General features: G+C 41.6%; 2 protein-coding genes and 1 pseudogene across 3 annotated transcripts; 1 reads left to right on the top strand and 2 right to left on the bottom strand.

Moving 5' to 3' along the window:
- Positions 1-15,236: 15,236 nt before the first annotated feature.
- EIF2S3 (eukaryotic translation initiation factor 2 subunit gamma) lies at positions 15,237-34,884 on the top strand. The gene is made up of 12 exons (XM_080910869.1): positions 15,237-15,330; positions 16,030-16,093; positions 17,776-17,903; positions 18,181-18,302; positions 19,014-19,108; positions 19,979-20,137; positions 21,179-21,313; positions 23,472-23,566; positions 24,586-24,730; positions 27,259-27,428; positions 28,097-28,269; positions 32,586-34,884. The coding sequence occupies exons 1-12, from the start codon at positions 15,262-15,264 to the stop codon at positions 32,647-32,649; spliced, it is 1,419 nt and encodes a 472-aa protein (XP_080766995.1). The 5' UTR covers positions 15,237-15,261; the 3' UTR covers positions 32,650-34,884.
- A 5,582-nt stretch (positions 34,885-40,466) lies between these two features.
- Positions 40,467-40,991, bottom strand: LOC308414625 (large ribosomal subunit protein uL22-like; the record flags this gene model as incomplete). The annotated part of the gene is made up of 1 exon (XM_080909864.1): positions 40,467-40,991. The coding sequence occupies one exon, from the start codon at positions 40,989-40,991 to the stop codon at positions 40,467-40,469; it is 525 nt and encodes a 174-aa protein (XP_080765990.1).
- An 8,848-nt stretch (positions 40,992-49,839) lies between these two features.
- Positions 49,840-64,823, bottom strand: LOC308414889 (small ribosomal subunit protein uS13-like; annotated as a pseudogene). The gene is made up of 3 exons: positions 64,632-64,823; positions 53,286-53,310; positions 49,840-50,394 (listed from the first exon to the last, which is right to left on the bottom strand). The product of its transcript is annotated as a small ribosomal subunit protein uS13-like (transcript).
- Between the last annotated feature and the right edge of the window lie 7,266 nt (positions 64,824-72,089).

Here is a 72,089-nt window from a genome sequence, read left to right as displayed (position 1 = left end):
TCCAGTTCCCTCTCTCCATCCACCTCTGATGTCTATTTAGTTTCCCCTTCTGAATGAGAATTCACACATGCTCCCTTGGGCCCTCCTTATTACGTAGTTTCTTTGGGTCTGTGGAGTATAGCATGGGTATCCTGTACTTTATGACTAATGAGTACATACCGTACCATCTGTGTCTTTCTTATTAAAAAATGGGGTACAGAGCTAAACAAAGAATTCTCAACTGAGGAATATCAAATGGCCAAGAAGCACCTAAAGAAATGTTCAACATCCCTGGTGTTCTTGTTGTTGATAGGGGTATGAGGGGCCCTTATCCAGGAGTGTCCCCTGCTACTGCTAGCTCAGAGTATCAGTCATTACTGTTACCACTGCCCGTTAGGATCAGTCCTTGCTAGAGGCCCTCATTGTCATCAACACAACTTTTTTTTTAAAGCAGGATTTTTTTTCCCAGGAAATTGGCAAGTTTGTCCTAAAATTTATGTGGAAATGCAAAGGCCTCAAAATAGCCAAAACAAATTTGAAAAAGAACATAGTTAGCCAGTGATATTCATGTATACCTATGATTCCAGCACTTAGGAAGCAGAGTCAGGTGGATGTTTATGAGTTCAAAGCCAGCCTTGTCTGCAACGTGAGTTCCAGGACAGCCCAGAGTGCACAGAGAAACCTAGGCTTGAAAAAAATAATAAAAAGGCTAAAATCACCTGTAATCCCAGCACTTGGAAAGCGAAGGCAGGGAGAGTGTAATGAGTTTCAGGCTGGATGAACTAGTGTGAGACTGTGTCTCACAGCAAATATGCACCTGGGTTCAGTTGGCAGAATGCTTGTCCAGCATGTATGATGCCCTCAGTTCAGTTCCCAGCAACCAAAGAAACCAGGCATAGTGGCGCACATCTGTAATCCCTGAATTCCAGAGGTGTAGGTAGGAGGATTGAGAAGTTCAAGATCAACTTTGGCTACATAAAGAGTTCATGCTCCGTCTAGATATATGAGACAAACAAAACAAAACAAAACAGTGTGTGTGCACTGTAATAAAACTACAAAAACCAATCAGTGCGCGACCCATATAAGGATAGACATCGAGAAGAACAGAACAGAATTAAAAGTTCATACATGTATGCTTTTGTTTGGGTGACCCTTGATGATCTCGAACTTTTGTACAGTCCTCTTGCTTCTGCTTTTCGAACACCAGGAATACCATGCCAGCTGGAGCTTTTGTTTGTTGTAATCGGTTTGGTTTGGTTTGGTTTGGTTTGGTTGATTTCATTTAGTTTCGTTTTTTCAAGACAGGGTTTCTTTGTGTAGCCCTGGCTGTCCCACAGCTGGGTCTGTCGACCAGGCTGCTCTTTTTTTTTTTTTTTAAATTGGATACTCTGTATTTACATTTCAAATGTTATCCCCTTAACTGCTGCTCTTAAACTCTTAGAACCCCCAACTCTGCCTCTGCCTCCCAAGTGCCCAACCAGCTTTATTTATTTTTATTATCATTACTTTTTTGTGGCACTAGGAATGGTTTTGTACATGCAGGCAGCCTAAGCTATGCTCCCAACTTTACAGCATTTTTATGTAAGTACTAAGGCAATTCAATAAGAAAGGGAAGTCTTTACATCAAATACTATTAAGACAACTGAATGTCTACACACAGAAAGGTCGGTTTCAACCTTCCTCTCCAGCCATATACGAGAATGAACCCATATCTCATGTTCCCTTTCATATACAGATCCTAACTTTTTTTAAACATGTAGATATTTTTTATTTTACGATTTTTTTCTCTTTCTTTCCTTTTCTTTTTTTTTATTGGATATTTTCCTTTTTTTCAGTTTTATTGGATATTCTCTGTATATACATTTGAAATGTTATCCCCTCCCCACCACCACTCCCTCCTCCCCCTCAACTTGCTTCCATGAAGGTGCTCCCTCTCCCAATTACCCTCTCTACCTCAGTGCCTTGGCTGGTGATGGTGTTGTTCTTCCCATGAGGGTGCAAACCTTTCAGCTCCTTCAGTCCTTTCTCTAGCTCTTTCATTGGGGTCCCCGTGTTCAGTCTGATGTTTACCTGCAAACATCCTCATCTTTATCTATATGACTCTGGTAGAGCCTCTGAGGAGACATCCATGTCTGGTTCCTGCCAGTAAACACTTCTGGGCATCAGCAATAGTGCTTGGGTTTGGTGGCTGCATATGCAGTGGTGCTCCAGGTGAGAGAGTCTCTGTAGCTCTTTTCTTCAACTCCTGCTCCTCTATTTGACCTTGTATTTTCTCCCCTGTTTTGTTGTCCCTTCTAAGAAGGACTGAGGCATCCACATTCTGGTCTTCCTTTTTTTGAGCTTCATAAGTTCTGTGGATGGTTTCTTGGGTATTCTGAGTTTTTTTTTGGGGGGGGTGTATTTTCTTTACTTACATTTCAAATGTTATCCCCTTTCCAAGTTTCCCCTATCCCATTCTCCCTGCCCCTACCTCTATAACAGTGATCCCCAACCCACCCACCAACTCCCTCCTAAGTCCCCATCTTGGCATTCCCCTATACTGGGGCATTGAGGCTTCACAGGACTAAGCCCCCCCCCACACCGCCTCCCTTCCCGACGATGCCTGATAATGCCATCCTCTGCTACATATGCAACTGGAGCCATGGGTCTCTCCATGTGAACTCTTTGATTGGAGGTTTAGTCCCTGGGAGCTCTGGGGGATCTTGTTGGTTAATATTGTTGTTCTTCCTATGGGGTTGTAAACCCCTTCAGCTCCAGATCCTAACTTTTTAAAATATACATTGTAACAAAATATCATGGGTAGCAGAGGGGGGAGGGAGGGAGGCACCTGTGTGGGAGAGGGAAGGGGGAGAGGAAAGAGGACAGTATCAGGTAATAGGGGAGACAGGAGAGAAGCCTAGAAGTCCAGGAGAATGTATGGAAATAGGTCACTTCTGGGGCTGGGGGGAACCTCTCGAAAGTCCCAGAGATCTGGAATGTAAGAGACTCCCAGGACTCAATGTGGGTGACCTTGGCCGAAATGCTCAGGGAAATGCTAGAGATCACCTCCCAGGGAGCTGAGAAAGATTTCAGAGAAGTAGATAGACAGGGCCCCCTGTGGAGGCATGGGAACATCAAACCACCTATAAAAATTTTGACCCAGAATTGTTCCTGTCTAAAAAATATATATATATATGGAGACAAAAAATGGAGCAGAGACTGAAGGAAAGGTCATCCAGTGTTTTAAAGTAACACCAGCCCAACTTGGGATCCATGACACCAAACAAAATATTACTGATGATATGTTGTGCTTACAGACAGGAGCCTAGCATGGGTGTCCTCTGAGAGGCTCCACCCACAGCTGACTGAGACAGATGCAGATACTCACAGCCAACCCTTGGACAGAGGTCAGGGTCCCTTATGGAAGAGTCAGAGGAGGGACTGAAGGAGCTGAAGGGGATTGCAACCCCATAGAAAGAACAACAGTCTCAACTAACCCAGACCCTTGTGAGCTCCCAGAGACTGAGCCACCCATCAAAGAACACACACACACACATACACACACACACACACACACACACACACACACACGGGCTGGTCCAAGGCTCTGGAGGAGGATGTGCCTAATCCTGTAGAGACTTGATGCCCTAAAGAAGGGGGGGGGATGCCCAAGGGGGAAGAGAGTGCCCTCTCATAGGCAAATGGGAGGGGGTATTAGGAGGGGGCAACATTTGGAATATAAATAAATAAAATAAAATATATATTGTATATATGTGTGTTTACGTGTATTACTGTAAGCATACATGTGCCCTAGCATGACTGTGAAAGTCAGAGGGCAACCTGCAATGTCAGTGCTCGCCTGCAACCTTGTGTGGGACAGGGTTTTGCTTGCTAAAGCATAGGCCAGGTTAGCTGGTCCTCAAGCTTCCAAGGACTCTCCTGTCTCCAGTTCCCATCTCACCATAGGGTTATATACAAGTGTTACTGCATCTGGTTTTATCTGAACTCTGGGGAATCCTAACTAGGGTCCTCATCACACTTGCATAACACTTTAACCACTGAACAATCTTTCCGCCTTGGATCCTAGCTATTGATGTTTGTATATATACATGTGAATGTGGGTATAGGTCATAAAACTAGAAAGGAATCCATAAGGGTGGAGAAATTGAGGAAGGAGAAGGGATAATAGGTCATGTGTGGCATGCAAGTGAAGAAGAAACCACGAGATGAAAAGGGAGGGGACAGTAGGTGGGAAAGAAGAGCAGAGAGGAAGTTCAATAAGAACAAAATATGTTGGAAAATAACTATAATGGGCCTGTCAGATAGCTCAGTGGATAAAGGGGCTTGCTGCCAAGCCTGACCAATCATCAGATCCCACACAGTAGAAGGAAAGAACTGACTCCTGGCAAGTTGTCCTCTGACCTCCACACAGGCACTGCGGTACAGGCACACACACATACACACACATACAGTGAGAGAGAGAGAGAGAGAGAGAGAGAGAGAGAGAGAGAGAGAGAGAGAGAGAGAGAGCAGAGACAGAGACAGAGAGAAACAGAGAGAAACAGAGAGACAGAGAAAGAGAGGGGGGAGAATAAATAATGTAGAACTGGAGAGATGATTCAGTAGTTAATTAAAGAGCACTTGTTCTTTTTCTTCAAGAGGACCTTAGTTCAGTACCCAGCACTCAAGATGGGTGGTTCAGAACCACCAATAACTCCACCTCCAGATGACTGCACATTCTCTTCTGGCCTCCACTGTAGCACAGTGGTAGACCCTCACACTGATATACACACACACACACACACACACACACACACACACACACACACACAATTAAAATACATCTCTAAAAATAAATAAGCAAAATTAATAAAATATTTTAAAAGAAAATAACATAAGTAACCAAGTGTGGTGGAACACACGCAGCTTTAATCCCTGAACTCAGGAAACAGAGGCAGATAAATCTGTATGAGCTGGAGGCTAACCTGGCATACATACTAATTTATGGGTCAGTTAGTGCTACACAGTGAGACCTTGTCTCCAAAAACAAAATAAAATGCCATTATTAAACCTAACTCGTGTATGCCAATTAAAACTTTAAAATGTACTGACTTTTCGGGGTGGTACATGCCTTTAATCCCAGCACTCAGGAGACAGATGCAGGTGGATTTCTGTGAGTTCAAAGGCAGACTAGACTACAGAGTTCCAGGACAGCCAGGGCTACACAGTGAAACTCTATCTCAAAAAAATAGATAATAACAAACATAAGAGCTGAAATCACTAAATGGAGATATGACTTATCAGTCAAAAGTACTTATTGCCTTAAAAAGGTTTTAGATGTGATTATTTTATGTACATAAATGCTTTGCCTAAATATATGTGTCTATAAACCATTTGTGTGTCTGGTTCCCACGGAGATCAGTAGAGGCCATTGGATCTCTGGAACTGTTGGGAATAGAACTGATGTCCTCTGCAACAACAGCAAATACTCTTAACTGCTGAGCCCACTCTACAGCCAGGCCTTATTGCTCTTACAGAAGACCTATTTCAGGCTAGGCTATAAAATGAGACTCTGATTGCCCATCCCAACCCCAAGCCAAGCATGCAATCTCACTTGGAATCACAGCACCTGGGGGAATAGAAGCAGGATGATCGGGAATTCAGGCCGTCCTTCTGGGCTGCACAACGTGTTTGAATCCAGCCTGGGTTACGGGAGACTTGTGTCCAAAACAAAACCAAGCAAGACAAAAACAGGAATGTGGAAGGACCAAGTACAGAGTATGAGAAAACATTTTCAAATTATTCATTTAATAAAGGGCTTATATCCAGAATTTAAAAAGAACTCCCATAATTCAGTTAGAACAGAAACAACTTTCTGAGCAGAACACCAATTACACAGGAACTAAGATCAACACTTAGTGGGAGCTCATGAAACTGCAAAGTTTCTGTAAGGCAAAGGACACCAAAGGACAAAATGGCAACCAACAGATTGGGAAAAGATTTTTTTACATCTGACAGAGTACTAATATCCAAATTATATAAAGAACTCAGGAAACTAGACATCAACAAACCAAATAACCCAATTTAAAAATGAGGTACAGAGCAATTCCCAACTGAGGAATCTATAATGTTTAAGAAGCACTAAAAAATGTTCAAATTCCTCAGTCATCAAGGGATGCAAATAAAAACAACTCTGAGATTCCATCTTACACCCCACATTCCTCCATTACTGGTGGGAGTAAAAACTTATACAGCCACTTTGGAACTCAATATGGAGGTCTCTCAGAAAATTGGGACTTGATCTACTTCAGGACCCAGTTATACCAGTTCTGGTCATATACCCAAAGGATGTTCCAACATGCCATAAGTACATTTGTTCAACTATGTCCATAGCAGCTTTATGCATAGTAGACAGAAACCTAAAACAACCTAGACGTCCCTCAACCAAAGAATGGATGAAGAAAATGTAGTTCATTTGCACAATGAATGACTTCATAAAATTTGCGGGCAAATGGATGAAAATAGAAAATATCCTGAGTGAGATAACCCAGACTCAGAAAGACAAACATGGTATGTATTCACTTATAAGTGGATATTAGCCATAAAGTACAGAATAAGCATACTACAATCCACTGATCCAAAGAAGCTAAGCAACAAGGAGGGCCCAAGATGGGGATGCTTGATTCTCACCGAGAAAGGGAACTAGAATAGAAAAGAGGGGTGGATAGAGGGAGGGAACTAGGTTGAGGAGAGGGTGGGGGTGGAAATGGAAGGGATCAGTCAGGGGATACTGGAGGAGAGAGCACTGGGAGAGACAACTCTAATGGGGGCATCACAGGGGTGAGCTAGAAACCTAAGGCAATGGAAACTCCCAGGAATCTACGAAGGTGACCCTAGCTAAGACTCATATGGGGCCTGAACCAGCTATCTCCTGCAGCCAGGCAAGATTTCCAATGGAGGGACTGCGATACCAAGGCAACCACAAAAAAAAAAAAAAAATCTTTGACTTACAATTTGTCCTGCCTACAAGATGTACTGGGGTTAAAATAGAGTAAAAATTGAGTGAGTGGCAAAACATTGACTGGTCCAGCTTGAGACCCACATCATGAGAGAAAGCGCATCCTTAACGCTGTTAATGATACTCTGCTGTACTTGCAGATAGGAGCCTAACATAACCATCATCAGAGAGGCTTCTCCTGGCAACTGAGGGAAACGAATGCACAGACCCACAGCCAAACATTTGGAGGAGCTTGGGGAATTCTTTGGAACAAGGGGAGGAACATATTGTAGGAACCTAAGGGGTCAAGAACACCACAAGAAAACCTACAGAATCAACCTACTTGGGCTCATAGGAACTCATAGAGGCTGAACCACCAACCAGGAGCGAACATGGGACTAACATAGGCCCTAATATATTACAGTTGTGTGTCTTGGCCTTCAAGTGTTATTAACACTAGGAGCAGGGGCTGTCTCTGATTCTATTGCCTGCCTTTGGGGCCCTTTTCTCCTAGCGGGCTGCCTCATCTAGCCTCAATAGGAGAGGACTCATCTAGTCTTACTGCAACTTTATATCCATGCGAGGCTCCCCTTTTCTGCAGAGAATGGAGGAGTGGATGTGAGGGGGCAGGGGAGAGGGGAAAGACTGGGAGAAGAAGAGGAAGGGGAAACTCTGGTTAGGATATAAGATATAAGATAAATAATAAGTTAAAAAAAACTCTCCAGGGCTGAAAGCATAGTTCAGTGATAGAGTATATATGCTTAGCACTAGAAGGCTCTGGGTTCAATAGCTACGACCAAATAAATAGTAACCACCCAATATTTAAATTGAGGAGACATTCTGAATAAACCTGTTACCAAAGAAGAGATGGTAGCTTACAACCATCTGTAATGAGATCTGGTGCTCTCCTCTGGTGTAACTGAAGACAGCAACAGTGTACCCACATACATTAAATAAATAATAAATAGATTTTTAAAAAAAAAAGACTTAAAAAGAAGAAGAGTAGGAGGGGGAGGAGAAAGAGGAGGAGAAGGAGGAGGAGGAAGAAGAGGAGAAGGAGAGGAGGAGGAAGAAGAGGAAGAAGAGGAGGAGAAATATCTCAGGGGTTAAGAGCACTGGCTATTCTTCAAGAGAACCCAGATTCAATTTTCGTACTCACATGGCAGCTCACAACTGTCGTAACTCCAGCCCACAAGGATATGATGCCCTCTTCTGGTCTCTGTAAACATTACCTATAGTCTTAGGTTTTTCAAACCCTACTTTTAATAAGGGTTCTTTTTATTAATTAATTATTTTATTTGTTTACATTCCTGACGTTGTACCATTCCTGGTCTCCCTTCCCACAGTTCTTCATCCCATTCCTCTGGTGCTTCTCCCAACACCTGTATCCCCCTTCCCTGGGGCCTCAAGTATCTACAGGATTAGGCACATCCTCTCCGACTGAGGTCAGATAAGGCATTACTCTGCTACATAAGTGCCAGGGGCCTTGGACCAGCCCATGTATGTTCGTTAGTTGGTGGCTTAGTCTCTGGGAGCTCCCAGGGGTCCGGGTTAGTTGACATGGTTAATCTTCCTATGGGGTTGCCATCCCCTTCAGTTCCTTTAATCTTTCTGATAACTCTTCCATGTGGGTCCCCAACCTTAGTCCAATACTTGGCTGTAAGTAACTGCATTTATCTCAGTCAGCTAGAGCCTCTTAGAGGAGACAAGCTAGGCTCCTGTCTGCAAGCACAACATAGCCTCAGTAATAGTGGCATGCCTGAAGAGTCCCCTTGAGATGGATCCCAAGGTGGGCTTGTCACTGGACTTTCCCTCAGTCTCTTCTCCATTTTTGTTCCTGCACTTCTTTTAGACAGAAACAATTCTGGGTCAGAAATTTTGACCGTAGGTTGGTAGCCCCGCCCCTCCACTTTGGGCCATGTCTATCTACTAGAGGTGGTCTCTTCAGGTTCCATCTCTCCACTGTTGATCACAGCTAAGATCACCCCCACTGAGTCCTGAGAGTCTCTCACATCTCAGGTCTCTGGGATTTTCTAGAAGGTCTCCTCACTCCCAGAAGTTGCATATTTCCCTGGCCCTCTGGGCTTCTCTCCTGTTTCCTCCCATACCTGATCCTGTCCCCCTGTTTCCCCTCCCTCTTCTCTATCCCACCCAGGCTTTTCCCTTCCTCCCTCTGCCTCCCGTGATTATTTTGCTACCTCTTCTAAGTGGAATTGAAGAATCCTCATTTGGGCCTTCCTTCTTGTTAAACTTCTTATAGTCTGTGGATTATATCCTGAGCATCCTGTACTTTTGGGCTAATAACCACTTCTCAGTGGCTATATACCATGTATGTCTGTACTGGCTGGTTTTGTGTCAACTTGACACAAACTGGAGTTATCACAGAGAAAGGATCCTCAGTTGAGGAAATGCCTCCATGAGATTCAGCGGTAAGGCATTTTCTCAACTAGAGATCAAGAGATTAGGGCCCAGCCCACTGTGGGTGGTGTGGGCTGGTAGACCTGGGTTTTATAAGAAAGCAGGCTGAGCAAGCCAGGGGAAGCAAGCCAGTAAGTAACATCCCTCCATGGCCTCTGCATCAGCTCCTGCTTCCTGACCTGCTTGAGTTCCAGTCCTGACTTCCTTTGGTGATGAACAGCAATGTGGAAGTGTAAGCTGAATAAACCCTTTCCTCCCCAACTTGCTTCTTGGCCATGATGTTTTGTGCAGAAATAGAAACACTGACTAAGACAATGTCCGTTTAGGTCTGGGTTATCTTAGAATGATATTTTCTAGTTCCATCCATTTACTTGAAAAATTCATGATTTTAATAGCTGGGTAATATTCTATTTTGTAAAAGAACCACGTTTTCTGTATCCATTCTTCAATTGAGGAACATCTGGGTTTTTTCCAGCTTCTGACTCTTATAAATAAGGCTGCTATGAACATGATGAAGCTTGTGTCCTTGTAGTATGGTGGAGTACCTTTTGGGTATATAGCCAGGAGTGGTGTAGCTAGGTAGAACTATTTCCAGTTTTCTGAGGAACCACCAGACTGATTTCCAAAGTGGTTGTATAATTTTGTAATCCCACCAGCAATGGAGGAGTCTTTCTTTTTCTCCACATCCTCACCAACATGTGCTGTCACTTGAGTTTTTAATCTTGGCCATTCTGATTGGTGTAAGGTAGAATTCTGGGGTCGTTTTGATTTGCATTTCCCTAATGACTAAGGATGTTGAACATTCTTTTAAGTGCTTCTTTGCCATTTGAGATTCCTTTGTTGAGATTTATCTGTTTAGCTCTGTACCTCATTTTTAAATTGGATTATTTGACTTTTTGGAGTCTGACTTCTTGAGTTATTTATATATTTTGGATATTAGTCTTCTGTCAGATGTAGAGTTAGTGAAGATCTTTGTCCAATCTGTAGGCTGCTGCTTTGGCCTATCGACACTGTCCTTTGTCTTACAGAAGCTTTTCTTCTTCAAGAGGTCCCATTTATCAATTGTTGATCTTAGAGCCTGAGTCATTGGTGTTCTGTTCAGGAAATTTTCCCTGTGCCTGTGTGTTCGTTTTTTTTTTTTTTTTTTTCCACTTTCTCTTCTATTAGAGTCAGTGTATCTCATTTTATGTTGAGGTCCTTGATCCACTTGGAATTGTGCAGGGTGATAAACATAGATCTATTTTCATTCTTCTACATGCAGACCACCAGTTAGACCAGTACCATTTATTGAAGATATTTTCTTTTTTTCCACTGTATGGTTTTAGCTTCTTTGCCAAACCTCCCTTCTAGCCCACCCACCAGAATTAATGGAAAAGAAAGGTTATTAAAACATGGGGAAAGTGGAATTATTTAGAAATTATTCTTTGGAGCAAATCCAATCTGCATTGTCAGGAAATCAGCAATTCAGTTCATAGGATTCGGCAGTAGGAGCTTGATCTTCTTGCAGATACTTCACGAATATACCAGCAGTCCAGTTTAGTAGTGTTGGGATAGCAACCACGAGTCAGCAGCAGCGGTGTGACCTAGCAGAAATAGCTAGGCCTCAGCCAAATGGGACCAGGACCAGCAGAAATTCGAAGAAAAGTTCTCTGCTATGCCTCTCTCAATAAATTGAAGATCAGCAAAGACCGAGAAGCATTGCAAAGCTGTTATGCAACCAAGCCCTGTCACTGTTGAGTCCTATGTATACTCCTTCCAACACCATGTGCCCTCCGCAGGTCTTGCCTCACCATGGGTCTTGTTTCTCAGCATCTGAGTCTGTATCAGCTGATATCACTCTGCCAAACGATCAACCCAGGTTTTCAAAAGCAGCAAGAAGCCGTCAGAACACCACCAGAAGGTTTTTGGTATTTCTCTCTATGGAGTCACGACAGAGCTGAGCTATGCAATGTAAGATAGACCAATGCATGCGTGTAGTTAGCTAAGAATCTTTCATGTGTCCTTTCATGTGGCTGCTTTAGCAACACGTCCTTTTGCCTGTGTCTGCTTCAGTGAAACATTCTTTGACATGACTGACTTTCCAAAGAAGCCAGAAGTTTCTGACAGACATGCAGGCAAAACACTCCTACACATAAAACAAATAAATAACTCTTCAAAACTCTTTTTAAAAAAGAATTATGAGTTTGGTGGTAATAACACATGCCTTTAATCCCGACACTCCTGGCAGAAGCAGGATCTCTGTGAGTTTTAGGCCAGCCTGGTCTACAACGTAAGTTCTAAGACAGCCAGGGCTATACAGAGAAACCCTGTTTCAAACTTAAACAGTTACTTGCCATGTACTATTTTGGTTGGTGGTTAAGAGCACTGACTGCTCTTCCAGAGGTCCTGAGTTCAATACCTACCAACCACATAGTCGCTCACAACCATCTGTAATGGGACCTGATTCTCTCTGAAGAAAGCTACACTGTACTCACATACATGAAATTAAAAAAAAAAAAATCTTTAAAGAAAAAAAACTTTAAAAAGAAAGAAAAAATAACTATGGGTATAATTCCAGTACTTGGTTGGTAAAATCAGGAGAATCAGTTCAAGGCCAGCCTTAGCTAGATTACACAGAGGGTTTGAGGTCAGCCTCATTAAGCCTTACCCTACTCAAACTGAGATATAAATGGCTAATCAGTCCATGGAAAGGTACTCAAGCTGGATATATATATATATATATGTGTGTGTGTGTGTGTGTGTGTGTGTGTGTGTGTGTTTGTGAGAGTGTTTGCTTAATGAATGAGGGCCTGATATGGATCATATCACCAGCACCATCACACTATACTATTACCCCAAAACCATCTCAGCATAAACACACACACACACACCAGTCATTAGAGGATGGAAATTAAAGTCACACTAATGGGGCTGGGTGATAATTCCATGGTTAAGGCACTTACTGCTCTTGAAGAGGACCCACGTTTAGAGAACACAATTGTAACTCTGGTTTCAGGGGATGTGAAGGCATCTTCTGGATGCTACCAGCACTATGTTTAGTTGGAGACATCTCATTTTGAGAGTGATGCTCCTGCTTCAGCCTTCAGTAAGGGTTCTTAATGTCTTTATTAACAAATATTATACTCTGTTGTTTGCTTGTGCTGTGTTTGGAGAAAGATCTCTGTGTAGCCCTGGCTGGCCTAGGACTATCTAGATCAAGCTGAACTTGAATTCACAGAGATCTGTCTCCCTCTGCCTTTTGACTGCTACAAGTGTTGTGGATTTTGTTGTTGTTGTTAGTGTTTGAAACGGGGTCTAAAACTCCATATATAGACCAGGCTGAGCTAGAACTCACAGAGATTCCCCCTACTTCTGCCTCCTGCGTGTTGGGATTAAAGGCGTGGGTCAGTATAGCCGACAAGTTTTGTTTTTCCGGACAGGGAATTGAATCCAGGGCCTCGTGCATGGCAGGAAAGCACTCTATCAACTGAGCTTTCCCACTAAATGGTAATTTTTGGACTTTTTGTGACAGGTCACATGTAGTCCAGGCTGCCCTCAAATTCTACTTCCACAAGAAAGACTTTGACCTGCCTATTCTCCCGTCTCCATGTTCTAGGTGCTGGAATTAAAGGCATGTTCCACCATGCCTGGTTGCCCTGTGATGTTTGCTTCCCTTCCAGGTTTTCCCTTTTTAACAGTTTATTATTTGTTTTTGTGTATGTGTGTAGCTGCATACATTTGAAGATCAGAAGACAACTGGTAACTGGCCTTTCTTGGTGGCACTTTTATCCACTCAGCTATCTTTCCTGTCTCACTGCAATATTTCTACTACCAAAAAGTCTACAATGATAAAGCACATTATGCGCTTTTTGGTATAAATGAATTTAAAAGTTTATTGTCCTACAAATCACATATCTAAAGTTTTATTTTGTTAAAATTCCTAATTATCTGGGTTTTAGTATATCCATAAAGGAAGAACAACCATCACTGCACAAAACTCCATACTATTTTCTTAATCAATATTTTTAAATACATATTTTTAAGATTTATTTATTTATTATATATAAGTACACTGTCACTGTCCTCAGACACACCAGAAGAGGGCATCAGATCCCATTATAGATGGGTGTGAGCCACCATGTGGTTGCTGGGATTTGAACTCAGGACCTCTGGAAGAGCAGTCAGTGCTCTTAACCACTGAGCCATCTCTCCAGCCCCATCAACTTTTTTGATGACTTCATTATTTTCTATGCAATGTACAGCCTTCTCTGGCCTTGAGCTTGTGATCCTCCTGTTTCACCTTCCCAAATTCAGTAGTTACAGATTTCAACCATTATGCCTGACTCCTTGCTTTCTTTTCTTCTTTCTTTGGTATTGAGGATTGAATCAGGGCCTCACAAATGCTCTATTGACTGAGCTGTATCCCAGTCTTTCTGGTTCTGGCCTGAGCCTCTTGAGTGCTTTCAGTGGGCTCCAACACACACAGCAAAACACTTCTCCTTTTTTGTAGTCCTTGTTTTCACAATGTAGTCCAGGTAACCTCGAATTCAGAGATCTGCCTACCTTTTTCTCCCTAGTGCTGGGATTAAAGGTATATGCCACCACTGCCTGGCCAAACAGCACTTCTTTTTAACTGATGATGAAAAATATTTTAATTGACTGCTATAGCTATTTAGAATGCAAAATAAAACAAAAACTGAATATAAGATAAAAATCAAAAGGTAAAGATATAATGTTAAAGGGGGGGGGGCTATGGTGGCTCACACTTTTAACCCCAGCACTTGAGAGGCAGTTAAGTGGATCTCCATGAATTTCAGATCAGCCAAGTCCTATATAGTGAGACCCTGTCTTAAACAACAACAAAAGGTAAAGTCAAATAGAACACCCTCAATAGAATACATTACCTTTTGGATTCTGTCATTACTTAAGAACTATGTTCTTAGCTTTATTGCTAAGACAGCGTTTCTATACACAGCCCAGGTTGGCCAGTTCTTGCTTCTGCCTCCCAAGTGAGGAGATTACATGGGAGTCAGCACTCACAGGAAACATCACTTATTTTTAACATACGAGGACAAATAAGACGTCAAAGATAATTAATTTTTTAAATACTGATTTTTTTTCTAATAGAAGGTTTCCTAGGTTCAGCTTCAGAAAAAAAAAATCTGTAGACACCGGGCTTTCAGAAGTTACATTCAGGAGACTAATGTCACCACCATACACCTCACTGGCCTTAGAAACCTCCCAGTACCAGCAGTAAGTCCTTGAGCCCTTTCCCAGATCTCCGCGCGAGGGCGCCCTGTAAAAGCTCGCTGGGGACGCTCGGCTTGAGCATGGTCAGTTTAGCCCGCGGGGCGGTCCAGAGCGCAGGTAAGGCGGAAGAGGACTCCGAGCTGTTATCTCTCTATTAGATCATAGAAATGGATAAAACAATTAAATAAATTAATGGAATAAAACAAAAAAGACATCTCCACTTTCTGATTTACACCCAATGCAAAGATGCCCCCAGACGCCGGCACCAAAAAAAAAAAAAAAAAAAAAAAAAAAAAAAAAAAAGAAACGGAAACGGAAACGGAAATGGCTTCTCTGTTCTGCGCGCAGTGTCACATTAATAATTGTCCCTGCAAGGGGACTTTCCCGGGACTGCCCTAAGTCGTGCCTGCACAAAAATCTAACAAGACTGAAACAGATAAATTCCGAAACTTGGTATCATGTTTTCAAGTAAGGTCTTCCGGAGTTTCCGTATAAATTAAAACAGAGAGAAGTCCACGCAGTAAGGTCAGTGCTGCATTCGCCATCCTTTCTTTCAGGCCTGTGCCGCAGTCTGCCTTCCCGCTGCTTCTCCTTCGCTCCGCCCAAGGGAACCTTATGTCAGGTGGCTACCGAGCATTTTCCCTTTCTCTCTGATCAAGATGGCTGGGGGTGAGGTTGGAGTGACTCTCGGGCAGCCACATCTTTCCCGACAGGATCTCGCCACATTGGTAAGGTCTCGATTTGCGGCGAGAATGGCACAGTGACCCTTGGGGTGGGGATGGATTATCGGAGGACCTAGAGATGAGGCAGTTCCCGGGCTGGAGCGTGGGGTGAGGTATCCTAGAGCTGGACTTCTAAAGCCTTAGAGTTTAAGGCGTGCGTGCCAGCTCCACCGCCAGTAGCTTGTCTAGTCCCCAAACTGGTGAAGGATTGTGAGACTTGGAATTCCTGAAGTTAAGCTACGATAATAAATATAACCTAGATGGTTAATATAGTTTAGATTATATGTTTAGCGTTCACGTAGCCCTGAGTTCCATCCGGAGAGGCACATGCCTGTAATCCTAGCACTTAGGAGGTGAAAATAGGAAGATGAGAAGGCAAAGAACATTTTTTGGCTACATACCTACCTAGTTGGAGGCCAGTATAAGACTAACGAGATTGTTGAAAGTCCTTAAGGTTTAAGTCTGTAAAGGATTGGAATCCAGACTGCACTGTTCTCTGTATTGGACTTGAAGACTTGCTGTGGACTTGTCTGGTCTGATAATGATATTGCTCCCAGTCTTAACAGCATGTTAAGGGGAAAAGACACTTCAGCAGGAGAAGAGAGAGCTGTTTCTATGGAGCATAGAGTTGTACTTGTGGAATATAAAGTCAAGATAAAATTTGTGGTTTGTATTGGTTGTGTTTCACAATATATTTCATTGCAGGATGTTACCAAGTTAACACCACTTTCACATGAAGTTATCAGCAGACAAGCTACAATTAATATTGGTAAGATAGCTTAAAAACTTGACTTAGAAGTAATTTTAACCTCGCCCTTTGTATAATTCATTTAGTAATGTGGCTATTTATTTGGAAATTGTCCTGAGCAGTGTGTTAAAAATTTTGTGGAGCCCTTGTGAACAAAATAATGCTACTTTTTCTTGAGATTTATGTATGAAAGAAAAGTTTAATTGTACAAGGCAGTATGTAATCATACAGTAGTGAATTATGAGGTGAAAATGCATTTTCTTGCTATACAGGACAGTTTATGGAAGTTTTATTTGATATATAAGCTATAATTAAGTCAAATCCCCTCCCCCCTTAATTGGCACCTAGAACTGTTGAGGTATATTGCTTAAGTATAAAATGGTATGCTTGGTTTTTTTGTTGTTGGATTTGGGGAGGAGGTGAGACAGGCTATGTACGCTGGTTGACTAGTCTATGTAGACTGCCTAGCTTGGCATTCACTATGTAGTCCCAGCTGACTTTTTAACTCAAGTCAATCTTCTTTCCTCGGACCTCTGAATACTATGATTATGAGTGTGTTTTTTGTTGTAGTATCAAAGTTTGTCATATTGACTGGGTGTGTACTTGAATCTTTCTTTGGTGTTTTGTTTTGGGGGTGTGGTTTTAGGGGTTTTGTTGTTTTGAAATGGTAGAAGAGTTTATAAAATGAACCTGAATAATTCTTCAATCAGGATAACATTTCAAATGAACATTTAAAAATACCTATTTTTTGCTTGAGACAAGGTCTGTCTAAATAGTCTCATAGGATAGGGTTCAAGTAAGTTCTTAGACTGCTTCTGCTTCCTAAGAGCTGGGGTTAAAGGTGTGCACTACCATGCCTGATTCTTCAGTTTTATGACATCTTCCAACAGGCCTCAAATCCTGCTTCTTCCTCCCAAGTATATACTGAACTAAAACTAGTCTGAAAAGATTTATAATGTGTGAAAATCAGGACAACTTTCAGGAATTGGTTCTCTCCCTTTACTATAGGTTCTGTGTATATTAAGGTATTTGTGACAAGTGCTTTTACTTGTTGAGTCACTGTAATAACAGTTTGGGTTTTTTTTTTAATTACAGGAATATTATAAAAATATGTTTTCATTTTAATCCCAGGTGTGGGATATGAGGCTGCTTCAGATTATCCATAGCAGTGGACTCTGCTTTAGCAGAGGTGTGATTTTTGCCAGCGGCAGATAATTTCTGGGATTGTGTGACATTTGGAATTCTGGGGACTTTTCAGAGGGTATATGAATGCTAGAGCCCCTCGAGGCTGGGTTGGTAGTTGTTGCTCACTGTTAATCATGATTTGTTCAGTAGTGGTGCACAAAGAAGAAATTAGTATCTGGCAAAACCAAACTTGCCCCCAAGAAACTTTGACCTCGATGCCCCTTATTAGCAGGATATAGTCTAACAATAATGTTGTCCTATTTCCAACCCCAGCTTTATTCTGTGATTTCTTTCCTGTCCTCTCTTACTAGTAGTAGTTGGTTAAAAGGGTGGAGAAGGGTGGAAGAGAACATTCACAAGGTAGCCAAAGACAGCTACAAGCCGTGTCATCATCCCTGTCACTGTTGGATTTACATTGGTGTTTTATGGTTAGAGTTTTAAGTTTTTGACTCAACACTCTGAAAAAATGTTTGGTGTACTTGAATGCAGGAGTTAATTTTGTTGTCTTTTGTCCATAGGTACAATTGGTCACGTAGCTCATGGGAAGTCCACTGTGGTAAAGGCTATTTCTGGAGTTCACACTGTCAGATTCAAAAATGAGCTAGAGAGAAACATCACCATCAAGCTTGGATATGCTAATGCTAAGGTGATCTATGCACAATGAAACTAGAAACCAGGAGAGATGGCTCAGTGGTTAAGAGCACTGACTGCTCTTCCAGAGGTCCTGAGTTCAATTCCCAGTACCACATGGTGGCTCACAACCATCTGTAATGGGATCTGATGTCCTCTTCTGGTGTGTCTGAAGACAGTGACAGTGTACTTATATATAACAAATAAATCTTTGAAAAAGAAAAGAAACTAGAAACCATTTAACTTTAATTTTTGCATACATAACAAATCTAGTTGTTTCCTTTTTCTTATAGATTTATAAACTTGATGACCCAAGTTGTCCTAGACCAGAATGTTATAGATCATGTGGAAGTAGTACACCAGATGAGTTTCCTACAGACATTCCTGGGACTAAAGGGAACTTCAAATTAGTCAGGTAACTTTTGTACTTAAATCATTGTTTTGTGCTTTATGCTTTTGAAGTACTTAAAATACTAAACACTAAACTCAATTGATAAATAGTTTCATTGTTTTTCCATTAGTTTGTGTTTTTATTTTATATAGTGATAATAATTGAAAAGGTATTTTTATTTTAATTTTAAAAGTTCTACAAACTGAAAAATTCCATAAGGGAGCTGGAGAGGCTCAGCTGTTATATCCTGTGGCTGCTCTTGCACAGCACAGATTTGATTCCCAGCATCCACTTGGTGGCTCACAGCCATTTGTAACGCCTCGGCCTCTTTCAGCAAACCCTACTGGTGTGTGCCACCACAACTGGCAGTTAATCTTCTGAGTTCCATAGTTTTCTGATCCTTGATCCTAGTTTTCAGACCTAAAAGGGTAATTCTTATAAAGTCATGCTCTGAGTACCATAATTTTAAAGTCATGCTGTCACTTCAGGTTCACAATTCCAAGTGAAAAATCTTCATTCTCTCTTTTTTCATATTTATTATTCTTAATTATGTATGTGTTTGCACCAGTACCTGTAGAAGCCAGAAGTACCAGACCCAAAGTCTACAAACACCAAGTCTTACAACCATTTTATACTGTTGAGAACTAGCTCCCATGTGATTTGATGCTAAGAAATCTATAATTTGATTATGGTTTTGATTGATGTTAAGGCGGATTGTTATTTCTCAATTGTCAGGCATGTTTCCTTTGTTGACTGTCCTGGCCATGATATTTTGATGGCTACGATGCTGAACGGTGCAGCAGTGATGGATGCAGCACTTCTGCTGATAGGTAAATTATCAGAGTGGAGGACTAATCCGAGTGGGATATTTCAGGAAGAACTAAAATCTTAGGCCATGTCCATTATCTAAGCGAGGCATGAATAGAAATGTGACATACAGGATGCCATTTTGTCTAACAAATTACAGCAAAATACTAAGCAAAAGAGTCCTGGGCTTTATGGATTCTGAGAAGTCTTATAGTATCCTAAAAGAAATATGATGGTGTCACATCTTATTTCCATTTAGACTTTGTGTTAGATCATATGTGTATATTATGGGTTGCCCCTCCATGTAGATGTGTAATTGATTTATTTATTTATTTATAGTAATTGCCATGATTTAGTGAACATGCGAGTTTTCAGAGTTAAAGCTGTGTTTCCCAGTGTAGGGAAATGCCAAGGTGCTGAGGTGTGAGAGGGAGCATCTTCATGGAGGGAAGGGGAGAGGGAGTGGGGATGGGATTGGCAGAAAGGGGATAACATCTGAAATGTAAATGCAGAGAATATCCAATTACTGTTGCTTGTCTTCACAGCACTCTGGTTTAAGGAATACCTTTGAGGTTAAGCCTCCTCATAAGAGCCTGGCTGTAACAGAACATACATAGACTAGATTAAGCTAGAAGTCCTAAGCAAAAACTTGTGAAGACAGACTTGTCCATTGAAGCTTGTTTAGGAGTGTGGGGCTGCAGTGAAGATACAGGGTAAAACAGAGTTGGTAATCTATCACCACAAACGGGAACACTCTGACTGTTCAGCAGTCATGGCCCAATTATACTACCTCCAGCCCCTCACAACTAACAGTCTGCCTTCTGGTTTTGAAATTGAATGGTCTGGATGTTTTCAGTTATTCTTATGCATGTTTTTTGCTCTCTGTCAATTAGCTGGTAATGAATCATGTCCTCAGCCCCAGACTTCCGAACACCTGGCTGCCATAGAAATCATGAAACTCAAGCACATTTTGATCTTACAGAATAAAATTGATCTGGTAAAAGAAAGTCAGGCTAAGGAACAATATGAGCAAATTCTTGCATTTGTACAAGGTAAGAAGCTATAATGGCTAATATATCAAAGGATCACTTTGAGAGGTAATGTACCTCATCTAAAACAAAGTAAATGTAGGTATCATAAGACTGTAAATAGTATTTCTGAATTTAATGTACAAAGTTAAAGCTGAAGGAATATTTTGGAAATACTATCAATCAGATTAAATGTTTTAAATCTCAGGGGCTTAGTGTATAACTCAACAGTAGAGTGCTTGCCTAGCAAACACTGGGCATTGAGTTCACATTACTGCTTCCCAGAAAAAATAATCTTTTTTGTAAAATGAATAAATGAATTTGAAAGCAGTCTTTTTACGGGCCTCGTGGTACATGCCTTTAATCCCAGCCTACTAGAGACACTGGAAAGCAGACCTCTGCCTTTGAGGCCAGCTTGTTGGTGTGTATAGCAAGAGACCCTATCTCAAAAAACAAAAGAGCAATCTTTATAGAATTTCTTTTTCTAGTAGCATTGCATGTTCCACTTTCAGAGAGGACCTAATATGTGTTTGTTACTATTGACATTTGATTATTTCTTAGCCTTTTGTTGTTGGGAACCCAGTTCAGGTATTAAAAAGATTAATCCACTTGGATTAAAACTCATTTAATTTTTAGCTGTTTATTTGATCAGTTTGCTTGATTGAAAAAAAAATACATATGCCAGCCAGTCTTTGATTATCAGAGTCTGTAATTTTCTCTTGACATTTACAGTAAGGTTAATTACATGTTAGAAATCTTTTAGCTGGTAAAGCACTCTTTCCCAAGAGTGTTCATGTTTTATTCCTTTAAATGCACAGCATTTGTCTTTGTTAAATAGACCCATTGAAATAATTTCAGCAGTTTTCCCCTTATAAGACAAATCATTCATTTTCAGGAGTTAAAGATAGAATATTGTAGTCTTTCTAGATATGCCACTTTCTACTTGTTGACTGGCATTTGTGTGGAAATGTTTAAGCCTCTATTAGCTCTAATTACTTTAGTAGCTATATAGACCAAGTTTTATAAGACACGGGGATTTTGATCTTTTTAAAATTTGTTGTATAGGAACAGTAGCAGAAGGGGCGCCAATTATTCCAATTTCTGCTCAGCTGAAATACAATATTGAAGTTGTCTGTGAGTACATAGTGAAGAAAATACCAGTACCTCCAAGAGACTTTACTTCAGAGCCCCGTCTCATTGGTAAGTGACAGGAGTCACATTTATTAATTGGACTCTGCCGTGTTTTTATTAGTATTTTCTTTTTCTGCAGAAGTGGTGATAAATCCGTAAAACCTACTAAAATAATGTCTTGAGATTATACTGCTGGTTGGTAGAGCCCTGAGTACAAAAGAAACACATTGTGCTGAGTATGTGGTATTTTAGGTGACCAACATGGGGTAACACAATGTTTTTTTAGGGAATTACAAGCTCTTGAGATGTTATAGTTTCAGTACAAATGATATGATTGTACCATTGCTGAAAAACCAATAGACTTAATCTCACTGAGCTGTGGTTGCTGCTCAAAGATGTAAGAGCCTATTCAAAGGCTTTCCCAGATTTTCATTTAGAGTTGATTGTGTGATTGTTGGGGAAAGTTCTCTTGGGTGATGAAAGAATAAGTCATATAGTCTAAGAATTGTTTTATTTTAAAAGTAAATTTGTACTGTAGAAGCCATAAAATATAAAAACTCTCTATATAAAATAACAAGCATTGTAGCAAACACCTGTAATCCTAGCGCTGGGGAGGGATAGACAAGTGGATCTCTGAATTCAAGGCTAGCCTGGCCAACGGTGAGTTCAAGTGAGTCAGGGCTACATAAAGAGAACCTCTCTCTCAAAAAAGAAATATATAAATAAATAAAATGGTGCACTGCATGTACCCAAGTACAGTCTTCTATACGCTTCATTGATTGGCTTTTCTGGTGATGCTGGAGATGCCAAGGCCTCAAACATGCCAGGCAAGGGCAGTACCACTGATGTACATCCAGTCCCTCCTATGTGCCTTAAGTAATAATAGCTAATTTATTATAAATACTATGTAAATAGTTATGATGCATAGGGGATAATAGCCCTTACCAAAAAAGGGGATGAGGGAAAGACTTTTGTGCATGTTACATAAATTTTTTTCTTCTTGACTGGTTGAATTATACAGAATTTTTAGATGTGAAGGACAAGCAATGTATCTGTAGTGGTGAGTTTTTGCTACCTGCCCAGGGACATAGTAGCTTATTTTAACATGCCTTACTAGCTCAGTGGGTGGGTACTTTTTTAAAAGATCTATTTATTTATTATATACACGGTAGTCCGAATATATTATATCTGCATGACAGAAGAGGAGAGCACCAGATCTCATTACAGATGGTTGTGAGCCACCATGTGGTTGCTGGGAATTGAACTTAGGACCTCTGGAAGAGTAATCAGTGTTCTCAACCTTTGAGCCATTTCTCTCGCCCAAAGATTTAATTATATAAGTACAGTGTAGCTGTCTTCAGACACACCAGAAGAGGGTATCAGATCCCATTACAGATGGTTATGAGCCAGCACATGGTGGCTGGGCACTTCTAAGCCTCCCTTCGCTAGCATGCCCTTTCTTCTGGTACTCCTGGCTCAACACCCTTTAAATCTACTTTTAGCTTTGCTGCCCTGTTACCTTCTGTGAAGCCCATTGGTCTTTGCTGCCCGAGACGCTTCTTTCTGGGAGCCCTCTGGGGCCTGCTTTTCCTTTGCTCCTACATTTCAGATGACCTCCCCTGCAGCTCTAAATCTATTCTGGATGACTCTCCGAGGTCATGGCTTCCCTCCGCTATCATCACCACCACTACCACACAGCAACTACCTTTTTCTTTCTTTCTTTCTTTCTTTTTTTTTTTAAAGATTTATTTGTTATATATGTGAGTAAGTTGCTATATTCAGACACACCAGGAGAGGGCATCAGACCCCCTTATGGTTGTGAGCCACCATGTGGTTGCTGGGAATTGAACTCAGGACCTCTGGAAGAGCTCAGTGCTCTTAACCACTGAGCTGTCTTTCCAGCCCACCTTTTTCTTTAACAGTATATGAAACCCATCCCAAATCATTACATAATTTTAACATTAGTTTCATGGATGTATGATATTCCATGGTAGAAACCATAGTATTGACATACTTAAGCCATCTTTTAATGAACTTTCAACCTATTTCCTGTTTTTTGTTTTTGTTTTTTTTTTTTTTTTTCTATTACAAGTAAGACTTCAGCAAACATTAAAGTAGTATCATTAGATTGTTTTTAGAAAAATTAACTTGGAAAAGAATGTGTCTTCTAAAGTTAAAATTAAAATACATAGAAATGGCTTTAATTTGTTTTAAATTTTTCTTTTAGTTATCAGGTCATTTGATGTCAACAAACCTGGCTGTGAAGTTGATGACCTTAAAGGAGGTGTAGCTGGTGGTAGTATTCTAAAAGGAGTGTTAAAGGTAAATTGAATTTGACTTATTACACTGTATATTTGTTTATTGTGTGTATATGCGTGTAAGTGCTACAGTGCATAGGTAAGACAACTTTTCAGGGATAGACTCTCTATCTCTCGTATCTTGGGGATTGAACTGGGGTTATCAGCACCTTTATCCTCTGGCCCAGCTCCTCAGACCACCTTTATCTTACACAGGCTGGCTTCAAACTCAGAGATCCCCTTGCCGCTGCCTTCTAGGTGCTAGGACTAAAGCCATGCACCACTGCCCACTGAAAAATGTTTTTCATGGTGTCCGGTATTGTTTTTGTCTGGAAGATATCTGATCTCTAAATTTATGGTTCTTTAGTGAATATTGGCCATATTTTATGTGACAACAGGGGACTGTTGAAAATTGAGTGGGACTGATTTAAAATTTTTCTTTTAGATTTGTTTATTTTATAGATATGGGTATTTGTCTCTATGTGCATATGTTTCCAAGGAGGCCAAAAGAGGGTATTGAATCCCCTGGAACTTAGAGGTGGTTGTGAGCTGCCATGTGGGTGCTGAGAACTGAACTCTGGTCTTCTGTGAGAACAGCAAGTGCTCTTTACCTGTTGAGCCGTCCATCTGCTCCATACCGGTTTTCCCTTTAAAAAAGATAGTTGAGCATAGTACACACCTTGAAGTCTGGAGTCAGAAGCAGGCAGATCTCTGAGTTCAAGGCCAGCCTGGTCTGCAGAGTAAGTCTCAAAACGTGTGTGTGTGTGTGTGTGTGTGTGTGTGTGTGTGTGTGTGTGTGTGTGATTTTAACCTAGCATGGTGGTGCACGGCTTGGAAGCAGAAGCAGGCTGGTATCTGAATTTGAGGCCAGCTTCTTTTACCTAGTGAGTTATAGGCTGTAAAAATAATAAGTAAATAAAAGTAGTAATCTTGAAATTAGAGAAAAGATTGCCTTTAGTATTGTGAACTTTTTGTTATAACATTGGTAGGTAAATAATAAATGGTATTGTTCTATAATTCTCCTTACCAATTATGTGTTTACAGGTAGGCCAGGAGATAGAAGTCAGACCCGGTATTGTCTCCAAAGATAGTGAAGGAAAACTCATGTGTAAGCCAATCTTTTCCAAAATTGTGTCACTTTTTGCCGAACATAATGATCTTCAGTATGCTGCCCCAGGAGGTCTCATTGGTAAGAACTTTCATCTCTTTTAGTTTGTAGAGATTCATGGTACATTTCTAGGAGATATCAAAGATAGATTGTAAGATTTGTTTAGTCTTTACAGACTTCTTTATTTTTATGTGCATGAGTTTATTTGCATATATGTGTGTCCTAATGTCCAAGAAGGCATCGGAGCAGCCTGAGGCTAGAATTTCAGAGGTGGTATGCTGCCTTGAAAGTTCTAGGAGCCAAAGGCAGCTTCTCTGTGAGAGCAGCAAATACTCTTAATTACTGAGCCATCTCTCTACCTCCCTTTGGTTGTTTTTGTTGTTCTTGTTGTCTAGAGTAGGGGTTGTTTTGTGTTTTTTTTTGTTTTGTTTTTAGGACTTTTTGTTTGTTTGTTTGTTGAGATCAGGTCTCTCTCCATTGGCCTTACATTCATAAAGATCGACCTGCTTTTTTCTCCCAAGTGCTTTAATAGCAATCAGAGGTATGCTCCACCACATCCTGTTTTAGTTTTCTTTTTTTTTAAGAACTATTTATTTATGTATATGAATACACTGTAGCTATCCTCAGACACACCAGAAGAGGGCATCAGATCACATCACAGATGGTTGTGAGACACCATGTGGTTGCTAGGATTTGAACTCGACCTCTGGAAGAGCAGTCTTAACCACTGATCCATCTCTCCAGCCTATTTTAATTTTTGGCATAGAATCTTGTGTATTTTGGGCTAGTCTGGTAATCAACATTTAGAGCTGGCAGTATGACTTAGGTAAACTTGTTCACTCAAACAGGCATCCACATTAATAATGAATAAACAATATTTTAAAAGTATGTTTTAGTGGAAGATACTTACTAACAATAATGATTATTTCTGGCTACTGTTGTGAAGTACTAGGGCTTGGTCCTAAAGTCTAGAACATTCTAAGGTACTCTACCACTAAGATATATCCTTAGCCCTTGTCCTTATTTTTTTAAATTAGATTACTATTTATTTTTATGTATGTGCATTGTGTGTGTGAGTGCTAGAAATTGAACCAGAATCCTCTGGAAAAGTAGCCAGTGCTCTTAATCACTGAGCAATCTCTCCAGCCTCACTCTTTTCCTTTTGAGAAAGGGTCTCACAAGGTTACCCAGGCTGTCTTTGAATTCACTCATTACTCCACTTCAGGCTGAGCTAGAAATTAAGGTCTTCTTGCCTCACTATCTCCAATACCTGGAATTTCAGGTCTACACGCTATGCCTAGCACAAATAAGTTCAATGGCCTAGCACTCAAAACACTAGCTATATGTGGTTGTTTGGGGGATTGTGGTTGTTTATTTTTACTGTACTGCCCAAAGGCCTTGGATTCCCTTATTCAAATGGTCCTCAAGTAACTAGAACTGTAGGTTTGCATTAGAGTGACTGTCTTTTCTTACTGTTTGGCCATATTTGGAGTTGTAGTGGTTCCTTTTTATGTGTGTTTGGCAAATTTAAAGTTACTCAAAAATGTCAGATTATACCCATACTGTGAGACTTGGAAACAAAAAACCTTCCACCTAGGCCTGGTGGTGAGTACCTGTAGTCACACAGACTTGGGAGTCTGAAGCAGGAGTATTGCCTTTAGCACAGAGGGTTGAGACCAGTGTGGACAGCAAATCAGAAAAAAATTGAGGTAGGGGTAAACCAAATAAGACCTTCTGCCAGGTGGGAATTACTAAATGACTTAAGGGTTTTCTAATTTCTTAAAGCTTTTGCAGAGGTCTGAATTTATGAGCAGCTCTCAACCACCTGTGAACTCCAGGAGAGCCAGTGCCCTCTTCTCGTGCCCCACTTAACCTATGCAAATCCACACAGCAATATATGCACATACACATAGCTTAAATATAAAAAATAAGGGCCTGAAGAGATGACTCCATGTTTAAAAGCACTGCTTCTCCACCGAGGACCCAAGTGCAGTTTCTAATACAAACAGATCACAAGTCTGTAACTCTCTTTACGTGGTGTCTGTCGCCCTCTTCTGGCTTCTGTGCACACTACATGCACATGGTGCTCTCAGATGCATCAAAACACACACACACATACACACACAAAACTTTATCTAAAAAAAATTAAGAGAGAATAAGAAGCTCCTTTTTTAAAAAAGCTTGTTCTATTTTCACTGAAAATTGAAAGATGTGATGGCCTTTAAATTCTAGGCAAAAGTAGGTAGATCTCTGTAAGTTGGAGGCCAGCCTCATCTACATGTTAGGACCCTGTATGGAAAAATAATGCTGGGCAGTAGTGGCACATGCTAAGTCCCAGCATTCAGGAGGCAGAGGCAGGCAGATCTCTGATTTCAAGGTTAGCCTGGTCTACAGAGTGAGTTCCAGAACTGCCAAGGCTGCGTGCACAGAGAAACCCTGTCTTGCAGGGGTGGTGGGTACATTAACATTAAAATGGGACAAGTATTTTGTTATACTTACTACATATGTATGAAAATGGAACTGGTGTCAGTTCTTAACTAGACTTTGAAGTAAATCATTTCAAGGGTGTTTTTGATAATAAGGCTACATGCATCTTAACTTTGTATTAGGAGTTGGAACAAAGATCGACCCCACATTGTGCCGAGCAGACAGAATGGTGGGACAAGTGCTTGGTGCGGTTGGAGCTTTACCTGAAATATTCACAGAACTGGAAATTTCCTATTTCTTGCTCAGACGTCTTCTGGGCGTACGTACTGAAGGAGACAAGAAAGCAGCAAAGGTATGTGATTTGTACAATTCATTTCAGAAAGGGACCAGCATCCATGCTAGACTCAGTTTTGGTCTTTTATAGTTAATATGCAGTAAATGTGTAAGTACATTGACTTCATTCAAAAAAAAAAAAAGAAAAAACACAATAGGTCTGGAAAGATGACTCAGAAATTAAGAGTACTGGCTAAGGTCCTGAGTTCACACGGTGCCTCACGACCAGATATAATGGGATCTGATACCCTCTTCTGTCATGCAGATGTATTTGCAGAACACTCACACATGAGATATAAATTTTAAAATTAAAAATAAAAGATTAAGAACAGTCAGAAGCAGGGATATCCCTGGGTTTGAGGACTGCCAGGACTACACAGAAAAACACTGTATGGGAGGTGGCCAAGAACAACTCTTAAGTGATTCATTTTAGGTTTTTTGTTTTTGTTTTTTTGTTTTTTTTTTTAATCCCCACCAAAACAGAATTTGTTTGGCTTTTTGAAACAGGATCTTTCAACACAGACCTGGCTGTCCTAGAACTCACTATGTTAATCAGGCCGGTCTCAACCTCACAGACATTAGTCTGCCTCTGCCTCCTGAGTCCTTGGCTAAAACTATGTGCCTCCATGCTCTTCAGAAAGCACTTTCTTAGGTGTTGTCCCTCTTCAATTTCTGTTATTTTCCTAGGTCCAAAAGCTGTCTAAGAATGAAGTTCTTATGGTCAACATAGGATCCCTGTCAACAGGAGGAAGAGTTAGTGCTGTCAAGGCTGATCTGGGCAAGATTGTTTTGACCAATCCTGTGTGCACAGAAGTAGGGGAAAAAATTGCCCTTAGCAGAAGAGTTGAGAAACACTGGCGGTAAGTTTGTGCACCTTTTCTGCTGTCTATTAAAGAGCTTAAGTTCTTGTTGGTCTATGTATGGACACACTTCCCCTTGAACACAGCAGTGAGTGTGGCTTTAGCTCTCACCTTTTTGTTTGGATAGCATTTAAATCTGTATTTATAGCCTTGGTTTGTTTTCCTTTCATAGTACAAATACTTCAATTGGTTTCCCTTTGTTTTGGGTGTAACCTATAAAAAAATGAAAAAAAATATTTTCATCATCTGACTCCCCCCCCCCATTTATTTAAATTAAGTGTGCATATGTGAGAGAGTGAGACAGACAGACACACAGACAGAGGTAGAGAAACAGAGAGTGAGTGTGTCAGAGTCATATCAACTTGTAGAGTTGGTTTTGTTTCCATGTGAGTTCCAGGGATTGAATTCAGATCATCCAACTTGGCAGCAAACATTCTTTTTAAATACTCTTTGATTATTTAGTTAGTGTGTGTGTGTGTGTGTGTGTGTGTGTGTACGCACACGAACACTCGAGCACATACCACAGTATGTGTGTGGAGGTCAGAGAACAGCTTTTTCCACCATGTGGGTTCTGGGGATCAAACTCAGGTAGTCACGTGTGGTGATAATGCCTTTGTCTACTGAGCAATCTTTATCAGCTTTAGACTTTATTTTTATTTATTTATACATAATTCTTTGAGAATATCTCTAAAACAAGGTATTCTTTTTCATAACCAAGAAAGAAAATACTATAGCCAAAAGAATTACAGGGAATTCAAGGGTCAGCCTGGGCATTCTGTACTATAGACTGAAATTCTATCTCAAAAGAAATAGTGAGGGCTAGGGACATGGCTTAGCAGTTAATGTGACTGCTCTTCCAGAGAACTCAAAATTGATTCTCAGCATCCACATGACAGCTCATGACTGTCTCTAACTCTAGTTCCAAGGGATTTGACCCTTAGAACCAGGCAGACAAATGGTGCACTTGTGTACATCCATGTTTTACACATATATATTGGGTAAAACACCCATACATGTGAAATAAAAAGTAGAGGGGTTTGGGGATGGGGTGGTCTGGTCTGGTCTTGAGAGTATTGACTGCTCTTCCAGAATTCTTGTTGAGTTCCCAGCAATTATGGTGGCTCACAACCATCTATAATGGGATCTGGCGTCCTCTTCTGGTGTGTAGGCATATATGCAGGCAGAACACTATACATAATAAATAAATAATGTTTAAAATTTTGGGAGTGGGTGAGTGGTTGGGGGGGCGCCCTCATAGAAACGGGGAAATGGGATAGGGGGTTTATGTAGGGGAAACTTAGAAAGGGGATAACATTTGAAATGTAAATGAAATGTTTCCAATAAAAAATTTTCGGGCTGGAGGGATGGCTCAGCGGTTAGGAGCACTGACTGCTCTTCCAGAGGTCCTGAGTTCAATTCCCAGCAATCACATGGTAGCTCACAACCATCTGTAATGGGATCTGATGCCCTCTTCTGGTGTGTCTGAAGACAGCTACAGTGTACTCACATACATAAAATAAATAAATAAAGATTTAAAAAAAAAAAATTTAAGTTGGGCATAGTAGCACATGCCTATAATCCTGGCCCTTAGGAGTCAGAGGCAGGTGAATCTCCATGAATTGAAGGTCAGCTTCGTCTACATTGCAAGTTCCAGGCCAACCAGGACCATGTAGTGAAATCTGTTTTAAAAAACTGGTTTGGGATGGTGATGGCATCTGGTCAGGTAGCTCAACATGTTAAGGTCCTTGCCTGATATAGTTACAGGACCCATATAGTAGAAGGACAGAACCAGATCGCAAAAGATATTGTCCTACATCTGGAAAATAATTTTCTGACTGCCACATGTTCGCCCTGCCTCGGCACATGCACAATCAAAATAAATAATTGGATGTAGTCTTTTTCAATGATGGGAAGGGGGAGAGAAAGAATATGTAATATTGATAAACTACTAAAGTATATAGTCCAGCCTCCAATTTTGTCACTCGACCTGATAATTCCTCAGTCTTCCTTTGTTTTTATTTGTCATTGACACATTTGAGGATTGTAGAAATAATTTTATTGACTGCTTTTGAATTTGTCTGGGATTTGGAACTTGGAAGATTGGATTTAAGTTATATTCTTAGCTGAGATTCTTTTTTTTTTTTTTTTTTAATTTCATACATGCATATATGGTATCCAAGGAAGACCATCCAAAGATGTTGGATTATACATCTCGTGGAACTGAAGTTTTAGGTGGTTGTGAACCGATGAGGGTGCTGGGGAACTGAATTCCCTAGGGTAGTGATGTCTTCTCAGGGAATCATGGCTAACTGATGTTACATGATAACTGGCTGCTCCCTTGACTGTTGCTGTGGTGAAGGCATCCAACTTTCCTGCTATATAGTTACTCTTAATTACCCTTGAAATTAAAAAAAAAAAATTCAAGGAGACTAGATGTAATAGTACAGACTAATCCTTACACTTGAGAGGAGTGTATATACACCAGAGAGGGAGGGGAGGGAGGGAGGTGTAGGAGACTGTATACAAATCTCACTCCCTCCTGTATCTATAATTCACTGATCATTTTTGCCTAAATTGAACTTTATTGATTGGAACACTGACTCCACCCTCTATCACTTTCCCCTAACAACTTTATCAGTCCAGATTTGTTTGACATTTTTCCTTCCCTATTATTGATTACCTGTTTTCATAATGCAGATTCACAGGGTTCTGTTTTGTTCATTAGGCCATGATCTGTTGCTCTGTTGCTGTCTTTTATTTTGATGTACAAATTGTCCCAGAGTTTGCCAGTGGGGACCCTTAAGCTGGTTCCTGTGTCAAATGAATCATTTAAACATGCTCATAGTGCTGTACTAATATTCTTGCCGCTTGAGGATATTTGGGATCTTTCTGGAAACCAGTTTTGGTCCTTTTAATCTTTTCTGCTGGTTTGTCTAAAATATATACCTCTAAAGTAGACTATCCCACACCCTGGATTTTTCCCCAAAATTATTCCCCTGTGCTATGTTCCTTTGGCCTATTTCCTTTGTCAGTCTTTCTTTGATACTGTACAGGTTGACAGTCTCTCTTTGTGTTCTCGTTAAAAAGATGGATCTGAATTGTCACCCTTCAGTCTAACAATCATTAACCTTTTTGTTATCTCTACTACATCTCCCCCCACCCACCCCCCAAAAAAAGAGACAGGGTTCTCTCTATGTAGCCCTGAGTGCTGGGATTAAAGGTGTACAGCACCACTGCTCAAAAAGTCTGCTGTGGAAAGCAGTCTGCTTAGTGTTCTGTGGGTCTTTCTTTTCCCAGCTGATGCTATTTAAAGACATTGTGATCTGATGTGGCACTGTCAACGGAAAGAAAGCATTTTCCAAAGATAGACATAGAGAGTTATAGTTTGTTTTTTAAATCTGAGCTTGGTGTAGTGGCACAGGCCTTTATTCCCAGCATATGGGAAGCAGAGTCAGGTGGATCTTGCATTCCAGGCCAGCCTAGTTTACAAAGCAACTTCCAGACATCTAAAACTGCATCGTGAAAGTCTTTTTCAAAAAAAAACAAAAACAAAATACATATGCACACAAGACATTAGAGATGTAATTTGGGTGGTCTGAGGGTCCCTTTGGTGGATTTGAACAGTCTGAATTGGTAGGTGATTCTTTGGTTTTGTTTTGTTCTGTTTTGGTTTTTTGATACAACATTAAAGACAATTTTATGTGCATGAGTGTTTGCCTGAATGTATATATGTGTACTTCATGCTTGCCCAGTGCTCAAAAAGGTTGTAATTGCTCAATCTGTGCTTGTGAGCCACCATATGGGTGCTAGGATCTGAACCCGGGCCTCTGCAAGAGTAGCAAGTGCCCTACATCACTGAGCCATCTCTCTAAATAACTTAGGTCTTATTTCTTTGATAGAAAGTCTCACTTTGTAGACCAGGCAGTTCTTGAACATAGAGATCTGCCTTCCTCTATTTCCTGGGTGCTGGCATGCACCACCACAACTGGCAAGTTTCTGTTTTTAAGATATGATTTCCTGTTGCCCAGGCTAGCCGCACACTTAATATGAAGCCATGAATTAACTCCTCATTTTCCTGTCTCCCAAGTGTGTACTACCACACTCAACTCACTAGTATATTTATGACAGCAGGTTTTGTTTGATTTTCTTGTCATGATACCCAACATTCATCTTTCTGCTTTTTAAAGTCTGTGAGAATGGTGTGAGCTCTCTGTGGAGAAGCAGCTGAATAGGCGGGTAACGCACGGGGGTGATGGTGTAGTAATGGCAGTGTGGTGGGGGTGAAGCTCATAATTTCTTCTATTTTTGTTTTGCAGTTTAATTGGTTGGGGTCAGATAAGAAGAGGAGTGACCATTAAGCCGACTGTAGATGATGACTGAAGACTTCAAGTTAAACAACGCCTTGGGATGGAGTTGGAATTTCTTTTAATAACCTAGGGGTATATTTTCAAAGCAATGCTAGAGAGAATTAATTTCATAGCTCATTACATTACTAGCAGCTATAAGTTTATTCTTATATTTTGGTGATGAAAATGTAACCTCTGCTTTTCTTTTTATTGATTTCCTTGTTTTACATCATGTAGCTCAATCCCACTCATCCCCTCATATTTGACCTTGGCCCCTGCAACCTCCCCCCAAATAAATAACACTCAAAGAGAAACAACAACAAAAGAAAGCATCTCGGTCATCTCATCATGGAAGCTGTGGCTTCTGTGACAACACCAATGCTGGATCCTCACCCAGTTATTCTATTGCTGTGCTGTGTCATGGTGGGTCAATCCAGAGTCCTGGATCTGGGCTGAGCTGGTCAGCTGGGGCCCACTCTTCCAAGTGCTGCAGCCTGTGAGGGGCTGGCCAGCTCTCCCGGAGTACCTTCACCATCGGGGCCAGCTTCACTGTTGCCCAGGTGAGGTGCGAGGGTTGCTCATGCCCTTAAGGCCAGCTCTCCCTTCAGAAGGTAGCAATGGGGGAGGACATCCCATCCACACCACCTCATAACAAATGAATGGCAGGGCCAGCTGTATCCAGTGAGGGGTGGGGCCTGGTTTGCACAGCCCCAGACATTCCAGTGTTCTCTGCCAGTAATAATGAGCCATGGACACTGACCCACCACTTTGAAGCCAGACTCAAACATGGCCCCTGTGGCAGAGATGCCACTCCTAACAGGCTACTTCTTTCCACTCTTGTGCTTTCAGTTTCTTTCATTTTTCTTCTGTCTCACCTGTCATGGTGACAAGCAGGTACCTGGACATGCACTGGAGGGCAGGTCTGTAGGTGACGTGGAGGTCTATAAGACCTGTGTTCCTCCTCCCAGGCTGTGCAGCCTTGGTTTGATTTTTTTTTTTATGAGCCCTAGACATAAGACAAGTTTGGCCATCAAGCAAGGATGGACAGAGGATTGTCACCTGTTCTGTCCCTGATACAGAACAATACTACCAACAAGGTGTCTTTGCCCATTGCTGAGGTTTGTAACCTGTTTCTAACGTGGGGCCTAAAAGTAAATGTAAAAAGTGGTATGCTATATACTACATTGGATCAAATGTACATTTTAGCAAAAGTTAAGCATTCCAAAATCATGTCTAATGTATCAATCAATGGAAGTTGGAAGTGAAACTTTGCTGCAGCAGCCTTTGGCATAGCACACATATCATGAACCTACCCAAAATGAAGATGATCTCTTTTCATGACTCATCAGTGAGGAACTCCATAATGAAGGGCAATTAGTAAAAGCTAAAGACCTACGCCTTTAATTTGGTGTTCTGTTTGAAATTTGAAGGAAGGTAACCAATGGGCTCAAATGATCACCGCTCTTAGAAACTGAGGGTCCCTTCCCTTAACACGATGGATCTTTTTCATCTCCTGGATGGGACCTTAGGAACCCAATGCCAGAAGTTCTCACCCTCTTCTAGCACCCTAAGACTATGTCTTTATTATTTATACCTAAAATCTCAGTCTTTCCCCCACGGGCAAATAGTATAACAATAGGTGATTAGTGATAATTGACAAGGTTCTGTCCGGGCTGCTTTTTTGAAGTTTTTGTTTTCTAAGCTGTGGATGGAATGGTCTCTTACATGATGAATTAATTAGTAATCTTTGAGCCTTGGATGAGGTAAAAATTGTTCAAAAACAATGTGTCCTTTGATTTCTAAATCTATTCCCACGTACCTGCAATTTTCTTGTGCTATGCTTTTTAAATTAATCATGCTTTTGCTTAATTGGGTGCTCTTAAAGCAATGATTTTCAACTCTGGCTTACATAAGAATTACTGGGGAACTTTGTTGGGGGAGGCCTGGGGTGGAGTCCAGGCTTTGAGTTTTTAAAACCAGTGTTGAGAAAAGTGAATTTAGAAATATGCATCCTAAATAATGATGTCATTGATTTTTGGCTCTTTTGTTTTCTTTTGATTTACGTACAAATGGAATTTAATGCCACAATTGCTGTGCTGTGCTTCTTTGGATGCTGCAGCTACTTTGTAGAGGTTTAGAGCCACGGCTGTGAGTCTTGAGTTTTAAGGAAACTTATTGACATTAAGTATTGATTGATTCTGAAAGATTGTATTGTGGCATGATGAAAACATTTAAATAAAACAAGGTTCTGAATCAAGCATTAATTTTATATCTATGTGCCCATGTGTTTTGAAAAAGTCTTCTTGAAAGACTTTATTTGGTGATGCTTTTAATGAAATAGTTTTTTTTTTAATTTGATTTTTTTACTTACTCACTTTACATCCCACTCACTGCCCCCATCCTGGTTACCCCCTCCCACAATACTTCTCCCATCTTCTCTGAGCAGGTGGGGGCTCCCCTGGGTATCTCCCGACCCTGGCACTTCTCCCGCTGAGGCCGCACAGCAGCCCTGGTAGGCATCCCTTGTGCAGGCAACCGTTTTGGGGATAGGCCCAGCTTCTTCGGTAGTTCAGATTCAGATCCCCAAGGGTCTAAGTTAGTTGGCTCTGTTGGACTTCCTGTGGCGTTCCTGTCCCCTTTGGGCTGCAATCTTTACTTCTAGTCTCCCATAAGGGTCCCCAAGCTCCATCCACTGTCTGGCTGTGGGTGTCTGTATCTGAGTCAGCTGCTGGGTGGAGCCTCTCAGAGAACATGCTCCCGTCTTTAAGCATAATGGCAGTGTTAGGGGTTGGCGCTTGTTCCTGGGCTGGGTCTTAATTTGTGCTGGTTATTGGTTGGCCACTCCCTCAGGCTCTGCTCCATCCCCTGTGCCTAGACAGGACAAATTTTGGGTTAAAAGTTTTGTAGGCGTGTTAATATTTCTATAGCTCCACTGGGGTTCCTGTGAGGCTACGGGAGGTGGGCTTTTCAGGTTTCATATCCCCAATGCTTTGAGTCACAGCTAAACTCAACCCCACTGAGTCTTAGGTGCCTCCATTATCCTTATTTCATTTTCGGGTCATCTAGGCCACACCTGATCATATACCCCTCCCTCAGTTCCCTCCCTCCATCTGCCTCTTTTAACTATTTTATTCCCCCTTCTAAGTGAGATTCAAGCTTCCTTGATTGGGCCTTCCTTCTAAAACAAGTATACTTATGATTGAAGCTCAGCCAAGCGCAGTTGCACAGGCTTATAATCCTAACACTCAGAACATTGACACTGAAGGACTGAATTCAAGGCCAGCCTGAAGTCAAACCCTGTCTAAAGGAAAAGGCATAGAGCTTGAGAGATGGTTCAGCCATTAAGAGCATTCATTGGCTGTTCTTCCAGTGGACCTGAGGTCAAATCTCAGGTGGCAGCATACAACTGTCTGTAACTCCAATTCCAGGGGAGCAGACACCCTCACACAGATATACATGTAGGCAAAACAATACATATAAAATAAAAATAGATCACATTAAAAGCAAAAAGAACATTCATGAGATTGGTTTACTGAAAACTAGTTTCTGGGGCTGGAGAGAGGGGTCCATGGTTAAGAGCACTGAATGGTCAATTCCTAGATCCACATGGCTGCTTGCAACTGTAACTCCATTTTTAGGGAATCCAGCACCTTTATCTGGCTAGCGTAGGCACCAGTTGTGCATGTGGTACCCAGATATATACATGCTAGTAAAATAGCTGTACACTTTTTTTTTTAATTGGCTTCTGCAAAAACCTTAATCTGAGTTTATATTTTGCCAATTTTCAATAAATCAATCATAATAATCGAATATTGCTGAAGATGGAAGAAAATTAGAAGATAGCAGATACCCTAGCTGCTTGCTCATAATTATATCCTTAGGTTTTTAAAATTTTTTTAGTATATTTTATATATGTGAGTACATTTTCACTGTCTTCAGATACACCAGAAGAGGGTATTGGATCCCGTTACAGCCACCATGTGGTTGCTGAGAATTGAACTCAGAACCTCTAGAAAAGCAGTCAGTACTCTTTAACCCCTGAGCCATCTCTTTAGCCCCAGGCTTCTTGATAATCCCCCAGCACTGGGGAGGCTGGGGAATCTCAAAAGGGGGGAGGTAGATTTGGTATGGTTTGACTTTCATTTTTCAAAATAGGGTTTCTCTGTGTACTCCTACTGTCCTGGTACTCTGTTTCTGTAGACCAGGTTTGCCTCTGCCTCCCAAGTGCTGGAATTAAAGGGATGTGTCACTATATCCACCCAGAGAAAAGGTCTAAAAAAGAAACATATTATGTATGTGACTACATTGTCACTGTCTTCAGACACAAGAAGAGGACATCAGATCCCATTACAGATGGTTGTGAGCCACCATGTAGTTGCTGGGAATTGAACTCAGGACCTCTGGAAGAGCAGTCAGTGCTCTTCACCCCTGAGCCATCTCTCCAGCGCCTGCCCCCCACCCCCCAGCTTTTAAACAAGCATTTATTTTAGAGAAAAGGTTTTTTTAAGGAATACCTGTAAAATGAAAGTGGACTGGTTCTGTTGAGAGAAAGAGGATACATGCAGGAGAGGACTGCAGGGAAAGGGAGCACTGGCTTAGAGGACCCAGGTTCAGTTCACAACTGTCTGCAGCACCAGTTCCAGAGGATCTAACACCCTCACACAGACATATATGCAGGCGAAATGCCAATGCACATAAAATATTTTTAAATTTTTCTGCTACCTAAAAAATGGGAAGATTCTTATGAAGCATGGTTAGTGGGGGCTGGAGAGATGGTCCAGAAGAGCACTGGCTGGTCTTCCAGATTTCAATTCCCAGGCATGCATGTAGGCAGAGCACTATACATAATAGATCCTTTCTTAAAAAGTCTTAAAAATGGTTAGAAGGTAGAGTTCAGGCCTAGTATAGATGAGGCTCTGAGTCAATCTCCAACACAACTAACACAAAATGAGTGTTTTCATGTATATTAGGATTCTGTAAACCCCACCCCACAATTACCTGGCAAAAGCCAGGTATGTTCCACTTCACTTACTGGCACTATAAAGGGGGCTGCTTGGCCCCTCCTCCCTCTCCCTCCCTTTCTCCCCCCCTCCCTCCCTTTCTCCCTCTCTCCCTCCCTCCCTCCCTCCCTCTCTCTCTCTCTCCTTGGTCCTCTCTTGTTCTCTCCCCCCATTTCCTCCCCCACCTCTCAAGAGCTCATGGCCAGCCTCCTCTCTCTGCCCTTATTACCCTCTTAACTCCCCTCCACATGCCCTGAATAAACTCCCTTGTGTGGCTGGTCCCTCAGAGGGAAGTGATGTTTCAACATGAGTCTACCAAAGGCATCCCCCCTTGTCCCCATACCTCACCACACCTCCACAGAACATTCCCCCCTTACCTTTTTCCTAACAATGTAGATGTAAAGTTCACATTAAAATCCAGTGACTCAATTATTTTTGTGCATGTCTCAGTGCCTGAGTGTGTATATGTGCATTACATGTATGCAAGAGGGCTCAGGGGTTAAGAGCACTGACTGCTCTTCCAGAGGTCCTGAGTTCAATTCCCAGCAACCACATGGTGGCTCACAACCATAAGGGGGTCTGATGCCCTCTTCTGGCATGAAGGTGTACATGCAGATAGAGCACTCATAGACGTAAAATAAATGAATTAAAAAGAAACGTATTCAGGAAACCACAGATGTCAGAATAAGATGTCAGGTCCCTGAGCTGAGTTGTGAGCTGTTCTGTGGGTGCTAAGAACTGAATTTGGGTGCTTTAACAAGAGCAATAGGCACCTTTTATTGCTGAGCTACCTCTCCAGGCACCTCAAAATTCATTTGCTTTCTTTTAGTCAGTCTAGGACCCCAGTCCATAAGATTGTACCACTCCGGTTTAAAGTGGCTTATATCTTTTGTTAATCCTGAGATTCAAGGGGGGGGGGCAATTTCACTATTGTCCAAATTAAAGCAAGCTGTGCTCAAGTGCACTCTAGGCTGACTAGCTGGCTGTCTCCCCTCTTCCCTAAAAGCAGCCCCCACTGGCTTCTTGAAGTTTTGTTTTTCCTATAGGGGAGATAAGGTGTTCACCGTGGGTGAGAGAGTTGGTGGTTATTCATTGGTAAAAGGGTACAATGAAAAGATGAGGAACAAAGGCATCAGGTGAATGGGAGTTTACAGGCAGTAACAAAGGCAAAGAAACACGGGGTGAATGGGGGGTTACAAGCAGTCTGCATCACACCAGGAACTCATTCTTGATAGAAAATAGAGGCCTTACTTAGCAGGGATTTGACAGGGGACAAACGAACTTATCTCTTAGCTGGGTTTTAGTGCCAAGCAAACTGCTTTAATATAAACAGAACTCTGATCCTGTAAGATAGGCTCTCTGGTTTGGTCTTTCAACCTGCAAGGTATTTGTTCTGACCTTGGTCTCACACTTTCTGGAAATATGCTCATATGCAAACCCAGAGAGCTGTGTTTCCATGGTGATTGCAAATTATTCAGTCAAGTTGATAAGATTAATTTTCACAACTCCACCCTTTGTTAACTACATACTCAACCAGATCACATCATTATAAATCATAACATTTCCATCTCAATACAAAATGTGTCTAGTCCATCTCTAAAAGTTTCCATAGTCATTAAATGGTCTCATCTGGGACCTAAGGTACTGTTTACTGTAAGCCCATGTAAAATCAAAACATAAATTATACACTTTGTGAAGATAAGTATTCCCGTTTGTTAAGGGAGGAATGGGTTTATAGGAACAAAAGATCTGGCCAGAGCAAGACCAAAACCCAGCAGGTCAAACCTCAAATACTTGTCAGGCACCTGAGGTTCATGATGGAATCATCCCAACTTCAGAAATCTTGGGTAGTCCAAACTATCAAGTTCTGCTGCTAGCTAGTAGAACACTTTGGGGCCAGTACCATATCCCCACAATTCTGATAACTTCACAGTTCTGTGGTCTCCATAGCCTTTTCAGGACCTCCTCAGAAGGATTCCCAGCCTGCTACATGTGTCTTAGCTTCATTGGGTCTTGGCAGATTTTATTATAGCCCTACCTCTTCATACTCTTGTATCTTACATGCCTGTAAAACCATGAACACATGGGCAACGCTGCCAGTTCTGTTTTTAAATCAGTTCAATCTCTCCATTAAAAAAAAAAAAAAACAACAAAAAAAAAAAAAAACAAAAAAACTAGTGAGCTCTGTGGCTAGAGTAGAGAACCCCTGTTTTATGGTTAGATTAGGTTCCCTCCTTTCTTTTTCACTTTTCAATATTTTTATTTTCTTCTTTATGTGTGTGGATAGGTGCCCCCTCCTTTCAATTCATTTGTATTTTCACAAGATGGTGCCTTTGATGGGTAGGTGCCAGGGGAAACTTTCTTTCTTTCTTTTTTTTAATGATTTTATTTATTTATTTTATGTATATGAGTTCTTGTTGCTGTTTTCAGACAGACCACAAGAGGGCATCAGATCCCATTACAGATGGCTGTGAGCCACCATTGCTGGGATTTGAACTCAGGACCTCTGGAAGAGCAGTCAGTGCTCTTAACCACTGAGCCATCTCTCCAGCCCGGGGAAACTTTCTTTGTTGTGCAATGGTGCTAAGTCTATAATTACAACTGCTGTTTCGGAGCCAGACTTATTTACAAGTATTAAAACCTCTGACCACTGCCAAACTATGTTTTTCATATTTTACTCCCTTTGTTGTTTTACTGTGGGTCTGAACAAAGGCAGTGACATATAACTGCACAGCCACCTGTTTTGAGATTCCCTCCTTCAAACAAATTAGTCCATTACTTTTTTTTTTTTTTACTTTAACTGCATTTATTTTATGCTGAGTTTATTCCCGTGCCATGAGCTTTAGCTTCTTCAGTTTCTTCTGGGATATTCGTTTCTTCTGTGCAAACCCCTCTCTGGCTTTGGAACGATCTGTTCCTTCTCCGTGAGGATCATCTCAATGTGGCAGGGGGAGCTCATGTATGGATTAATTCGGCCATGAGCTCTGTAGGTTCGCCGGCGCATCTTAGGTGCCTTGTTCACCTGGATGTGTTCAATGACTAGAGAATCTACATCTAAACTCTTAAGTTCAGCCTTACTCTCTGCATTCTTAAGCATATGCAGCAAAAACTCAGCACTCTTTTTTGGCCACCGTCCCTGTGTCCAGCCCCACTGTTTGGCCTGGGCACACCTACCAACGCCACCATTATAACACCGGAACGGCACACATTGCTTCTTTAAAGTGACATCCTTCAGATACTTGGTGGCTTTACGGATATGCATACCCTTGATGGCCTGGGCAGTTTCCCGGGTGTTCTTAAAATGAACACGAAGGTTTGAACCTCTGGATTTGCATGATTTTGTGGGGTTTTCTGGGTCAAGGGAGTAGTGAACCATCTTTACAGGTCACCTCTAGCCGCTTACAGGAAGAGCAGTCCATTACTTTAAAATTCAGTGTCACTCGAGTTTTCAGTATGGAGGTAGAAAGCAATCAGGTTCTTTACCAGGATAACCTCTAGAGTCCACATTCCCTTCTGAAACTTCACAAGGTGGGCCTCCACTCTTGCATTTCTCTATGCATTGTGGTCTTTTAAATTCTCACCAGAATAGCCAGTTTAGAGAGTTCCAGGAAAGCTAGGTTTGTTACACAGAGAAATCCCGTCTCCAAAAACAAAACAAAACAGCCCTAAGTAAACATAGAAGAGCAAATGTTGTAGCATAGTAAGAAAAGAAGTATCAGAACCATCATAGTTAACTAAACAGTGGGCTAGGTTATAGCTCATAGAATACTTTGTCTTTGTGTTCAGGGCTCCAGTTTCCACTACATAACACTAAAACATCACAACTTCCTGATATCTTGTAGTGCCATAGATAAAGGGTTTTTGTTGTCGTTTTTAATCTTCTTTTTACACTCCAGTTTTTATTCCCCTCTAGTTCCACCCTCTGACAGTTCCACATCCTATACCTCCCTCCCCAACCCCGACTCCACAGGATGCCCCCCCCCCGAAACAGACCTCTAAACTCCCTGGGGCCTCCAGAATCTTAAGGGTTAGGTGTGTCTTCTGTCTCTGAGTCCAGACCAGTAGTCCTCTGCTGTATGTGTGTTGGGGGCCTCATATCAGCTGGGGTATGCTGCCTGGTTGGTGATTCAGTGTCTGAGAGATCTCAGGGGTCCAGGTTAATTAGACTGCTGGTCCTCCTCCTACAGACAGGGAAAATTTTAACATTCGTCAAAACAAGAAAGACAAGTATATTCACTCAGCTGTAATCCAAGCACTCAGGAGGCAGAGGCACTATTGTAAAATTGGAGCTACTCTGAGCTACACAACAAGAGAGTCTCAAAACGGAGTGAGTGAGAATTGTGGGTTAATGAAGCAACTGGGCTGAAATTCAGAGGATGCAGTTTTATTGGATTTAAATTCATGCTCATGTTTAGAACAGTCCAGGACTGCCATCAACACCCAGTTTAGTTCTTCAGCAGTGCTCTCCGACATTTAGCGAAGGAGATAAACATATTAGTAATGGAAAAGACATAGCATTATTTACAAGACAAACATGCAAAATTATTCTTTATCTACCACACATATGCAATAGATATAAACTATTCAGGCATACATTCACATGGAATAAGATATGTGGCACATGTCTTTAATCCCAGCACTTAGGAGGGAAAGGCAGATCGATCTCTGTGAGTTTGAGGCAAGCCTGGACTACAAAGTGAATTCAGGACAGCCAGGGCTGTTACACAGAAAAACCCTATCTCAAAAATAAATAAATAAATAAATAAATAAATAAATAAATAAAAACGATAAACAAACACATATATGTGAGTAAATCTAGCATTTTGCTAAAATATCCAGAGGATATTATAGAGACATCAATGCCTCCAAATTTTTCATTCTATTTCATGTGATCTCAATCAAAACTTCAGTAAATTTCTTTTGGGTATGTTAGTGAACATGTCCACATATGCATGCCAGCATGCATGAATGTATGCCATGGTACGTATCGAGGACAACTTAAAGGAGCCAGTTTTCTCCTACCATGTGAGTCTTGGACAATGACGTCAAGTCACAGGACTTCTCAGCAGGGCACCTTTATTTGCTAAGCAATCTCAATTTCCAGCCCCAAAATTTCAGTAAGATTTTTTTTTAAAGATTTATTTATTTATTTCATGTTGCTGTCTTTAGACACACCACAAGAGGGCATCGTATCCCATTATAGATGGTTGTGAGCCACCAAGTCGTTGCTAGGAATGGAACTCAGGACCTCTGGAAGAGCAGTACCCCTTCTTCAGTAGTCTTCAGGTTCATAACCACTAATTGTTGGGATTCTGTAAACCCCACCCCTCAATTACCCAGCAGTAGCCAGGTATGCTCCGCCCCAGTGACCTGACACTATAAAAGGAGCTGCTTGACCCCTCCTCTCTCCCTTGCTCTCCCACCCCACCCCTCCCCTTTCTGCCTCTCCCCTTCCTCTTCCCTTCCCCCCTCTCCCTCCGTGTGTTTATGTCCGGCTTCTACTCCTCTACTCCTCTATTCCTCCCTCTCTCCCTCCCTCCCTCTCTCTCTCTTTCTCTCACTCTGTCTCTACCACCCTCTTAACTCTCCCATGGCCTGAATAAACTATTCTGTACTATACTGTCGGTGTTGTTGGTCCCTCAGGGGGAAAGGATTCCCAACATGGGCCCCCCAGAGGCATCTCCCTTGCCCCCAGGCCTCGTCGCACCTCCATTGGCCATATGCCCCCCACTCTCTTCATCCTTCTCCTAACATTGGTGCTGAAACCCTGGACGTCAACTTCTAACGACATTGGTGCCCCGTGACTTTCCTTTCACTAATAGCTCACCCTCCAGAGGGATCCAATGCCTCCGGCTACTGTGGGCACTATCATTCATATGTATATACACACACACACACACACAAAGTGCACTACATATTCATGAATGAAGACAAACTAATCATAAAATAATAGTACTTTTGTGGGGTCGTTCAAGACAGGGTTTCTGTATGTAGCCCGCTGCCCTGGAACTTGCTCTATAGTCCAGGCTATCCTTGAACTCTCCGGGATTCGCCTGCCTCTGCCTCCCGAGTGCTGGGATTAAAGGCATGCACGACTACCGTCCGGTTTAATAATTTTTAAGATTTTTATTACTTTTAATTATGAGTATATGCATATTGTCTGGGTATGCACGTGTGCGAGTGGCCACGGAAGCCAGAAGCATCAGCTTCCTCTGGAACTGTTAAAAGCCAGATTCCGATCCTCTGAAAGGGCAGTTAATACTTTTAATCGCTGAGCCATATCTCCAGTCCTGACATATAACATTTTAGAGTATCTTTTTTAGATTATTCAATTGCTTAGTTTTTAAAATTATATTTATTATATTTATATAATAAATTATATATTTATATATATAGTGTGTGGGGCAGGGGTGGTGGTGGCGGGCATTGTTACAGCCCACGTGGAGGTCTGAGGACTTGCATCATGGTCCGAGGAGACTCTAGATCGAACTCGGCTGCCGGGTTAGGCAGCAAACATCTTTACTAGCTGAGTTATCTCACCAGACCTAAAATCATAATATAACTGCTGCAGAGACATATCAATCATTCCACCAGATTACAATCACACATGAAATTATAGTAATATATTTTAAGGCAGCATATGCTATCAATTAGGAAAAGGCTTTCCTGTTTTGAACAGAAAAAAAAAAAAATCATTGACCAAATAGCCACGCCTACGACATGGGAGTATTAGGCCCTGGAATAGACAATTTTGATGAGCAACTTTGAAATAAAAGTGCTTAGGTGTTTTGCAACCAGTTTCCCCCACAATCCCCTACGCTGTAATAAGGGCGGGGCGTGTGGGCACAGGGTCCCGGCAGTCGCGGGCGCCCGGGGCGTCCGCGCCGCAGCAAGCGCGTGCGCAGTCGATACACGGAAGAAGGAGCCAGATCCGATTCCGCTGATGACTTCACTTCCGGTATTCTCTCTCTGCCCCTCCTCTTCCCCCCACCGTGGGAGTGTAGGTGGAGACCAACTCCTCCCTAGTCCTCCGCCGCTTCCAAAAGCGCTGGGGAGCCTGCGTAGTGCGCTACACCTGGGTGATCGAGCGCGAAAAGACTTCTGACTCCTTCCGGCCCGGAACGAGCCCTCCAAGCGTGTGCTAGGCAAACAGGAAGTGATGAGGTTGGGGGAAAAAGGGGGTGGGTCCAGATCCGTCAGTCTGAGAGCGGAGCTGACGCACTCTCGACTTTACCCGCCAAGCCATTGGGCTACAGCCTCGGTCCACCGTACGCCACGCTCTTCCTCCACGTGGAACGTCTTAAATGAACAAGGAGTGGCCTGCTTTAGTTTCCTGCTCGTTCACCCGCCATGGAGGAATCCAGTACCTCCAGACGCGTGCGCATGAAAGTGTGCGCTGCTTTTTCTGCTGTGCACTCCTACCACAGGCAAACACCCGCCCCACTGAGTGTGTTCCATCACGCTGCTCTGTTTGGGACGCTTCCATGTCCCCCCTCTTTTTTTTTTTATTTGTTCCCCTAAACTATACGCTTAAGTTACACAGTTTTTTATTCTATTTGGAAATGAAGATTGATTTTTTTTCAGGTTTTTAGATCTACGTTTTTAATTAAGTATATCGCCAACAGCACTTATGAAGGCTAATTTTAGAAGTTGGGGATGGTGTTTGCAAGAGTGCTTATTGTATTAAGCTTTAGGATGAAGTTTTATGTATTAAAACATTACGGCTTCAGCGCTGCAAAGCCATAGTGAATTTGAAATGATATGAAGGGCTGTCGGTTAAGTTAAAACCCAAACTCAAGTGGGAAAGAGGAAAGTCTAATACCAGATTCCTCACTTCCTCTCCTGAAACCTTCAATTTGTTTGGTTAGTGCAGTTTCTCAATATATTCCAAGCTGGTCAGGAATTCTCCATGGAGCTGACAACAATACTGATTTACCTTCCCAACTATTGGGATTATAGGCATGAGCCACCATACCCTGCTAACCATCTGTCCTTCAAAACACATCATTTTACTGTGGTGATGCACATTATCACTATCTGTCACCAGGCACCTTTGAAGCCTTCTTCATGACTTAATTTTTTTTTTGCATCCTATGGGGTTTTTTTCTAATGAATTTTCAGGACTTTTGCAATTTCACAGCTATCCAAGCTCCGTTTTCAAAATTTTAAGAACTTAAACTGAAGGCTGGCAAGATGGCTCAACAGTTACAAATGCTTGCTGGGTAAGCCTTATGACCTAGGTTCTACCCTGGGGATCCATGCTGAAAGGAGAAAACATTACCAAAAGTTCTTTTATGGACTCCACATTTGCTCACACATCTCTCAACACACTAATAAAAATTTCAAGTTTTTAAAATTTTATTTTTATTTATATGAGTACACTGTCATTGTCTTCAGACACACCAGAAGAAGGCATTGGATCCCACTACAGATGGTTGTAAGCTACCATGTGGTTGCTGGGAATTGAACTCAGGGCCTCTGGAAGAGCAGTCAGTCCTCTTAACCACCGAGCCATCTTTCCAGCTCTCTCTCTTTTTTTTTTTAAGATTTATTTTTGTTTATATATTTGAATACATTGTGGCTGTCTTCAGACACACCAGAAGAAGGCATGGGATCCAATTATATATGGTTGTGAGCCGCCATGTGCTTGCTGGGACTTGAACTCAGGACCCCTGGAAGAGCATTCAGTGCTCTGAACCACTGAGCCATCTCTTCAGTCCCCCTCCCCCTTTTTAATAAGAACTTTTGGCCTTTGTTTAAAAGTACTAGATGTAGTACTCAGTTTCCACTCCTAGCAATCACAATTGTCTGTTACTATAGTTCCAGGAAATTCAAAACCTTCTACCCCACAGGCACTACATACACATGGTACACAGATATATATGCAGGCAAAATGCCTATATAGACAAAAGTTTAAAAACTTTAATTAAAAATTTAAATTCTGTAAAAATAAAAAAATTAAATTCAAGGTAGTATTTGTAGTTGTACTAATTCAATGAAAGCCCAGCCATCATGACAAAGCCTTGAGTGTTCTCTAAGAAGCCATCGATTTTCTTTATGGCTTCAATATCTCCTGGGTTTTGGTGCTTGACTGTCTCTGTTGCTGTTTCTGGTATTTCTCCTCTCAAACCCTTCTTACCCTCTGCTGTTCTGTGTAATGACTTTGTGACAGAAAGTGTTGCTTTGTCCTTCCTCCCAGCACTCCTCAAGAGTTTTGAATTATTGCAATAAAAGTGTTTTGTACTGGCTTTGGACTTTTAAGATTCAATTTTGAGACAAAGCATAAATGATTCTTTTAATATTCGGAGTGCAGGCAAAATAAGAAACCCAAGAGCCTTAAGAGGATCGTTGAGTGGTTTGAGACATGGTTTCTCTGTGTAGCCCTGGCTGTCCTGGAATTCATAATGCAGACTTTGAACTCAAAGGATCCATCTACCTCACTGCCTCCAGAGTGCTGGGATTAAAGATGCGTGCCGCCACTGCCTGGCAAATTTTGTACTTTTATATGTTAGGTCTCTCAGCTCTCAAGGCTCTTGGGTTTCTTATTATGCCTGCACTCTGATTTTTAAAAGAATCATTTGTGTTTTGTCTCAACATTGAATCTTAAAAGTCCAAAGCCAGTACAATTTTATTGCAATAATTCAAAGAAAGGTGTAAAATTTATGGCTGAAGATATATACAAATAATAAGTTGAGGGCAGAGGAGAGGATGAAGTTCAAGGATAGAGAACTTGCCTGACATGGAAGCTTGGGTTCCATTCACAGTACTAGAAGAAACAAACAAACAGATTAATTGGGAGAAGGATGGTTATACATATTACACATGATTGAGAAGGAGAAATGGCACAAGACAAACATTGTCTTGCTTTAGTGCCTGTCTTGGAGTTACTATTACTGTGATGAGACACCATGACAAAAAGCAAGTTGGGAAGGAAAGAACTTTATGTGGCTTACATTCTCACATCATAGTCTTCAGGATAGGAACTTCAAGCAGGGTAGGAACCTGGAGACAGGAGCTGATGCAGAGGCCATGGAGGGGTGCTGTTTATAGGCTTGCTACTCATGACTGGCTTGGCCCGCTCTTTCTTTCTTTCTTTCTTTCTTTCTTTCTTTCTTTCTTTCTTTCTTTCTTTCTTTCTTTCCTTCCTTCCTTCTTTCCTTCCTTCCTTCTTTTTTTTCTTAAAGATTTATTTATTTAAATGTATCATTAGCTGCTGTTTAATGCCTATTACCAAACCTCCATGAAAATCTTAAAAGCTAAGCAACTTTGAAAGTGGTAAGCCACAAAAGACAGGTGAATGATAAGAGGCTGGGACAAGTTATTATCCACAATTTAAGTCCCAATGGATTCTTGGTAGAATTCTAAATATTTCTATGAAAAGAAAATATTTCTCATTCTCTTCAGACACTTCAATAATATTCTGTTCCATGGAAAACAAAATATTTTCATTGCTTATACACTACATTTTGATTAGCTAGACATATTTTGATATTAGGTCATTGCTTGTTTGATTTTCTTTTCCCCTGGTTGGCTTATTGAACTCAGCCTCACATAATCTTTTGCACGATGTCCTCCAAATTGTAATGTTGTATGTAATGCCCAAAATTAACCTAGAAGCCCAACCTGCCCAAGGACCAGGTAACCTCCTGGGATGATGGGAGTTGTAGTTCTTTGGGAAATAACAGAACCTCATGGGAAAGTATGGTGGCCTATGGGTTTGCCTTTATAAACATATGTCTCCCATTCATTCAGCAAAATTCACAAATAGTCCTAACCAACATCTCTTGGTCAGTTTTTAGTATTTAATAAAGCTTGCTTCAGATTTGCCCCTGCCCCTGAAGATTTATTTTATGTATATGAGTACACTGTCACTGTATTTAGACACAGCAGAAGAGAGCATTGGATACCATTACAGGTGGTTGAGAACCACCATGTGTTTACTGGGAATTGAATTCAGGTCACCTCTGAAAGAGTAGTCAGTGCTCTTAACCACTAAGCCATCACCCACCTCCCCTCACTCTGCTGCCCTGCCTTTTAAAAATTTTATTGGTTATTTTATTTATTTACATTTTAAATATTATCCCCCTTCCTGGTTTTCCCTCCAAAAACCCTCTATCCCACTCCCTCCTTCTGCTTCTATGAGGGTGCTCCCCCCACCCATCCACCCATTCCTGCTTCTTACCACCCTGGCATTCCCCTACACTAGGACATCAAGCCTTCACAAGACCAAGAGCCTCTCCTCCCATTGATGCCAGATGAGGCTACCCTCTGCTACATAAGCAGCTGAAGCCATGGGTCCCTCTACGTGTACTCTTTGGTTGGTAGTTTAGTCTCTGGGGGCTCTGGGAGGGTGTGTCTGCTTGGTTGAATTTGTTGTCCTTTCTATGGGGTTGCAAACCCCCTCAACTTCTTTAGTTCTTCCCCTAACTCCTCCATTGGGGTCCCTGTGCTCAATCCAATGGTTGACTGTGAGCATCCACATCTGTATTTGTCAGGTTCTGACAGAGCCTCTCAGGAGACAGCTGTATCAGGTTCCTGTCAGCACGAACTTCTTGGCATCAGGAAGTGTTTGGTGGCTGCATATGAGATGGATCCCCAGGTGAGGGGGTCTCTGGATGGCCTTTCCTTCAGTCTCTGTTCCTCTATTTGTCCATGTATATCCTTTAGTTAGACAGGAGCAATTCTGGGTTAAATTTTTTTGAGAAGGGTGGGTGGCCCCATACCTCAACTGGAGGCTGTGCCTAACCTCTGGATATGGTGTCTACAGGTTCTCTCTCCCTTTTGTTGGGTATTTGGACCCAGAATCACCAGCTCAGGGGTGGCACCACCCACAATGGTCTGGGACCTCTCACATCAGTCACTAATAAAAAAAATGCTTTATAAGTTTGCCTATAGCCCTGTTTTATGGAGGCATTCATCCTCTCAGATGACCATGGCTTGTGTCAAATTGACAAATCTAGCCCGTACAGTGCTCTAGACAGGCAGGAGGCAAGCCCTTGTGTATACTCACATGAAGACTGAACACTGCAGTGACTTGATGTGAGTCAGTTCCTGGAGGTGGTTTCCACAGAGCAAGAGCAGATGCAGTATACAATCGCAGTGGAGTTTTTTCTGTGCCTCAGGCTGCACAAGAGAAAAAGTTGTGGAACTGTTAATGATTGTTAGAAAACAGAGTCTCACTGGCTCAATTGTTTTTAATGCTTAAATCACAGTTTAGGAAAACATTAAACAATCTTTTTTTCCCCATTTTTATGGGTATATAAACTATTAACAGCAAAGGCCCTGAGACATTTCTTCTTGGATACACTCACAGTACGGCCCCTGCGGCCATTCTGCGGTCTTGGTGTGCTGACTGCAGACACGAAGGCCCCAGAAGTGGCCCAGCCCACTATGAGCTCGAGTTTTCTTCAGGCGCTCCAGGTCCTCACGTAGCTTGTTGTCTGACCGCTGGCCGGAACCTGGCTGTATTCCCATCCTCCACATCCTTCTGTCTGTTCAGGGACCAGTCTGGGATCTTGTCCTGTCGTGGGTTCTCCATGATGGTGATCACACGCTCCACCTTATCCTCCGTGCGTTCTCCAGCCCTCTCGGTGTAGTCAATGTCTGCTTTCCTCAGCACCACATGAACACAGCTCCACCCCAACCCTTAATGGCAGTGATGGCGAAGGCTATGTTCCGCCGCCCATCGATGTTGGTGCTGAGTAATTGAAAGATGTGCTGGAACTTCTCAGGGATCACTAGAGACAAGGCGGCGGCACAAGCGGTAGTGTATAGGCCTCCTGTGAAAGCAACAATTTATTTTTTAATTTTAAGATTTATTTCTTGGGGCTGGAGATATAGTTCAACAATTAACAGTACTTACTATTATTGCAGAGGACCTGGGTTCAATTCCCATCAACCACAGAACAGCTTACAACCATCTGTAAATAAAGTTCTAGAGAATCCTGTAGTGAGAATTCTGGAAATCTTGTTTCTTTGAAAAAATACACAACTATTATAAGAATATGTTTTCATTTTAATCCCAGGTGTGGGATATGCAGCTGCTTCAGATTGTCCACAGCAGCTGACTGTGATTTGCTTCGTGCTCTAGCAGGGGCGTGGTGTTGTCAGCTTCACATAGTGTTTGTGATTGTATGATGTTGGGAATTCCGGGGACTTTTCAGAAGATATGTAAATGCTAGGGCGTCAAAAGGCAGAGTGGGTTGTTGGTTGTGGTTGATTGTTTTGGTAGAGATTTGTTAAGTAGTCATGAGCAAAGAAGAAAGAATAAGAAATTAGATCAGATTTGCCTCAAGGAGCTCAACAATGTTGCCCTATTTCAGACCCCTGACTTTATTCAGGGATCTCTTTCCTTTTTCCTCTCTTCTATTTTTTCTCTCCTATCTAGTGTTAGAGGGTTGAAAGGGTGGAAGAAAAAGGGTGGAAGAGAGAAGAACCCACAAAGTAGCCAAAGACTGTCTACAGAACTCAATGCCTCTGACTTCTGAGGGCAGCTTGTTTGCACATAGTGTACATACATAAAATAAAAAAAATGTGAAAAGAAAAAGTAAATTATTTCCTAGGGGTTAGAGAGATGGCTATGATCAAGAGCACTGGTGCTTTTTCAAAGGACCTAAGTTCGATTCCCAGCATGGTAGTTCACAACCATCTCTAACTCCAATTCCAGACATAAAACACTCTTGTCTGGTCTCTGTGGGTATGTGACACACATTCACAGACACATACAACCATATAAACTAAAACAATTTAAAAATTCTTATTTTGTGCATATGAGTGTTTTGCCAGCATGTATAAATGTGCACCACATTTGTGCAGTGCCCGTGTATGTTAGAAGGGGGAATTAAAATCCCTGGAACTGGAGTTTCAGACCCTTGTGAGCTATGGTGTAGATTTGGGGAACCAAAACCAGGTCCTCTACAAGCAAGCAATCTTAGTCACTGAGCCATCTCTCCAATCCCATATTTATTTGTTCAAGTGTGCATAATCGGGGCTGGTTTGGGCTCCCTGTTTCCACTTAGGGTAATGCTTGCAAACATTGAGCATCAGGGAAATTACACTCACTATGTTCTTAGGGAATAAAGAACTACTATTATTACCTTGTGGTGTTGAAGACCTAGCTAGAGCCTCACATGGTAGGCAAGCTCTCTATCAGAGAGCCACATTCCCAGTCCAGGATAAAGCAGTATTAGCAAGCAATACATCTGGTTCTAGGTTTATGAGAACACAGAAAACCTCTTATGTAATATGTGTATACATATATATGAACAATTTATAACAGAGAATTGGAAATCACCAAATTACATTTGTGAAGTGCTCAGACATTCTAGTTCTGAGGAACAGGAAAACTAACAATGAGGTGGTATTTCCTAGGCCCACTCTGTGCCTGTAGTCTCAGTTATTTGTGTGACTAAGGAGGAAGCTATTGATCACCTGAGATCCAGACATGGAATATAGAAAAACCCTATCTTAAAATAATAAATACTAGGGTAGGAGTTGTAGCTCAGTGGTAGGGTGCTACGACCATAGGTTCAATCCTCAGCACCACAAAAGAAAAATAAATACAGTCAGTGGCATCAGAACATATGTCTCCCTGAAAAATGCAAACCCATGGAACATTCTTAAAAGAGGGCTATCTGAGACAGCTACCAGCATTTTAGAGGCTGGGGTAGATTTTTTACAGGTCGGTTTATTTTATTTATTTATTTATTTATTTATTTATTTATTAGTATAGAATAGAGTTTATTCAGGGCATGGGGAGGAGAGTTAAGAGAGTAGTAGGGGCAGAGAGAGGGGGGAGGAAAGAGAGAGGAGAGGGAGAGAGGGGGAGGAGAGGAAGAGAGATGGGGAGGGGAAGGAGAGGGAGAGAGGGGGAGGAGAGAGAGAGGAGAGGTAGAGAGAGGGGGAGGAGAGGAAGAGAGGGGGGAGGAGAGGGAGAGAAGGGGAGGAGAGAGAGAGGAGAGGTAGAGAGAGGGGGAGGAGAGGAAGAGAGGGGGGAGGAGAGGGAGAGAGAGGGGGAGGAGAGAGAGGAGAGGGAGAGAGAGGGGGAGGAGAGGAAGAGAGGGGGAGGAGAGAGAGTGGGAGGAGAGAGAGGGGGAGGAGAGGAAGAGAGGGGGAGGAGAGAGTGGGAGGAGAGAGAGGAGAGGGAGAGAGAGGGGGAGGAGAGGAAGAGAGGGGGAGGAGAGGGAGAGAGAGGGGGAGGAGAGAGGAGAGGGGGAGGAGAGGAAGAGAGAGGGGGAGGAGAGGGAGAGAGGGGGAGGAGAGGGAGAGAGAGGGGGAGGAGAGGGAGGGAGAGAGAGAGAGAGAAGAGAAATGAGGAGTAGAGGTCAGACATGAGCACATGGAGGGGTGGGGGGAGGGAACAGGGAGAGGAGGGACAAAGGGGTAAGGGCAAGAGAAGAGAGCAAGAGCTAAAGATTTATTTTTATTATTTTTAGTTCCGTGTGTGGGGAGAGAGGGATGTATGTGTGCATGAGAGAGCAGGTGTCTTCAGAGCCCAGAGGCATCAGATCTCTGGAGCTGCAGTTACAGGTGGCTGAGCGCTGCCTGATAGGAGCACTGGGAATCAATATGGAGTCTTCTGCAAGAACAGTACGTGCTCTTAATCACTAAGCCATCTCTCCAGCCCCGAGGCAGGAGCATTTCAAAGTTCAAACCAAACTGGGTTACATACCAAGCCAGTTTGGAATCCAAAGATTCTGTCTCAACAAAAAAGCAAATACAACAGTAAGAACAATAACCCACCAAACAACACATAACTGCTGCTCAGTGGGCAAAGGTAAGCAGTTGCCATGCTGAGAACCTGAGTTTGATCCTGGAGACCCACATAGTGGAAAGAAAGAGCCGGCTCCCTCAAATGATCCTCTGACCTACACACATACACACACACACACACACACACACACACACACACACATTGGCATGCTCCTCTCCCCACAAAATAAATAATAAATGTAGTTCTACATAAGTAAATATAACATAGTAAATATATAAATGCATACATATATTTATACATAAATGTTTGAAGTATTTTAATGATGAAGAAGACACTAAATTTATATTTAAAAAAACAGGACTGGAGAAATGGCAACTAAGAGCACCCAGGTCTAATTCCCAGCACCCACGTGATAGCTCACATTTCATTTCCAGAGGATCAAATGCTCTCTTAGTTATGTTCATGCAAGCAAAACACATAAATTCATTAAATAAAAAGACAAGCAAAATGTTCACATTCCAAAGATACACCTACAAATATTAATTCTAATATTATTTATTATGTCGGCAATCGTAAGTCACCTTAATGTTAGTCAAGAAGTGATTAAATATGTGGTATATTCAGTCTGTCCTGTTGAAAATGTGAGGTGAAATGTTGATTTAGAAAGTGTTTTGTGGAAATCCCCGAGAGGACATAATCATTTTGACTTAGAGTGACATGAGACTTCACCATGAAGCATTGATTCTCACTCACCTCAACACAAAGAAAGAGGATGGTCGAAGGAACAAATGTCACATCAGTCTTACAGAAACACCACATGAGTCTTATCACTGAGTCCATTAGAAGCACAACTTTGTTTTCTCTAAGAGCTGTATAAGGAGAAAGCCATCCCCCTCCTCCTCGAAACAGGGTAACATTGTGTAGCTCAAACTGACCTTAAATTTGCAGTCCTCCTGCCTTAGTGTCCTGAGTCCTAGGACTACAGGTCTGCCTCGACGTGCTAAGCTATGCCATGGTCACATGGTCATATTAGTGAAGTAATACATTGGCTGAGGTATCCATTGCAATAGATTTCCATACAAATATTTCCTATCAAATGTAATTTCCTAGTTGGGTGTACTAGCACACCTTTTAATCCCAGCACCCAGGAGACAAAGGCAGAAAGATCTCTAGGAGTTCACAACCAGCCTGGTCTATATTGTGAGATCCTCTCTCAAAAATAAAATAAAATAATAAAACCAGGAGCTAGAGAGATGACTCATCAGTTAAGAACACCCAGCACCCAGGAGACAAACAGATCTCTATGTAGCCAACCTGGAGCCTGGTCTACATAATGAGACCCCATCTGGGGTGGGGGGAGATGAAGAGATGGTGAGTCATTAGTTAAGAGCGCCCAACACCCAGGAAAGAGGCAGACCAACCTCTGAGTTAACAACCAGCCTGGTTTATGGAGTGAGACCCTATCTCAAATAATCAAAAAGAAAAAGAAGAAGAAGCTGGAGAGATGGTGACTCATTAGTTAAGAGCGCCCAGCACTCAGGAAGAGGCAGGCAGACCTCTGAGTTAACAACCAGCCTGGTTTATGGAGTGAGACCCTATCTCAAATAATAAAAAAGAAAAAAAAAAGAAGCTGGAGAGATGGTGACTCATTAGTTAAGAGCGCCCAGCACTCAGGAAGAGGAAGGCAGACCTCTGAGTTAACAACCAGCCTGGTTTATGGAGTGAGACCCTATTTAAAAAAAGAGCTGAAGAGATGGCTCCTTAAGAGTACTTGCAGTGAACTCAGGTGTGATTTCCAGTACTCACATAGTGGCTCCCAAATGTTTGTAAGTCCAGTTCCTATAGATTCAATTTCTCTTTGGACCTCTGAGGGATCCCACATGCATGTGGGACACACACATACATTCAGGCACACACATACACATAAAGTTAAATAAATAAATGTTTTTTTAAAAAATATGTATAATTTCCTATTATAATTAATCATATATTCTCCATAATGAACATAGAAGCAGACTTAGCAGAAATAATAATTTTAAGTGCTATATCCCAAAAGTGATAAGCAGTGTGTGTGTAAAATGTTGAAGTAAAACTTCAACTAACCAGGAATGCATTTTAGGGTTAGTAAGATAGATAATGTGTGTACTTCAAACTTAAACAAGAACTCTGCTCCCTTGTGGAGTCTCTTTACGTACTAGAGACCTCATAATTTGTAATCATCAACCTTCTCCAAGGGATTGTGAAAACCAACAAAACCTAATAGTCTTGTAGCTGCGTCAAAAGCAGTAATCCAATGATCTTGTTTGTCGCAAGGTTTTTAGCCACATGACTTTTTTTAGGGGGGGGGGTGTTTTTTCAAGACAGGGTTTCTCTGTGTCATCTTGGCTGTCCTGCAACTCATTCTGTAGACCAGGCTGGCCTCGAACTTAGAGATCCATCTGCCTGCCTCCCGAGTGCTGTGACTAAAGGCATGTGCACCACAGTCCAGCTTTACTACTCTTTTCAAAGACCAGTTTGTGACTTTGTTAATTTTTCCTATTTTACTTCCTCTGTGTGTGTGTGTGTGTGTGTGTGTGTGTGTGTGTGTGTGCCCATGTGTATAGGCACACCATGCCACAGCACACTAGAACAGGTCAGAGGACAGCTTTGGGTGTAGTTATTCAACTTCCATCTTATTTTCTTCTAATATAAACATTCAAAGTGAGTTGTTTCCCACTGGAGATTTGCATGACTAAATCAAATAAGGTTTTGTTTACTTATTTGGATATCTTAGAGTCGGTAAAATGTACAAATCTCAAGAATTTATTTTGACAAGCTTGACTAGTTTATATATCCATGTATCTGTCAGGCCAAACCAAATACAGAGTATTCTCGCACTCCAAAGAATAAGGGTATCATCTTGCCATATGGAATGTTTTGGCATCTGAGTTGTTTTTCTCCTCTATTCTCTTTTTTAAACCCTTTTTTATTGATCTGAGTTGTTTTGTATTTTTGTTTTTATTTATTTGAGTGGGGGCCATGTGTCACAGCGTGTGTGTGTGTGTGTGTGTGTGTGTGTGTGTGTGTGTGTGTGTGTAAGTCATAGGAAAACTTGCAGGAGTTAGTTCTCCCCTCCCATTGTGTGGGTCCAGGGAATCAAATTCAGGTCATCAGGCTTGACAGCAAGTGAGTTTTACTTACTGAGCCATCTTGCTGAACCACCTCTGAATTTTTTTTTCATTTCAAAATTTCTTAGATCCATCTGTGTTGTACTTCGTGTCAATTTTAACCTTTCCATTGTAAAATAATGTTCTGCTATAAAGATGTGCCACATCCCTCTCTCTGACTCAGTTGTCTGCCATTGCATCCCTTTCCCCTAGCTGGACTGCTTGGTCAGGCCTCAGTGTATTTAGTCCTGCTGCAACTTGATGTCTCAGGGCAGGGTGGTACCCAAGGGTGGCTTGTCCTTCTCCTGGCAGAAGGTGAGGGGGTGGGGGGCTGGAGAGATGACTCAGTAGTTAAAAGAACTGCTCTTCCAGAGGTCCCAAGTTCAAATCCCAGCAACCACATGGTGGCTCACAACCATCTGTAATGGGATCTGATGCCCTCTCTGGTGTGTCCGAGGACAGCTACAGTGTACTGGTATAGAATAAATAAATAAATTCTTCAAAAAAGAAGGGGAGGGGATAATGAGGGGAGGGATTTGTGAGGGTGGGACTAGGAGAAGAGGAGGGAGGAGGGCTGAGACTTAGATGCTAGGTGAATAAAAAAATAAAATAAGAAAACAACTTTTAAAAAGATATGGCACATTCTATTTACATGTTTTTCAGTTAATGTCAGTCTGTGTAGGGATAAGTTTGATTTCTTTGCAGCAGATTACTAGGAGTGTAACACTGGCTCATGTGATAAGTCTATGTTCACTTTTTAAAAGAAACTGTTATAGTGGTTTTGAAATTAGTTACCTCATTCTATATTCCCACCAGCAATTCATAATGGTCTCAGGTTTCCTGAATCTTCTTTAATGCTTTGTACTATCTGTTCCATATTGTACTATCTGGTCATTTCAGCTAATATCTAATGATGGGGAACATCTTTATGTGCTTAATAGTGATTCATATTTGGTTAAGCATTTTTACATGCCTCTGTGTGTGTGTGTGTGTGTGTGTGTGTGTGTGTGTGTGTGTGTGTGTGTGTGTGTCTAGGAATTGAACCGAGAGGCATGCACTTGCTAAGCCAGTGCTCTACCACTAAACTCCAACTTGTCTTTATTTCCATTTGTTTGTTTGTTTGTTTGAGACTGAGTTTCTCTGTGTAGCTCTGGCTGTCCTGGAAGTCACCGTGTAGACCAGGCTGTTCTGGTACCTGACGATCTGGATCTGCCTGCCTCTGCCTCCCCGGTGCTGGGATTAAAGGCATACACCACCACTGCCCAACCCTACTCTTATTTTTTTAAAGACAGGTGCTAACATAGTCCAGACTAGCTTCAACGTCAATATATATCCTATAATGACCTTAAACTTCTGGTCATTCTGCCTGTATTTCCAGAGTGCTAGGGTTACAGGCCTGTTTTTGTTTTCTTTTGAGACATGTTCTCTTTATATAACCCTGGTTTGACTGGAACTCTGTATGTAAACCAGGCTGGCCTTGAACTCATAGAGAACCACTTGTTTTCTGCCTTCTGAGTGCTGGGATTAAACAATTGTGTTACAGCATCTTTCATTCTTTTTAGATCTCTCTCTCTCTCTCTCTCTCTCTCTCTCTCTCTCTCTCTCTCTCGCACATGTTTGTCTTTGTGTGATGAGGAACAAACCAACAGTATTACACGTGATAGGCAAACACTGCACCTTTGGTCTACACTCTCAGACCGTTTGATTTTTTGCTTTAGGTGCTAGAAATAGAACACAGGGCCTATCTCACTCCAAGAACAGTCTACCACAAAGCTACACTCCCAGCCTTATCTTTCATTTTTAAGGTATCTTTTGAAGTGCATACACTTCATTTTCATGAAGTACAGAATGTTTTCCCTTTGTGGAATGCTTTTAGTGTCATAGCTAAGATTTTGTTGCTTTCTTCAATGTCACAGATATTTTCTGTTTTTTCTTCTAGAAGCTTTATAGGTTTGGTTTTGTTTTGTTTGGCAGTGTGGAGGATGAAACCCAGGACCTCCCACATGGTTGGCAAGAGTCTGCCAACTAAGCGACATCTCAGACTCTTTGATATTTAAAACTGTTTTGCCTTGATTTTTTTATATACTTTCAGGAACAACCTGATAATTTCTCTAAAAGTCTGCTAGAATTTTGATGAGGATTGTAATGCATTTCTAGACCCAGTTTGGAGGGAATTACCATCTTGACAATATTGATAATTCCAATTCCTAAGTGTGGAATATCTTTCACTTCTCTTTAAGATTTTGTTAATTTTTAGTGTACACATCTTTAACCTCTTTCATTAAATTGATTCTAGCTAGATATTTTTGGATTTTCTTTTAATTTTCACTTTTGAATTGTGTATAAAAGTACAGTTGAAGCTGGGTGACTGTGGTGTGCACTTTTAATTCCAGTACTTGGGAGGCAGAGGCAGGCAGATCTCTGAGTTCGAGGACAGCCTGGTCTTACAGAGTACGTTCTAGGATAGCCAGGGCTACACAGAGAAACCCTGTCTCAAAAAACTGAAAGAAAAACAACAACAAAAGTACAGTTGATTGTTCATGCCACCTTATTTATGTCTTTCATTCCTGAAGCATGTGCTTATTGATTTAAGAAAGGATACTTTCCTTGTTTTCGTCAAATGCATGCATTCTTTTGATTTTCTTTCTTTCTTTTTTTTTTTTTTTTCTTGTTTTTGTTTTGGAGACAGGGTGGTCCTGGTCATTCTGGAATGAGATTTTTGTTGCGGAGGACATGTCTTCTGCAAGTAAAGACAATTTCATTCCCTTCCAATCTGGATGCTTTTGATTTTTTCCTAGTGATTTAGTTCACTATCCAGAACCTCCAGAAGACACAAATACTTTTAATGGTGGTGAAGGTCAAACCCCGCCTTGCACATACTGGTAAGCACTTATGGCCCACTGTCCAACTTAAGTAGCAACAGTATATATATTTATTTTGTTCTTGGTCTTAATTTTGTTTTGTTCTGAGAATGGAACTGATAACCTCACATGCTGAGCAAGCACCCTACTACTAAGTAACCTCCCTAGCCTCTGTTCATTAACTTCGGGGTATTACATTAACCTGTGCTCTTAGCATCTCAGTGAACATAAGACTTATATCTAGAATCTGTACCCTTTACAAGTGTCTCTCAATAGGAACATTTAACATGTTTTTTTTTTTTTAAAACCTATCAACTTGTTTCTCAGACAGAGTGGACACACCATTTCACATTCTCTTCAGCAATGAGTCCAGTTTTCCTGAATCCTCACCAGGAATTGATCTGGCCACATTTCATTTGAACTTTTCTGAAGGGCATGTCGTGAGTCTTCCAGCAGCTAATGGTATCAGATGCCTTTCCACAGGCCTATTTGCCTTCTGTAGATCTCTTTTGGCAAAAGGGGTTCATATATTTTCTTTATTTTGTATTGCATGATTTGCTTTTGTTAAGTTTTGAGACACCCATCCTTTGTTTAATATGTGGTTCAAAAATATTTCCCATATATATAATATATAATATTTTTATGATCTTTCTTCTTTAGCTAGTCAATACTTTAATTTTGAATATTGAACCAGATTTGTATCCACGAAATGTACCTAACTTGCTGCTAGTGGTATTGATTTAATTTTTTAAAACTGTAGTACAAAGTACATACAATATAATATATCTTATTTTAGCTATTTTAAAAATGCACAGTTGACATCAAGCAGTTTTACAATGGTTTGCAACCACTCCTGCTAAGTCCAGACTATTTTTAACACCCTGGAATGAAACCCTGTACCCCTGAAGCACATCTTCTCCCTTCACATTCCCCCTTGCTCCTGAAAACCACTAGCATGTTTTCTGTTTGTATGGATTTGCCAACTCTGGATAGCTCACATAAATGGAGCCACGTATTTTGTGTTCCTCTGTGTCTGGTTTCCTTCACATAGCACGATATTTTCAAAGTTCATCCATGCTGCATCCTGTGACAGTACTTTATTCTTTCTGTAAGTGCATAACATGCCATATTTTGTTTATCTGTTCATCTGTTGATGGACATCTGGGTTGGAACATTCATGTTCGGGTCTTTATTTGAACACCTGCTTTCAATTCTTTTAGGTACATACCTAGAAATGGAATTTCTGGGCCAAGGTAATTATATATTATAACATTTTGAGGAACCGCCAAACTATTTTTCCAAAGTGGCTGGACCATTTCACATGGAATTTTTAAGCTTAAGAGTTCATTGTCTGTGGGTGGGGGATGTGGTCCCGTGTTTGAGTGATTGCCTAAGATTCGTGAGGCCCTAGGCATACTCTGAACCACTGAAAAGTAAAAGAATGTTCCTTAAGAAACTCAGGACTAGCCAGGTATTGGAGGTCTTGCTTTTTGTAATCCTAGCTACTTAGGAGACTGAGGCAGGAGGATTGAAAGATTGTAGCCCAGGCTACAAAGCTTGTTCAGGGGACACCTGGACAATTTACAGAGATCCTATCTCCTAACACAAAACAACAAAATTAAATTTCAATGTCTTTTTAAAAATTTATTTTGAAAAAGTGTAGGACTATTAAAACTCCGTGTTTCATATTGGGTTAATTGTGGTAGTTTGCACTTTTAAAGGAATTGGCATATTTCATCTTAATTGTCAAGTTCTTATGTGTTGAATTGTTATCCATTGATATCTCCAGTTTTGTTCATGAATCTGTAGTGATATCACCTGGTTATTTCATGATTGTATTTTACTCCTTTAATTCGTCTCTACTGTCCTGTTTTCACATTGATTTCTGATGTTATCTGTATGTGTAATGTTTGTGTGAGGGCAGTGATACTCTTCTGTGCATGTGCAGAAGTCAACACATTGGGGTCTTCATTAATCACTCTCTGCAGGAATTTGGGGGACGGGCTAGGCTGGAAGGCCAGGAAGTCTAAGACCTCAAACATTAATGTTGCAGACACAGGCCTTCAGGTAGCTTTTACACAGGGGCCAGAGATCATGCGCGTCACTCACTAAGCTGTCTCTCCAGTTCCAGGTGTTCTCTCTATTATCTCTTATTCTGCTTCTTTTGAGCTTGTTCGGTGTTTCATTTTGCAGACTTTTCTGATGGAAGCTGAGATAAATGCCTGGAGCCTTTGTCCTTTCAGCACTGCCTTGTCTGTGTCTGGCAAATGTTTAAACATCCGTTTTCCTTCTGTCCACTGTCTTTGGTAATAGGTAATTTATTTTCGTTTAGAATTTCTCCCAAATACATAATATGTTTTACATTTTAAATTATAGTTTTAAAGAAATGCATAACAAATTTTACTATCTTAACCTCTTTTTAAAATTATTTTTATTTTAATAATTGGTGTTTTGCCCCACATATATGTGTGAGGGTACCAGACCCCCTGGAACTGGAGTTATTGATTGGTGTGAGCTGCCACGTGGTTACTGGGAATTGAACCAGGGTCCTCTGGAAGAGCAGCCAGTCAAACTCAGGTTATCAGGCACCTCTACCCATTAAGTCATTCTCCAGTCCTATCTTAACCATTTTAAGTGTACAGTTCAATATTAGTAAATATTCCTAGCATGTGTGAGACCTTGGCTTACACACACACACACACACACACACACACACACACAGAGAGAGAGAGAGAGAGAGAGAGAGAGAGAGAGAGAGAGAGAGCTGCATGTGGTAGCACTCACTTAGAATCAATCCCAGCAGTATGTAGGCTAAAGTGGAAGGAGGAAGGGTTGGAGGCTGGCCTGGTCTACATAGTAAGACCCTGTCTAAACAATCAAAAATTGACATAGCCCAAGAGCAGAATTCTAGTTTGCTTGATTTGTGTAAGTCCCTAAGTTGGATCACCAGCACTGCAAAATAAATAAGTACATAGATAAATAAATAAATAAGTACAAATTAGAAAAAAAAACAGGTGTATGGTAGCATATGCCTCCAATTCCAGCACTATGGAGTCTAAGGCAGGAGAACCATCATGAGTTCAAGGTCAGCCTGAGCTGCATAGTGAATTCTTGGCCAGACTGAGTAGATACTAAAATAAAACGGGTGGTGGTGGTGGAATACAACACTCATTGAATATCCTTTTTATTTTTATGTTTTGTTTTTGAGACAGGTCTTACTATCTATGCATCTCTGGCTGGCCTGAAACTTGCTGTGTAGAGTAGGCAAGGCTCAAATTTATAGGGATCCTTCCTGCTTTTGTCTCCTGAGTTGTTGGCATATGTTACTCTGCCCAGCAAAATAGTACTTTTTATAACTTCCTCTGGTCTCTTGCTAATCACCATTCTGATGTCTGTTTTTATGAATTTGAATGACTTAGATCCCTCATATAAGTAGCCATATAATATTCATGTTTTAAACTTGCTGGACTGTAGTTGCCTTGAGACTTCCTCTTTGACCTACTGAATATTTAGAAGCGTGTTTGTTCCCATGGATTTTAACATTTTGATTTCTACCTTTATTGTACTGTTGTCCAAGAATGTGCGATATTATTTCAGTTCCTTTAAATTTAAAGAGACTTGCCTTACTGCCTATGACATATTTATCCTAGAGAATGTTCCATGCGTGCTTGAAAAGAATGTGTCTTCTGAAGTGGTTGGATAGACTGATCTAAAAATGTCAGCTAGACTGAGTTTTGTTGATAGTTATGTTAGTCTTTATTGTTGGTGTAATAAATTGCCACAAATGTAGTTGTTTATAATAGCACAAATCAACTGTTGTGTAGTCATGGAGGTTAAAAGTCTGAAACAGCCATCACTGGGTGATGGTGGAGATACTGGCAAGGCTGTGGGTTTTTGTTTTTGTTTTTCTAGTGGCTCAGGGGAAGTGGTACAGTTTGGATATAGTCTCTCCCTCTAACCTGTCTCTCTGCACTTGGTTTGAAGTCATCCTGCAAAGGTTCCAGTGTTGAAGCTTGGTCCTCAGTGATGTTGAGAGTGTAGGGACAGACCTTTTAGAAGTGGAACTTGTGGGCCAGGCAGTGGTGGCACACACCTTTAACCCCAGCACTCAGAGGCAAAGACAGGAGAATCTCTAAGTTTTCGGCCAGCCTTGTCCAAAGATCAAGTTCAGGACAACCAGCGCTACACATAGAAACTCTGTCTCAAGAAACAAACAATCAAAAACCCCACCACCAACAACAAAAATCTATAGGTTTGATGTCAAATTAGTACTAGCTTAGAGAATGGACTAAGTAACTTCCCTATTTACCTAGTTCCAAAAATATATTGTACTATATAGAGATATTGTTTTTCTCTTGAAAATATGGTAAGACTTTTGAGTAATACTGAATGACTTTGCTAATTCTTATATTTAGAGACATTTTATTATTTTTTGACAGGGTCTCACTGAATAGCTCTGGTTGTCCTGGACTTCTGCTATGTAGACCAGGCTGCCCTTGAACTCACAGAAACCTCCTACTCTTGCACCGCTACCCCTGGCCTGTGTTATTTCATTTTTTAACAGACTTAGTTCATTTATTTTGTCTTTTATAAAAACCCTTATGTGGTAGCTACAGCTGGAGCCTGGGTTCTCTGAACAGGGACTCTGGTGTGGGTTTTCACAAGATGATCAGTGAATTCCTGATAAGGAGACTTGGTGAACACAGACTCTTTCCAGAGGTCAGGGGTCAGGTAGCTGTAGGTCTTTGAGATGGCATCAAAGGTGGCCTTGGCAGAGTTGCCCAGGGTGGCAGTGCTGAAGAGTACTCTGGCTGAAGAGTAGCAGTCATCTATACCGGCCATCATCAGAAGCTTCTTGGGCACAGGAGCAGAGACAATGTCACTGCCTCTGGGGGCAGGAATGAGACACACCAGCACAGAGCCACAGCGGCCTGTCACCTCGCATGGGACAGAGTGGGGCTTGACAATCTTGCCCCCTCCCCCCCATAGCCTCTCCTCACAAGGACGATGGAAAGCTTGGCCAGATTGATGGCCCCTCGAATGGCAGTGGCAACCTCCTTGGAGCACTTAACACCAAGACCAACATGACCACTGGAGTCCCCGATAGCGACGAAAGCCTCGAACCTGGTCTGCTGGCCAGCCCGGGTCTGCTTCTGCACTGGCATGCTTTTCAGAACCTCATCTTTTAGAGATGCACCCAGGAAAAAGTCTATAATCCCAGACTCCTTAATGGGCAGGGATGGACTTGATCTTCATGTCCTTGAGCAGGCGGCCCAGTTCCTTGTTTTCAGCTTTACCTCCACGAGCCCCGTGGCCTGGACCGCGGCCTCTATCTCGATCTTGACCAAAGCCGGCCAGTGTCCTAAAACAGCTGCCAAGTCCTCCGGATTCCTCAGAAGCAGCTGCGGTCTCCTAATCTTGGGCTCCCCGGGTCCTCCGGGTCCTCCGGGTCCTCCGGGCCCTCCCACAGCACCAGCGTCATCCGCCATTTGGTGTTTTCCCCGAAGAAGAAAGTTATTTCATTTTTTGAGACGGAGTTCCACATTGTAGGCTATGCTGACTTGAAATTCACCATGTAGTCTAGTCTGATCTTGAAATCCTTCTGCCTCAGCCTTCTAAGTATTGAGATTGCTAGTATGCATCCCACTCATTACTTTAAACATTTGTTTTCTGTTATTAGATTTCTGCTCTTCTTTCTTCCTGGCCCAAACCCTGCTGCTACGCCTTTTTCTCGTGCTGGAGATCAAAAACAGTACTTAGCCTTCCACAACAGACAGATGATTTACCAGTGAGCTGTATCTCTGACCTCAAACACTTGGAGTGTTTTTTTCTCTCCCTCTCTTATTTATATAGAATTTACAGACCACAAAAAATTCAGTGGTTTCTAGTATATCTACAAAGTTATGTAATCATCCCTACTATACTTCCTACTCCCGCACTGAGTGTCTCAAAGACCAGAGAATAGCCATGGACTCCTGAGCTTCCTGCTCTGAGTTCCTGAGTCATGCTGGGATTACAGATGTGAGCCACCATGTCCAGTTTTACGTGGCACGGAGAAACTGACCTCAGAACTTCCTGAGGGCTAGGCAAGCACTCGGCCCTAGCCCAGCTCCTACCTTATTCCTAAATTTCGAATATACAATATATCTTAGAAAACAGAGGTATGTGAGTAGATATGTTACTCAGTCCATTCTATAAGCTAGTGCTAATTTAGCATTAAACCCATAATTTATTTTCTGAGACAGGTTTCATTTAATATGATTTTCAGGGTTCATTTATGTTGTTGAATATTTTAGTATAGTAGTCATAACAAATTGAACTTGGGTTTTAGGTTTGACAGCAAGTGTTTTTACCCATTGGGCCTTCTTTTTAGTCTAACTTGGCTAGGTCATGGTACCTCTTGTTTGCTCAAACACTAGTATAGATGTTGCTGTGAGTCTAGTTTTTAGATTGGATTAATGTTTAAGCTTGTAGACTTTGAGTAGAGTACCCTCTGTAATGCAACAGGGCCTCATCCATTCTACCAAGGTCTTTGGAGGGTGTAAAGAATGACCTCCCCTGAGGAAGAATTCTACCTCCAGACTGACTACCTTTGGACTCAAGCCTGCAGTATCAACTTTTTCTTGGGTTTCTCTAGCCTGTTTTTGTACCCTACAGACTTGGGATTTGCCCATATATGTCTGTGTTCTATTGGTTCTGCTTCCCTGCAGAAGCTTGGTGTGTGTGTGTGTGTGTGTATGTGTGTGTGTGTGTGTGTGTGTGTTTTATGAGACCACTTAGTGATTTTTTAAAATTTCATATACTGAATTATTACTTCTGATCATCAATTCCTTCCTTTTTTCTTTGACATGGTCTCATGTAGTTCAGGCTGGCCTGGAACTCTGTACATGGCCCAAGTTGTTCTCAAACTTTTTGAACTTCCTGTCTCAGCCTCCTGAATGATGGGTTTATTTTGTTTACTTATGAAACAGAGCCTCAGTATGTACTACTGGCTACCCTAGAACTTGCTATATATATCGGGCTAGTCTCAAACTGGAGACCCACCTTCCCCTGCCTCCCAAGTGCTGGGATTGAAGATGTGTGCCGCCATGCCTGGCTATAATTTTTTAAAATCCAACGAAGCCTGTGTATCTTCATTTACTTAAAATGTGGTTATCCTGGCTTAGCAAGTGCAAGGCTCCAGGTTCAATCCCAAGCACTGGTAAAATTTAGTTAATTATTATTTAGTTAATTACAATAATCCCAAGTAATTTAATGTTTGGTTAATTATAATAATCTCAAGTAAAAATTTAAAAACGATTTTTTTTACCTTTACTTCACAGAGCAGTATTATAATGGCTTTAAAGTCAGTGTTAAGGGGGAGAGGAGTGCTGGAGAAATGGCTTAGTGATTTATAGCACTTGTTGCTCTTGCAGAGGAGCCAGGTTCAATTCCCAGCAACTTCTTGGCAACTCACAACTAATAGTAACTCCAGTGTCAGAAAATCCTTTTCTGACCTCGGAGGGCACCAGGTAAGCACGTGGTGCAGGCAAAACATTCATGGATATAAAATAAATAAAACTTAAAAAAAAATAAAGTCATTACTAATTTCAACAACTGAGTCACCTTGATTTGGATATTTACTGGATGTCTTTTCTCTTGGGAATTTGTGATGTTTTCTTGGTTCCTTCAGCACCAAGTTTGCTTGCTGTTTATGTTTGCTGTGTGCTAGAGATTAGAGCTGGTGAAACTCTAGTCAAGTGCTCCACTACTGCGTCCTATCCCAGTCCTGTCGTGTCGTTTTTCACGTAGTGGACATTTTGAATATTTGCACCATGAGTCTCAAGGTCCTTTTCTTGAGGTCAGAGTTAGGTCTAGTCTTGATTTGTCTGGTTAGGTCCAGGTTTAAATTGTATTTCATGTTCCATCGGCAGCTGCTCCACTATCTGCTCAGTTTCCAAAGCTTTTGTGAAGCTACTTTGGGTTTATTTCATCTATGGTTTACTCAGGGTTTAGTCTGGGTGCCGTGTGAGATCATAGTTCAGTCCTCAAGGTCTCTGTGATATTGCTTTGAGGCTGATGAATGTTTGTGCAGTTTAAAGGTAAGCCGGAATTCATGCTGTGTTTACTGCAGACGAAAAGTTGCCTCCTCAAGTTGTCTTTGCGATTCCCCGCTGTGCACTTTTCCTAGGCCTGTAAGGAAGGGGTTGCTTTTCTTCTTACACAGCTTACAGTGCCTCCGATCAAAGTCAGAAGAGAAAGCAGGGGGCAAGTGTAGGTAATTCACCCCCTGTGAGATCACTTTCTTTAAAAATTGAAAAAGCGAAACCAAACCAAAACAAAACAAAACTAAAACCCAAACTTCTGTATGGTCTGGAGAGATGTTCTTGCTGCCTGCCAAGCATGAGACAACCAGAGTTCTGTCCTCAGGAGAGAGGTGGGAGAGAACCAACTCCAGAGTTCTGTCCCTCTGATCTCTACCTGTGTGCACTGTGCTAAAATGTCCTCAGTAAATAAAATGGAATTGAAACTATCTTACATGTATATATTGTATTTGAGATTATATTCCCTCAATATACTTTCCTCTCCCTCTTTTCTCTTCCTTTACCACTCCCATTATCTCCCCTTTCCCTAGAAAATTTCTTCTTTAAAAAGAAGTATTTATTTTTATTTTATGTATATGTGTGTTTGGTTCGAATATATATATGTACATGCACTGTATGTGTGTGCACTCCACATGTGGCCCACGGAGGCCAGAAAAAGAGTATAAGATCGCCAGAAACTGTGAGTTCTAGACTAGCCTGCTCTACACAGTGAGTTCTAGAGAGAGACCCTGACTCAAAAAGAAAATAAAGGGCGAAGAAAAGAAGAAAGGAGCGTTGTGAATGTTTGCAAGAGCAGCAAGTTCTTCATCTCCGAGCAATTTCTTCAGCCCCTCTGGACAATTTCATTTCTACTTTCATTTAATCGGTACACACATGATTTTATGTAGGAACCACAAATGAGAGAAAAATAATATTCATATTTTTGAGAGTGGCTAAAATTGCTTAATGTAATGATCTTGAATTGCGTCTATTTTCCCACACATTTCTGTTTGAGACAGGAATGTCTCCTGTAACCCAGGCTGGCCACCAATTTGCTTTGCCGCCGAGCCTAGTCTTAAATTCCAGGTCCTCCTGCTTCAGCCTCCCAGGTTCTGGAATTACAAGACAAATTTTCAAGGTTTTTGGGTTGTTTCTGGAGATAGAATTTAGAGGTCTTGAGCATAATATTCTAGCTGACCCGGAACACCTTTCATAAACCAGTCTGCCTTTAAACTCTTAAAAGATCGGCCTGCCTCTGCCTGCGTGTTGGAATCGAACGTACGAGCCGTTTCGCAAGCTCAAGTGTTTTTTTTTTTTTTTTTTTTTTTTTTTTTTTTTTTTTTTTAATTCAAGTTGCTTGTGCGTTTTTGCACGTTTCAGCGCTTCTGGGGAGGTCAGAGGCCAACCTCGTGGAGTCAGTTCTCTTCATCCCGGAGTTCCGGGGACCAAACCCTGGTGTCCAGAGGGGCGGGGCTAGAGCCTTTATCTAGCACAGCCCTCGGCTCGCCCGCTCACCAGACGCTTAGGCGCGATGGAGCCAGAAGGACAGCTGTTCTGCTCGTTCGACCAGCTTCTTCTTCCTTACTTTCCAGATACCTCAGGTAACTTTTTCTCTTTTCTACGTAGATATTGTTCTTAGAAGTAGGGGAGAGCGATTACTGTGGATTTACTCCATCTCGGTCGACACTAGAAATTATTACGTTTTTTTTGGTGAGTCTGAGAGTATTTTGCGTATTTGCGTGCTTGTAAAATTTCCGTTGACTCCGGAAAGCGTATTTACCTAGGTGTACAACCGGAGACAGCGAATAACCTCTCTTTTTCACTTTAAAATGTTCCACGTGCTTCCCTTAGTAGCGAGGCCTTTGCTCTCCGGTGGGATTGCTCGTTCGTTAATTTTTGAGACAGAGGCAAGTGGGTCTCTGTGAGTTCAAGGCCTGCCTGGTCTACATAGCAAGTTCCAACTTAGCCAGGGCTTCTGCCTCCCACGTGCCAGGGTTAAAGCTATGGCGCTCCATGCTCGTCGGTTTCTAGTGCTATTAAAGATTCTCCTAGTATTTATGCGTTGCAGCTTTGTTTTATTGTGTTAAACAAACGTAAAGTTTGAAAATAGTTCGCGGAGGGCAGTATAGGCCACGTGGTATTCATAGTACCCTTCAGAAAAAAAAAAATCCCTTCTGTATCTCTGTCTCTGTCTCCCACCCCTCCTCCCTCCTTCTCTCTCTTCCCAGACAAGGTTCTGCTTTGTGCTTTATGTTGGCCTGGCCTGGCCTGGCCTGGCCTGGCCTGCCCTGTCCTGCCCTGGCCTGGCCTGGCCTGGAACTCTGAACCTTCCCACCCCCACCTCTAGAGTGCTAAGATAGCAGACTTGTGACGCCATGATGGGCTTAATCACGGTCCCTTTACCCTGAGGATGCTTCTGGCCCGAAACTGTGGTTTGTAAAATTTGGACTGTAGATCTCCAGTTTCTCATAAGCCCAAAGAGCTAATTTCTTTTTTTATAGACAAAATATAGATTTTGAAGTTTTAAGATAGAGGATGTGCACATAATCCCCATTCCTGACCGTCTGTCTACTAATACCCCCTTCTTTTATTGATTTGTGGAAAAAATCTGCTGCCTTAAAGATTCTGGATGGCCATTTCATTACTTTGCATTTCTTTATTCCTTTTCAGGGATCCAAATTATTTTTAATAATTAATTTTGTGTGCATACATGTGTGACACGTGTGTCGCCTGTGTGTGTGATCACGTGGAGGCAATGAGGGCCTTCCTCTAGCGCTCTCCACCTTATTATTGCCATGTGCGACAAGGTCTCACTGTGTAGCCTTGGTTTCCTGAAACTCACTGTGTAGACCACAAGGGCCTGGAATTCATAGATTCCAATCCACTTTCCTCTGCCCTCTCATAGTTGAGTTTAAACCGCACCAAGTAGGGCTTCCATTTTATCTTTTCAGAAGGTCTCTCACAGGACCTGAAATGTTGACTCAGCCAGGCTGGCTCCTGAAAGCCTACTGGCTCCATTCACTACAGTACAAGTGCTGGGGAGTCAAACTCCGATCCTTGTGCTATTTTACTGAGTCATCCCATAGCCCCTGATATTTAAATGTATTTCATTCTAAGAAAAAAAAATACTTAGGGCCATTTATTAGTTCATTTGCCCTCCCTTTCTTTCTCTTTCCCTTCCTCCCTTCCTTCTTTCAATTCTGCATCATTTGTTTAACATGAATTGATTTAAAATACCAGGTTACCCTGTGCAGGTAAGTTATAAGGTATTTCACAATATTTATTGTCAAGTCTCATTCAGTAGGGAAGTTATTGGAATGAATGCTTTTCGTCAGGCCGCGCCATTCTGGAGTCAGAAGTGCTATCACGGTGCCACGTGGCCGGCTAGGCCACGTTATTCTATAATGGCTTCTGTTAAACGGTGTGCTTGAACTAGCAGAAGACTATTACAATGAATCAGAGTAATTTATTCACTCAGAATAACAACATTTCAAGTGAATAATTTAAAAATATCTCATTTATGTTTGTTTGAGACAAGGCCTCTCTAAGTAGCCCTGCCGTAACCCAGGCTGTCCTGGAATTCACTCCGTAGACCATGGTGGTCTTGAATTCACAGAGACCCACCTGCTTTTGTTGAGTGTTAGGATGAAAGGTATACATTACCATGCCTAGCCCTAAAATATCTGATTTTAAAGCAGAAATAGTAAAATATAAATTGTGTGGTTTTTCTCTTTTTACATTTATTTATCCTTTGGGGAGGGTTGTGGGCATGTATGATAATTTTGCTTCAATCAAATTTCTGTGAGTCGAGTGTTACTCCAAAATTTACTAAGAAAACTTATAAATGGAAAAAAAAAGTTTTAGCTGTGTGGCTAAGGCCTGCCTGGTCTATAGAAGGAGTTCCAAGATAACCAGAAACCTAATCTCAAACAAATATTTTAAGCCATAAAATGCTACATTAACAGGGATGATTATGTGTGAGTGTGTGTGCGTGTGTGTGTGTGTGTGTGTGTGCGCGTGTGTGTGTGTGAACAATTTAAGGAATCTTGGGGTACAATATTGCTGAGTGCTTTCACAGATATAGCTTACTGAAGAAAGCAAGAATAAGATTTAAAATACTGAACACTTGTCTTCCTTAATGAAGGGGGACGGGAAGAATACAGCTCTTTTGTTTTCATTGTTGTTGCTCACAATTTGAAGTTTTTGTAAGCACATGATTGAGAATACCAGAGCTAGAGAGTTTGCTTAACAGTTAAGAGGACTTATTGCTCTTGCCGAGTACAGGTTCTGCTATTCAGTTCCAGAGACACCTTTTTTTTTGATTTTCACAAGCCAAACACTTAAGTGTTCCAACACAGGCATGTCTGTAGGCAAAGCATTCATACAAATTTTAAAAAATGAAACAAACCTCAAATTTTTTAGTAGTTTAAATAGTTTAGAAAATGGATATTTCCTGTTCAATAGTCTTACCACAATGTAAGAGGCTTAAGGTACATTACTTTTTCATACTTCCTGGGGGTCAGGAGTCTGGGCATGGCTAAAGATGCTGGGTTAAGTAGTATCTTCCTGGTCTGTTTCAGGGCCTCACAAATCTAAACCCAGAGGGAGAACACGTGTTTAGCATGCTTGAGGCCCTGGGTTCAATGTCCAGTCTCTCTTCTTCACTAAAAGCGAAACAAAAAGTCAGTTGGC

This window comes from Micromys minutus (assembly GCF_963924665.1).
Source record: "Micromys minutus genome assembly, chromosome: X".
Lineage (NCBI taxonomy): Eukaryota > Metazoa > Chordata > Mammalia > Rodentia > Muridae > Micromys > Micromys minutus.
Note: the sequence above shows the minus strand (reverse complement) of the source record. Positions and strands in the feature narration are given on the sequence as shown.

Coding starts and splice junctions, on each gene's coding strand:
- EIF2S3 (XM_080910869.1), top strand. CDS start 15,262: ATGGCTGGGGGTGAGGTTGGAGTGACTCTCGGGCAGCCACATCTTTCC. Junction 18,303..19,013: donor GGGAACTTCAAATTAGTCAG/GTAACTTTTGTA, acceptor CTCAATTGTCAG/GCATGTTTCCTTTGTTGACT. Junction 19,109..19,978: donor TGCAGCACTTCTGCTGATAG/GTAAATTATCAG, acceptor TCTGTCAATTAG/CTGGTAATGAATCATGTCCT.